Source organism: Nicotiana sylvestris, chromosome 4 (assembly GCF_000393655.2).
Source record: "Nicotiana sylvestris chromosome 4, ASM39365v2, whole genome shotgun sequence".
Classification (NCBI taxonomy): Eukaryota; Viridiplantae; Streptophyta; class Magnoliopsida; order Solanales; family Solanaceae; genus Nicotiana; species Nicotiana sylvestris.
The window spans coordinates 159,913,612-159,985,700 of NC_091060.1; the positions used below are offsets into that span (position 1 = coordinate 159,913,612).

Genomic DNA, 72,089 nt, shown 5'->3' on the forward strand with positions numbered 1-72,089 from the left:
TAGTTATTAACGGGTATTATGAACATTACCAATCCCTACTAGGCATCACTAATTAATAACCCATTAACCCTAACTAATTTAGAATCAAATATTTAACAACTAATTAACCCTAGTTAAAATTAAAAGAAAATATGAAGAAATTAAAACTAAAAGAAAGGAAAAGTACAAATTGAAAAACAATGATGAATTGAAATTACCAGCTGTGTAATGAGTGATGGAAATGGACTTCTAATTTGGTGTTATTGCAGACTAGGGCTCAGTGTAGAACGATGAACAATAAAAATTTCTTTTTAGAGAGCAAGGAGCGAAAAGGGTAAAAGGTTTGATAACCTTCTATTTATACTAAAATGCACAGAGGCCCACAAAGCTTACCTAGCGCGGCCGCAGAATTCCACCGCGGTCTGCACTTTACCTATTCTGATGAGCTACCTATATAACATTTTCGCTGAAAGCAAAAAATTTGACGCGGCTGCGGAACAGGTCCGCTAACCATGAAAAAGCCACCGCGGACGCGGATGAAACTTCAAAGTAGTCTCACTTTTGACTTTTCAAGTCTGCATCCACTACCAAATTATGCCCCCGCGAAATGCTTCTGCCGACCGCGGAATTTTGAGCGCGGTCAATAGTCCAGTTATAGACTTAGCCAAATTTTCCAGTATTGTCCTACACTGCATCAAAAATTCCTACATATATCTCAGAACTAGTTAGTCCAAAACAAATCCTACACTAAGAAGAAAATGAAAAACACATGGGTTGCCTCCCAAGAAGCACCTGATTTAACGTTACGACACGACGCATGTTACCATCATCATTTGACATTGATCAAGGTCACAATGTGGCTGTCATCAAATTTTTCTAGGTAGTGTTTGACTCGGTTCCCATTAACTCCGAAAACTTCACCAATTTTATTCTTCAAAGCAAGAGCACCAAATGGAGTCACATGTACCACTTCAAAGAGGCCACTCCATTTTGACTTGAGTTTTCCCGAAAACAGTCGTAAATGGGAGTTGAATAAGAGAACGAAGTCACCCTCCTTGAATTCCTTGCTTCGTACATATTTGTAATGTAAGTACTTTATCTTGTCCTTATACAAGGACGAGCTAGAATAGGCATGAAACCGGAACTCATCAAGCTCAATGAGTTGCTCTATCCGGAGATTTGCTACAACATCCCACTCAAGATTTAACCTCTTCAGCGCCCACATAGCCTTGTGCTCTAACTCAATAGGAAGATGTAATGCTTTTCCAAATACCAACCGATACGGAGACATAACAATTGGAGTCTTATAAGCAGTCCTGTAAGCCCACAAAGCATCATCCAGTTTCCTTGACTAGACCGTTCTATTTGCATTTACAGTGTTTGACAATATGCTCTTTATCTCCCTATTGGAGACCTCAACTTGTCCACTAGTCAGAGGATGATAAGGGGTTGATACCTTGTGATTAACACCATACTTTCCAAGCAAAGTGTCAAATGTCTTATTGCAGAAATGAGAACCCCCATCACTGATGATTGCCCGAGGAGTGCCAAACCGAGTAAAGATATTCTTCTTGAGAAATGCCACCACACTCCGGGCTTCGTTGTTGGGTAAAGCCACGACCTCAACCCACATGGATACACAATCAACATCCACTAGAATGTAAGTGTTGTCACACAAACTCACAAAAGGCCCCATGAAGTCTATGCCCCACACATCAAAAATGTCAACCTCAAGAATAGTGGTGAGAGGCATTTCATCATTCTTGGATATTCCACCTGCTCTCTGACATTCATCACATCTCTTGACAAGCTCACCAGCATCTTTATACAGAGTAGGCCAATAAAAACCACAGCTAAGAACCTTTGAAGCAGTTATCGCCCCACCATGATGACCACCGTAGGACGATGAATGGCAAGCATCAACAATACTCATTTGCTCTTCTTCCGGAAGACATCTCTGGATCACACCATCATTACAAATCTTGAAAAGATAAGGTTCGTCCCAGTAATAATCCAAGCTGTCCCTTTTAAGCTTCTTCCTTTGGTTAGAAGAGAGCTCACTAGGAACAATGTCGGTCACAAGAAAACTGGCCACACCGACGAACCAAGGCATACTATTCACAAAACCTAAGAGGAGTTGTTCATCTAGGAATGCATCATTAATTTGGAGACCATTTTTGGGTCTCCCCTCCTCCTCCAAGCGGGACAAGTGGTCCTCCACTTGGTTTTCACAACCTTTCTGATCAACAATCTCTAGGTCAAATTTTTGAAGCAACAAAACCCATCTCATCAATCGAGCTTTAGAATCCTTTTTGGTCATCAAGTAACGAAGTGTCGTGTGATCAGTATGAACAATCACTTTGGCACCCATGAGATAAGGCCTAAACTTCTCCATTGCAAATACAATTGCTAGCAACTCTTTCTCCGTCACAGTATAATTAACATGGGCATCATTAAAAGTTTTGCTTGCATAGTATACCGGATGAAACATCTTTTTTACCCTTTTCCCCAAGACCGCTCCTACCGCAACATCACTAGCATTACAAATGAGCTCAAATGGCAAGCTCCATAGGTGCGGTGATGATGGGAGTGGTTGTTAATCAATACTTGAGAAGCTCAAAAGCTTTCATGCACTCATCATTAAACACAAACTTTGCATCATTCTCCAACAATTTGCACAAGGGATTCACCACCTTGGAAAAATCCTTGATGAACCTTTGGTAGAACCCCGCATGCCCAAGAAAGCTCTTCACTCCTTTTACGGAAGTAGGAGGAGGGAGTTTTGAAATCACTTCAATCTTTGCTTTGTCTACTTCTATACTGTTCGTTGAGATCTTATGGCCAAGGATAATGCCCTCATCGACCATAAATTGGCACTTTTCCCAATTAAGCACTAGATTTGTCTCCTCACATCGGGCCAACACTTTGTCAAGATTACCCAAACATTATTCAAAAGAGTCGCCCACAATGCTAAAATCATCCATGAACACTTCCAAGAAGTCCTTCACCATGTCAGTAAATACAGCCATCATACACCGCTGAAATATTGCCGGTGTATTACACAAACCAAATGGCATCCTAGAAAATGCAAAGGTGCCATACAGACATGTGAAGGTGGTTTTCTCCTGGTCCTCTAGCGCAATCATAATCTGGTTGTAGCCTGAGTACCCATCCAAAAAGCAATAGTAAGAATGCCCCGCAAGTCCATCCAGTATTTGGTCAAGAAAGGGCAATGGGAAATGATTCTTGCGGGTCACTTTGTTCAGCTTCTGGTAGTACATGCATACCCTCCATTCGGTAACAATCCTAGTAGGGATCAACTCATTTTGCTCATTTGTGACCACAGTCATACGCCCCTTTTTCGGCACACATTGGATCGGTGAAGTCCATGAACTATCCGAGATGGGGTACACAACCCATGCATCTATCCACTTGATAACCTTCTTCTTGACGATCTCTTGTATAGCTCGTTTAATCTCCTTTGATGTTCCACGGAGGGTTTGGCATCATCCTCAAGTATAATCTTGTGCATGCAAAAGGCGGGGCTTATTCCCCGAATATCAGCTAGAGTCCATCTAATTGCCCTCTTCCTTCTTTGAAGCACCTCAAGGGTGGCATCTACCTGCACGTTAGTAAGGCAAGAAGAAAGAATAACAGGCATAGTTGAACAAAGGCCCAAGAATTCATACCTGAGGTGTGGAGGTAAAGGATTCAACTCCAATACGGGAGGTTCCTCGATGGAGGGCTTTGTTGATGGAGTTTTTCTGTTCTCAAGATCCAAGGAGAGTTTGCGGGGCTTATAGGAGTAAGAACTCATTTTGTGCAAGGCATTAACACACTCTACCAAGCGTTCCTCCTCGGTCACATCATGGTCGAACAATACAACTTCCAAAGGATCTTCCACATTAATCATGGCACTCGTGTCATCAACTATTACCTCTGTCACCAAATCCACAAAAGAACAAACCTCAGCACTATTCGGCTACTTGATTGATTTTCACACATGGAAGATAACGTTTTCGTCACCCACCCAGAAGGTGAGCTCCCTTGCTTCTACAACAACCAATGTCTTCCCTGTTGTAAGCAAAGGCCTTCCCAATATTATCGGCACCTCATAGTCAACTTCACAGTCGAGAATCACAAAGTCAGTAGGCAAAATAAACTTGTCCACCCGGACAAGAACATCATCAATAATACCAAGTGGCCTCTTTATTGTTCTATTGGCCATTTGCAATCTCATTGAAGTAGCTCTCGGTTGACCAATAATCAAAGTTTTTAATACAGAGTAAGGCATAAAATTTATACTTACTCCCAAATCACACAATGCCTTTGCAAAATTCGCACTTCCAATGGTACATGGAATGGTAAATGCGTCGGGATCTTCAAGCCTTGGAGCCATCGAGTGCACAATGGGACTCACTTGATGAGTCATTTTGATGGTCTCACAATCCATAGATCTCTTTTTAGTTACCAATTCTTTCATAAACTTGGCGTATCCCGGCACTTTCTCAAGAGCTTCCACTAAGGGCACATTGATCGACAAACTTTTCATCATCTCAATAAACTTCTTGAACTGGTTTTCATTCTTGTGCTTTGAAAGTCTTTGAGGGTAAGGTGGAGGAGGCCTTGGCAAGGGAGCTTTGGGCTTAGGCATTACTATTTCCGGCATGTTTATTACGTGTTCCCTAGACGGGTTTACGTCATTTTGAGTCTTCTCCTCATTATCATGAATATCAATTCTCACCTCACCATTCACATTGTCTTCACTCACTTGCTCAACAACTATAGGATCATCATCATTTTGCACTACAACATCATCACTCACAACTTCCTTTTGCTTGGAGGTACTTGCTTCAACACATCTACCTCTCCTAGTGGTCACCGCCATTGCATGGCCGGTATTGTTCCCACCCTTCGGGTTTACTACCATGTCACTAGGTAGTGACCCCTTAGGGCGAGTGTTCAAAGATTGCAAAATCTGGCCAAGTTGGACCTTTAGATTGTGGATTGAAGTATTATGGGACGCCAATTGGGCATCAGAGTCGGCGTTCTTTTTCATCATTTGCTCAAACATCAACTCAATCCTTCCCATCTCATTGTTTGACGAGCTAGGACCTTGGGATGGAAAAGGAGGCGGATTTTTTCGTTGTTGAAACATTGGAGGTCTCTAAAAGCCCGATCTCCGATTACCTTGATTGCCATTATTCCAAGCTCCTTGGTTGTTGTTACCACCCCAATTGTTGTTGTTCCCCCAATTCTGGTTGTTGTTCCCCCAATTGTTGGAGTTGTTGTTGTTATTGCTCCAATTTCATTGGCCTTGGTTGCCCTAATTCTGATTATTCCCTTGCGATCTCTATTGTTGATTTGGAGTATTACCTCTTTGTCCTTAATTGTTGTTTGCCTACAAAACCCCTTTACTTTGCTCACTATAACCATCATCTTGGTTGTAACCACTGCTACCTTGCTCAAATTGATCTTGATTGCTTTGCATTTGTTGACCAGACTGTCTCTTCTTGTTTACTAGTAGATTAACTCCTTCCATTGCGTTTACTTGCTTTGCTCCCTGAATCTGCTGAAGCTGTGCTTTGGCTAACTGGTTCATGGTTGTTATCAATTCAGATATGGCTTGTCTGTAGTCCTAAAGTTCCTTGTGAAGATTTATAACATAAGGATCCATTTGAGGAATATTCGCCCGACTCTGCCAGGCTGAGGAAGTGTCAGCCATTTCATCAAGAATGTCACAGGCCTCTGCATACGACAGCTTCACAAAATTACCCCCTGCTAGCTGGTTTACCACACATTGATTGGTCGTGTTTATACCCCGATAAAATGTCTGTTGGATCATTACTTCAGTCATATTATTGTTGGGGCATTCCTTGACCATAGTTCTATATCTATCCTAGATTTCGTAAAGGGGTTCATTCGGTTCTTGTTTAAATGCTAAGATCTCGTCCCTTAATGCAGCCATATGTCTCGGTGAGAAAAATTTGGCTATAAACTTGTCGGCCAACTCATCTCACGTAGTGATGGAATGTTTGGGGAGTCTTTCGAGTCAGTCCAAAGCTTTCCCTCTAAGTGAAAAAGGGAACAATCTCAGTCTCAATGCATCCTCCGACACATTTGTTTGTTTGCTACCCCAACAGGTATCCACAAAGCCCTTTAGATGTTTATATGCATTCTGATAGGGAGAACTTGTGAAGTATCATCTTTGCTCCAACAAGGTCAGCATGACATTTGTAATTTGGATATTTCCCGCCCGGATCCGAGGTGGGACAATTGCACTTGCGTACCCTTCATTTGGAAGCACCCGAGGAGCTACTCGTGGCGGAGCTGAGGGAGGGTCTGGAATATTGTCATTGGCCTGGCGGCCTCTTCTTTGACTTTGAGGTACTATAGGAACCTCATCCTCACCATTATCATCTACCTCCTCCCCCGGGATAACATTTTCGTTAGGATCATTTTTTGCCATCTTGTACCTTAATTGATTAACTCACACAAGTTAGTAAAACAGAAGGAAAGGAAAAACAAAACACACAACTAGTTAGATAGATATCCAAAACCATTTAACTCCCTGGCAACGGTGCCAAAAAGTGATTGGCTCCAACCCTATACCACTATAGAATGGCAAGAGTGATCGATGCAGCTTTTACCCGAAAGGTCGGGATCGAATTGGTTTGGAGTTGGGTTTCTATCCAATCTAGTTATGCACGTTGCTCTTAGTTGCACTTCTAAACATATTTGGATTTGATTCTATTCTAATTTTACTGCTAAGGATTCCTGAAAATAAGCTAAGTACAATATTTTTGTAAGGGTATTCTCAAGCGATAAAAAGCACTAGGGAAGTGACTTACACCTAGGCGAGTATCTAATGGGGTCTAAGATTTAGGACAAGCTTGTTATATTTGGGGCCGTGATATAACCATTATACAAAATTACTTACTCTATACCTCTCGATAGTTTGAGTGACTTTGCCCTAATTGGCTTTCTCAAGCCCAATTGGGTGTTCAAATAATAGAAGTAAAATTGGCTCAAGTCGGGTATTACTATCTCTTGGTTTTACCCTTTAGTTGAGGTTATCAATCTCTGAGTGCACCCCAATTCCTTGTTAGCTTGAAATTCCTAGACTTAGTCCCTCTTTCTCAAGAAGAGTCTACGCCATAAAGGCATGAATCAGTGTTTGCAACCACCAATTCTACAATTAAAGCATGAAACATGCTAAATATCACTAACCCATAAACTGTTAAGCCCTAAAATAAAAGACCCATTAAATATCCACACTAGGGTTGGGCCACAACCCTAGCTAATGGGTTTAGCTACTCATAATAAAGGTAGAAATCAAAGATGAAGATGAAATATAAGTCATAAAAGTCAATTACAAGGAGAAAATCTAAGATTAATGGCTAAAGATATTGTAAAATTACTCTAAGTAGTAAAATACGGTTGTTCACAAGCTCCACAGTACAAAAAGATACCCTAAAAATCTGAAAAGATCTACTTATATACAACTGAAATTACTGGATAAAAATGCCCCTACGGAGGTTCCGCTGACAGTGAAAAACTGGTCGCCTTGGCGCTTGGACTTCCGCGGCCGCGCAAAAGCAAGCACGGACCGCGGTTCTTCTCTTCTGATCTTGGTCTGGATTTGATTCTGCTAGGAGCGAAAAAGCAACCGCCTCAGCGTTGTCTTCAACCGCGGCCGCGAAATATGTTTGCGGACTGCGGTTTTCATTTGAGCTCCAATCTCTAGTCCTCTGATTCTCAATTCCGCTGAGGACGAAATTTGGACCGCGGCCGCGTCAAGTAATTCCGCTGCCGCGCTATTTCACCGTAGTCAGCGGTCCCTGTCTGCCTTCAAAACACCTCTCTGAACCTCATTTTCGCTGGAAGCGTAATTGTGGCCGCCCCAAGCGGTTGTCCTTCCGCGGCCGCACTCTTTTATCACCGTCAGCGCCTTTTCTCTCAGCTTTGAACTTGTGCAGATTTCACTCTTTTATGAGTTGGTTATGATTTGATCCCAAAATGATAAATAAGTTAAACAAAAAATAAGACTTAGTATTGAAATCAAGAGAAATACCAAGCAACCTGGCTTCCGAAGGCAGTGATAAGAACAATATTAGACAGAAAATAAAGTTATGTTATTTAGCTTGAGAATAATGTATAGCATAAGTTTTGCCAGAGATATTTTTTGTTACAATGGTTGTTGAAGTCACTATTTACAACTTTACCTAGGGAACAAGATCCTAGGATCAAGCCTCTCTTAAATGACAATAAAGGAAGTCATTGATGAATATGTAACGACATGCCATGAATGCCAAAAATTTTCGCAACGGCTGCATATTTAATACTGAGGAATATTCTTCATTAAATTCCATCTAGTAACAAATATTCGTTTGCTTCCGTTGACTGCGTTCCCTTGGGGATCTACCCGGTACCAACTGAAGTTATTGTCCTCGGTCTTGATTTTCATTCGATTTATCTTCCGTTTACCTCTGATTTCACGTGTCACGCAATCATCCTAGCATTTAATATAAACTTATTTTACCCTATACATAATATAATAAATTAATAGTATCATTTAAACACCAAGTTTTAACTTTCGTTGAGTCTTATTGTTTTTCTTTTGAGACCCCACTTGATGGACGAAGGTAACATTGTGGAAGACAATATTGCTGGTTCTGGATTGCAATGTTGAACTTCATCAATTATGTGGGATTCCATTTGACATTGTTGAACTTCGTAGTGTATTTATCTTCTTTATTAAGAGGGTAAGAAATTGAACTTAAGTGAGAGCTATAAATATTGATTTGACATGATCGTAGCATGCACCAATATAAGTACTTTGCGAGTAATTTTGAAATCTTATAACCTGCTTGCATTACACCCTCTTAGGGTGCAATTTTTCTCTGGACCTTGCGTTAATACGGAATACTTAGTATACCGAGCTGTCCTTTTTTTATTCCTATAGAAGATTAAATGGTTGAAGATATTTGGCTGGACAATATGATTCTAGCATAAATGTGAGATATAATGGTATGTAGTTAAAAGATATTAGTATTTAGAAGAATTAACTATCTTCATTACTTCTTTGACTTTGAAAAAGTTCGTGGAATTGTAATCAACTTTGTTTTCGTATTGAAAACAGACTTTGTCTTCCATTAATCAGGCCAAAATGTTTTCGAAGCAAAAAATCAGAAATGTTGTTTTCACAAATTAAAGTTAAAACTAAAAGTAGTGCTTTCTTTAAAGGCAATCCAAATACACTAGTAATATTTATCCAAAGTAGAACTTATCGGAATTACTGTAAACTGCTCAGATCAAAAATGAATAGGAAACACTGGAGGTTTCTTTGGTAGTTAATCCCAAAGTCGGTGACATAAACAATAGGGCAAATGAATTGCTTCAGTCGAATTTGACAGCGGACAACCTAGAAAGTCCAACTTTATATAGTAACTCCTAATGTAATCTTTGATTTGGTACGGATGATCTTCCTTAATCTTGGACGTGTAACATTTTGAAAGGTAAATTCCAAATTGATGGGAATTTATGTTAATTAATTAAAGAGGCAGAGATTAACTACACCTCCATCCTCATTGGTGCAAGTGAAACTCTTTATATTTAGTATTAGTATTTCTTAATATTCTTAGATTTGGTAAGAATAGTTTGCTTGTCATGCGCTTGTGATATTATTTTGAAATGAAAGAACTTTCTCTTCTCCACATTTAATTTCATGAATAAGTCAAGTTTCCAACAGTGTTTCTAGTTTCTAGTGTACTCAAGAAACTTTTCAAGGCAACTGTGTTTTTCTTGGGTCAATTCAATATATAGTATTTGGTTTGGTCCTACAATATTACTCTCGACTTGAATTATATATTTTAGGATTTGCTTTCGGTCATTTTATGTGTTGGCTAGCTAGCAAAGACGTATTTTATTTGAAGTGGATTCTCTCTTTCTGTATGTAGATATCAAATATGTTGTTAGCCAATGGGCGGACACAACAACTATATGAACCCTTTTCAGCGGTGGATTTAAAATTTAAATTTTATGAGTTTAACTTTTAAGGTTTTTAGCATTGAACACATTGTATTTTTAAAGTTGTGAGTTTATATTGCTATTTATTGTACTATCAGTACATTTTTACACGCAAATTATACTCAAAAGTATTAAGTTCAGTTGAACCCGATATCGATACATTACATCCGCATGCACCATTTCCTTTCTGTTATTGCCAATGCTTTCCAGAGTTCAGAAAAAAAAAATTATTATAAAGGACAGGCAAAACCCGAAGGTAGTTATATGCTCGCTTATGTAGCCAAATTATTATTGATCAGTAGTTAATTTAATTACTACCGTGAAGTTCCAAAGGGAGAAATGCCTAATATCGATTAATTTCTTGGCCAAAACTAGGGCGAGATACGTCCTTAAGCAATTGTGTCCTTAATTAAGCATGCCATAAGTTTATCTTGTACATTAATTGCTACGATCAATGTTTGATAGTATGGATCACATAAAAAATGTCTAAGATGTTGATCATAGAAGTTTATGAAATATAACCGTCCTACTCACTTTGCACTAATTCCACCAGTCTCTTATTCATTTTGATTAAACGATCCAAGAAAAGGGGTTTAAAGGGAGCAAATCCAAATTTACAATGTAAATGTGCTAGTTTATTCTTATACATTGAGGAATGTGGCATCGAGTAGTTTATTCTTATACATTGAGGAATGTGGCATCGAGTATTTAAGAACCACCTGCATAATATATTTTTATTTTTATTTTTGGTTGTGGGGGGGGGGGAGGGGGGTTAATTAAAGATCTTTTATTGAAAGATGAAATTAAGTAGAGTTATTATAACGAGGAAGTGATCTTAACGATCTACTCCCTAAATAACCTCTGCGAAATATTAAAGAAATAAATAAAGATGGTTCATTTCAAAATAAGTCTTCACACTCAAGATAATTATGCGAGGCCTAGATACTCCCATAGCTTGCTAGGGGGTGCGCTGCTTTGTTGTCTTCACGGTAAATGTGTCTAACCGGTGGGTGGTCCATGGTAGCAACGAGGAACCTGAAATCATGTAAAAGATGAACATAAGCTTTTGATTCCACAGTGTGGTATAATAGAGAAATCAATATTGAAAGTACATTGGATTCAACGGAGGTAACTATTCACAGAATCTATTAATAAAACACACAAAAAAAAATGAAATCTACATATTTGAATTAATGACAAAGAAAAGAATGACTATTATGAAGGAGTAGTTATGTCAAATCTCTTAAATATTTTTTTTCTAAATTAAATAATATGATTGAAATAATGGTCATCAGTCACTGCTGATAAGCTAGTAATACATATTTGATGAGATAGTCAAACACTTTTAGTCTCCTATAAAATTAAGCATAATGCAAAGAGTCAACAAGAATAAACTTGCAAACTAATACCATAATCAAAACAAAATTTAGTTATTATTGCAATGCTAGTTAATATCTTTATGGATCATATACCAAGAATCAAATATGTTTTATATAAAAAAAATTAAAAAATGATTTTTCGATTTTTATTTTTTAAATTCAAAACCAAACTAATTAAGGAACGAAAACTTTTAAATATTTCGTCTGAAGCCAAACCAATAATTGAAAATGTAAACCAAATAACAAAAGAAATTGGTCCACTTTGGTTTTTCGATTTAATCCGCTAATACACTAATCAAAAGTATGTGTCATTGTATATATATTCTTGTAATTAGATTATTAACGGTAATAAGTTTGCTAAGCTCAGTCTAGAGTAAGTATATTAATATGTTTGTAACCACTTACATTTTATATCATTTAGATAAGGACTAAGTGCAATCCACAATTAAGTGTATTAATATGTTTGTAATCACTTACAGTTTATTTCATTTAGATAAGGACTACGTGTAATCTAAAGCATGTGTAATATGCTTGAACCACCTACTTTTTAAGTAATGGAAATATATAATAATGTATTCGTTATAGATTATTGATAGTTAAATGTAACATGCTTACAATTTCAAATGGGCTTTTCTCACTCTAGCGCCGAAAAAGTATATAAAATTTGTACAATTTTTGTATATACATACATAATATATATATATATATATATATATATATATATTTCGGCTATTATTTTGAAAACGGCATACAACATCATTTTCCCAATTCGAAATCCGACTTTGATGGAGTTAATTACTGTGTGTAGATATTTCGATATAATAAACAAAAATGTAAAAGTAACAACGATACGAAAATGACCAAAGCAATTTTATTACAATGAAAAGTTGGCTAAAATATTATTAATTATTTTACCTTTACTCGTGAGGATAAAATAAGGGAAAATCAAATAAACTTATCTAATTAAGTTAACTCATAATTAATGTTTCAACATATGTGAAATCAGATAATTAAGACAAGGTTATATGTAATCTTCTATTTACCGTCTCTTTCTACCCCTTTTCATTCCTATATAAAGAAGCATCATCTCCACTCTGCTGCATCAAAAAAAAAGGATCACTACCCCATTCGTTATATGTTAGCATTCTGCTATATAAGCTCTGTAGCAAAAAGGAAGATGACTAATTTTGACTTATTTTTCTATATCTTTATATTTTTTCTTACTATCTTCTTATATTTTTGCTTTGTCACAACAAGAAATAAGAAACCATCATCCCTAAGGAAAGCTTATAAGCTTCCGCCTGGATCAATGGGGTGGCCTTATATTGGTGAAACTCTTCAACTTTATTCTCAAGACCCTAATATTTTCTTCATTAACAGGCAAAGAAGGTACCATTTTCACTCATTGTCCTTATTTTTAATTTAAGCGATTGAGTGGACGGCTATTTAGGTTAATTCTTCTTTTACATTAATGGTTGTACAATGTTTTTCCAGGTATGGTGAAATTTTTAAGACTAAAATACTAGGTTGTCCTTGTGTCATGTTGGCAAGTCCAGAAGCTGCTAGATTTGTACTAGTGAACCAAGCTAATTTATTCAAGCCAACTTATCCCAAAAGCAAAGAGACTTTAATTGGTCAATCTGCGCTATTTTTTCATCAAGGAAACTACCATATACATATCAGAAAACTTGTTCAGACATCTTTAAATCCAGAAGCCATTCGTAACCAAATCCCTCATATCGAAGAATTAGCAATTTCTGCATTGAATTCTTGGGCAGGTGGACATGTTGTTAACACTTATCATGAGATGAAAAAGGTTGGTTTTACTAGCGCCTAGTGGGTTTTACTTATATACACTGTCACTATAAACGAACTTTTACTGATATTTATCTTTTTTTGTGTGTCAGTATTCGTTCGAAGTAGGCATACTTGCTATATTTGGACATTTGGATGCTCATCTTAAAGATCAATTGAAAAGGAATTATAGCATAGTTGATAAGGGTTACAATTGTTTCCCTACAAATTTACCAGGAAGTCCTTATAGAAAGGCTATTCAAGTAAGTGTCATTTAGTCATTTCCCAATTTTGTAGGTTTTAACAGTGGGCTGAAACTGATGATCATGTTTTATGTGTGAAGGCAAGAAAGAGACTTGGGAAAATTCTAAGTGAAATCATAAGTGAAAGAAAGGAGAAGAAGCTAATAGAGAAAGGCTTATTGAGTTGTTTCTTGAATGCCAAAGATGAGAAAGGATTGGTATTAAATGAAGATCAAATTGCTGATAATATTATAGGAGTTCTTTTTGCAGCACAAGACACTACAGCAAGTGTTTTGACTTGGATTTTAAAGTATCTTCATGATAATCCTAAGCTTCTTCAGAGTGTCAAGGTAAATGATCTAGAAGATTCCGTTCATATTTTTTTTAGTGCTCGTAAAATGGCAGTCCGGTGCATAAAGCATCTCGTATTCACGCAGGGTTCGAAGAAGGGCCGCACCTCTAATAAGGGGTCATTTGGTTGGAAAATAAGTTATCCCATGATTAATTATCCTGGAATTAGTTATCTCATCCTCTCATAGGGATAAAAAAATACTACAATCCTGAGATAACTAACTTCCGGGATTAATTATATCATGATTTTAGTGATTTTTGTAAAAGGCCAGCTGCTTGTCTTAACCATAAAAAACTGTTGATTAGAAGACATTGTGATGTATGGTATTTAATGTTTGGCAATAATGTCTGTAATTATTGCAGGCTGAACAGAAAGCAGTCTGCCAGTCAAATGAACAAGAAAATCATGGGTTGACATGGACACAAACAAGAAAGATGCCCATGACTAACAAGGTAATAACAGTTTTACTTGAGAGACAATATTGATTAAGATTTACTTAAAGAAAATTGAAGGACCTAAAATAGTTTAATATTAACCTCTTCACAATGTGTTTTGTATAGGTTGTTTTGGAGACATTGAGACTAGCTAGCATTATATCTTTCACATTTAGAGAAGCTGTGGCTGATGTAGAATACAAAGGTAAGCCAGTGGAAAAAAAATTAATTCATTATATCTTTTTTTATTTGTCAGTTGAGGTTTTGGCATACTCATTTTAAAAAATAATAATATTTAGTAACATTAATTATAACGAGTTTAGTTGACTAACTTACACTTATCTAGTGTAGTATGGGTGGAAATGGACAAAAAAATAATTAATGTCTTTTTGGTTTTCAAAGTAACAAATATTACTGACCAATATTTTTTAACTAAAGTGACAGATAAAATAGACCGAAAGAAGTAATAATGATGTGGTCTAACCCCAAATAGCTCACCTTTGTATCATTTTGATTGATTTAAAAGGAACCAGGCAGAACTACTCTGAATCATAACTTTTGTTTAGATTTTATAATTGTAATAGAATATTTATTATTTAAATCGAGTTAAATTGGACAACAAATTTAAAATCCATAAACTTTAAATTTGAAAAACTAAATGAATTTGTAAATATGGGTGTAGGGTACCTAATTCCAAAAGGATGGAAGGTAATGCCTTTATTCAGGAATATTCATCACAACCCAGAGTTCTTTCCTGATCCACAAAAATTTGATCCTTCAAGATTTGAGGTACCACTCGACCTTTTATATTACGTGTACTACTTCTTAATAATTTTCTTTACCTACCCCATCACTTTACTAGTTTAAAAAATTAATTATTCATATTTATTTGCAGAATGTGCAAAAACCCAATACATTTATGCCATTTGGCAGTGGAGTACACGCTTGTCCAGGGAACGAACTTGCCAAGCTGGAAATTCTAATTATGACTCATCATCTTGTCACTAAGTTCAGGTATTGTTTTTTTAATAATTCTTCCAACACTTATAAGATCATAACATATTAAATCATGTTTTTTAATGAGTTAATAATGGATAACGTGTCATCTAATGTGAAATAATGCAACGTTTAGTACACTTGCTAGCGTTGCCTCAAAAGTAACAAACTTCATTAAATATAAAGTAAACTGTGTTTGGCCAATCTTTTTTTTTTTTTTAAATGTATTTTTTTTTCTAAGTCGAAGTATTTGGCCATACTTTTTGAAGAAAAAAAGTATTTTTGAGTATAAGCAGAAGCAATTTTGGAAAAACAGAAAAAAGTAGCTTCTCTCCAGAAGCACTTTTTTGAAAATCACTCTTGAGAAAAATACACTTATAAGCACTTTTTTACAGCTTGACCAAATACTAATTGATGCTCAGCGTTTTTCAAGTTAATTAGCCAAACAAAAATTGTTTCTCACCAAAAGTATTTTTGAGAGAAGCACTTTTTTGTCGTTTGAGAAAAAAAAGTTCTCAAAATAAGCTGATTTCAAAAGTTTGACCAAATATGCTATAAGCGAGTTTAAAGTGATTTCTAGACCGACACTCACCATGCTCGATAATTTCAAATAAAAGAGTTCGGAGCTGATCTATAACCACCCTCTTACAGTCTTACTCACGACGAACATGCTATATATGAGATGCCAACGTCATGATTTAGACATTCACTATATTATGATCTTCTTACGTTATAACGCTATTCTATAATGAAGCATGCTATTATATTTAAGTTAGTGGAATTGAGACGTAGTTAATTGACTAATACGTTTTATTTGTAATTTTTATTGTTATTTATAGGTGGGAAGTGGAAGGATCTAATAGTGGGATTCAATATGGACCATTTCCTGTTCCAGTGGGTGGACTACCAGCAAGATTTTGGAAAGAATCTACCACTTCAACCTAAAGGCACTGAGCAGCAGAAACAAAAATGGCTGTTCTGATTTGCATATCTCAAATGATTCATCAATCTTATCCAAGATTGTTGCTCATCCCCAAGAAAAAAAAAACAACACATAGGGGATGAAAGAGATCTCCATTTTTCAATTAGTACTTTCTTACTATAATTTTCTTTTTACTACTAAAGGTATTCTTAATTTTGAGTACCTTTACAGCTAGCATTTTGTACCATTTCAATTTGCAAGAATTGGAATTCATAAAGTGTAAAAATTTGATTTGAGCTTTGAATCATTCATTCTTTTAGTATCCTTTATTTTGGCTTTTTGTGAGTCCATTACTCAAATAGTAACTCAAGTACGGTAAATTATCTACTAAAGTCACTTTTCTTTTGTTTGTATCAACAAAGCCACTTAACTATGTCTATATCACTCAGAAAGTCGCTCAATTAGATTTTCAAAACTTTGGATTGCCAAATACCTATTTTACCCTCTAAATTATAAAAATTTGTCTTTTTTTTAAACTTTTTAATATTATAATTTTTTTTCTTTTTAATTTATATTATGGACTTACCTATAGAATAAATAAATTTTATTTATAAATTAAAAATAAAAGGTATTTAAACATATATAATGCTGGAATAATAAAATATTGAGCATAATGAAAAAATTAATTAAAATAATTTGTTTGTAATAATAATTTTAATATTAATAACAAAAAAAAAAACAAAAAATCAAAAATTTATTTACACAATTGGAAATGAAAGAAAATAAAGTTTCTAAAATTAATATATATTCCATGCACGTAATGTAAAAATAATTATTTAAATAAAAATATTTTTATAATTTACATTATATATTCTTGAAAATTATACTCAATTATATTATTATTCTGACATTATATAAGCTGAAAAATAATTAATTTTTTTATTTTATAAATAAAAATATATATTTTTTCTATAAGTAAGTCCACAATGTAGATTAAAAAGAGAAAAATGATAATATTTAAAAAAATTAAAAAAGAAGATAAAAGTTGATAATTTAAAGGGTAAAATAAGTGTTTGACAATTAAAAGTTTGAAGAAATTTAATTGACTGATCTTATGAGTGTTATAGATAATTAAATGACTTTCGTGTTACAAACGAAAAAAAATAACTTTAATAGATAATTTGACATAATTAAATGACCATTTAAATAATGTACTCCTCCAGCTTTTTTGTTGACATAAAAATTAAATAGACTTTGCCCATGTGTTGGGATGGGAAATGGTATTTTCGCCATCTTGTTTTAATATCTTTTGCTTTTGCCATGTGTCTGCTCAGTACAAGTCCTGTCTGTAAGGTCCTTATCAGAGAGGCTATTGAAGAGCCAAGTGTTGAAGGTTATATTGGGTGAGTTTTAAAGTGGTGGGTGATCTCTAAGCTGGAGAGCACAATACCAAAAAATGGGGGGACAACTTTTGATTGACCTTGGACACTGCTAAAATGTGGCTAGTAGAGTTTGTGGCATTTAAAGAATTTTACCCTTCTGGTTCACTGTCTCTATTCCTCTGTGTATTAGGAGAGACAATGGTCCTGAATTTAGGAAACATATTAAAGGACATGACTCTTATCATCAATCAAGAACAAGATCATTGTCTGTCATAAAACCTCTTCCCTCTCAAACACATAGACTGATTCATAATTGAGGGCATGAGGGCAGCTCGGTGCACGAAGTATTCCGTATTCATGTAGGGTTTGGGGAAGGGCTGCACCCCTAGATGGTGTGATTAGGCAGCCTACCCTGATGCAAGCACGGCTCGAACCCTTGACCTATAAGTCACACGGAGACAACTTTATCGTTGTTCCAAGGCTCCCCTTTAGACCGATCCATAACTGAGAAAAAATGAAATGATCCAGAGATTAATGTCTTAAGAAATATTGGATACTTAAGATATGTCATTCGAAACCAAAGAGTAGATCATGTTCAATCTGCACTAATTAGTTTGAACTCTATCATTGTTTTGTCTGTTCTAAAAGGATTAGCACATTTCTATGTTTACATTTTGCTGTTACTTACATGTTCTTATAAGAAATTGTACAAGTGTAGGTTCTGCTAGATTAATAAAAGCAAGTTCAGTACAAGAATACTGTGATATTTTATGTATATTCATAGTAATGTCAAAACTCCTTTTCTTTTCTTTTCTAAACCTGTGTTCAATCATACACCACGAACCAATTTGGGACGGAAGCAGTAGCATTTTCGCAAGAACTTAACAATGCACGGGTTCATTTTAGGGTGCAAATTGGCTGAAATACACCCCAAGATCCAGGATCCATGGCCTATTTACAAGATGAGCTTACAAGAGAGAACAATTGCTGATATTTAGTGCCATGATTTCATGTGAATTGTCATCTTTGTATATTCCTGGCTTGGATTAGTGTCTAAGAGCTGCAGCCAATCAGTAAAGAAGAACACTTAACTTGAAGACACTTAGATCCCAATTTCATTGACATATCAAAGGAGATACTATGAACTACTTTAACTAGGTCTAGCCTTTATACAACAGATTATGTGTGAATTTGCAATCCTTACCTCTTACAATGCCCAACTTACTGAAAAGAGAAGAAAAAACTAGTGGTTAAATCGAATTTGAGGTTCTATAAGGAAGAAGTTAGATCTACTGCTTATCAGCAGCTGCTTGGATTCATGTTGCTAGGTTGCCTTTTCATCTATCATGCTAAACTCCCTCACAGTTAACTACTCAACAACTCTGGCCGTTGAAGAAATTGGAAAGATATCAACCAACAAAAGCACCAAAACCTGCCAGCCATTTCCATATTACCTAATGGTCAACTTGCGATTCTTTTCCCTCTTCTTCAGCTTCTGCTTTTTTCTCTTTCGTTTTGTTATTTTAAACTCCATCTAGATCCTAGAAAACGGTTGCAGGCTTTCAGTTCATAACTTCCATTGGTAATATCTCAATCAAGTTTCACTTACTCTTAGGAGTAACACTACCTGGAAAGTCTTAATGCTATCGTCAGAATAAACATTCATGTTTATTGAATGATTAAGACTCAAACTTCTAAATCTTTGAATTCGAAGCTAGTCCCTCTTCTAAACCTACTTGATATAAATAAAGAACTATCAATATACAAGAGTATTCAGTATAATTTCTTATTATGAGTAGAACAACAACTTCAAAGGTATTATGTTACAGAATACAGATGTACATCGAAAACAAACACAAATTGTTTCAATATGTGCTGAGCACCAAGAATGATTATACAGAAGCAAGGGCAAACCAGACCAGTTCAAACATCCGCGGAAGCTGGAGCAGAGTATTTAAGAATAGCTGCAAGTATCCTTTCTTTGTCTCTGGTGGGAAAAGCTTCCAATAGGACTCCATTCTTATAAAAGTGAAAAAGAGGTACTGTCTGCATTAAGTTAATTAAACCGAGATGTTAAATTTCTGTAACACAAACTAGGCCTTCCCAATTCTGAACAAAAGAAATAATATTATCTATCAGATTGGAGAAGCAACAACTATAGCTGTATCAAAGACTTCTAAATTGATTTCAGCATTCAAAAAGTTTCACCTTGATTCGCAGTCGTTCAGCAACCTCAGATTGTTCATCATACTCATCGATCACCTGCAGAGATGGGAATAATTAATCCACACTATCTTTTGCTCCATCAAGTAGGACAAAGTGAAAGGAAAATACTTTTGCTCCTAACAAGTCTAGACCAAAAGAACGGGAATTGAACTCAATGAGATCGAATCTCCTGTTGTTCCTCAGTAGCTCAGGTAGAGCAGTGGGCTGTTAATCAATTGGTCGTAACAGAAATGCTCCTTCTGATATTTGAACTTTAAGTGAAGGAAATGAGGTGAAGTGACCAAGGCTTTTCCTTTTCTAAATTATGTCAAATATAGTACTTACATTGTGTTTTAAGAATATAACCGGTGCTTGTTCATCGCCAGCTCCCCTGCACAATTTTGCAAAACCCTGCTCTATATACTTGCAGCTGCCACAGGCGGTGCGATAGAAGTCTACCACAACCAAAGAACCAGCTTTTTTCGCTTTTTCCAGTATTATGGAGAATTCCTCATCAGTCTTAAATTCTCTTACACATTCAACAGGACATAAATCGTCCTCTTCATCAAGTAGTTCTTCAATGTTGTCATGAACCGCATTCTGAATTTCTGAGCATTGACGCACTAGACTTTGAAGTGTGACATTCAAATCTGCATGTCTAAGGTTTGAACAAAGCCTTGTCTTTGAATGAGATGATCCACTGCTACTTCTACAGGAAAGAGAACTAAGCAATGTGTGGGCTGGTTCACCATCTAGTAGATTTATGCTTCTAAAACTCAAGTTATGCTGCCAATCAAGAATGCCTAGTCTTTGCATGAGTCTGTTTTATGAACTGATTGAGTGAAACCTGTATCACCTCTGGATGAATAGCTTTTAGACACTTTTGACAAGCAAACTCTAACCTCCAATTCCTTGTGTATTTTCAGATCAAATTCTCATTTGATGACATTACACGGCTGTGTCCACTGAAACAAAAAGGCCAAACTGTTAGGAACTAAAAAAGAAAAAAACAACTATTGATGTTTATAATAGAGGCCGCCTCATATATTTCATAAACTTGTGATCTAGAAGGGACGAAACAGATCAAGCAAAGATATCAGTTTGATGCTCATTGATTTTTTGGGAAAAAAGAACAATCAAGCAGAAGCATGTTTGTGAGTTCAGGAAGAAATCCATCTAGCAACATCTCAAACAGAAAATCAAGAGAACAATGAAGTTAATAATAACTATCTTAGAAACAGAATTAAAGGATGCTATATGAATCTCTCCGCGGGCAGATTGAATATGTCACATTAGCTAACGTAGAAAACATGTATGGTGAAAACTGAAAAGTAAGTCTATAACCAAACTTGAGGTCTGATGGATTAGAGTATAATACCATAGGTTCTACTGACAAACACTTATTACGCCTATGACTCTTTATCTTTCTTTAGCATGTTCACCATGGATATAAGCTAAGCAATTTATGAACCAAAAACTACTCCCTAGGCTTTGTGCAATATGTTTCCAAAATTTAGAAAAATGGAAATTATTAGTAAAAGGATAAGGCCAAGACTCTACAATGCAGAAGCAGATTATCCCCATTAACCCAACTATCACAATCCTGAAACCCCATCCTATAAGCCTCTTAAAACTGGAATTACCTTAGCTTCCTGTGCAATATAATACCAATTATCGCAGTAGCAGTGTTATGTATTGATGCTAAAACATCTAGTAAAGGCAACAAAAGCAAATTCCACTTAGAAAATTCTAAAGTTCAAGTAGGGATAAAGACAAAACAATGAATGTCCACGATCAAATATACAAACAATTAGGACCCTTAATTAGCTATAAGTCTTCCAACAATGAGAAAATATCACCCAGAAAGAAGAGTTAAAAGAATGGTTAGTACGCCATTTTGTTGGAGAAAAACTGAATTAGATCAACAAAAGTAGCAGAGTCAGATTGAAAATTAACAAACAGAGGCAAATTGAATCGATAAGAAAAGGAAACAAAAGGGAATTCAGGGAAGTGAAGTTCAGATAGTAAGGTTTTAGAGAAGAAAATAGTGATTACCAGTGATTTACGTTTGCAACGATGGCGCGAGTCTGGAAGATTGGAATAAAGAAGCAATATTTTTTGGATGAGAAAAAGGACATGTTCGGCCATTATCATTTTATCGCTTCACATGTCAAAGTTGCGTTTTGGGGCCCTTTTGAGTTTAGACCAATCAATATGGCGATTTTACTCTCTAGCGAACTCAAATGCTGAGGAAATTGCATTTCCACGTGATAAGTGCTAGATTATGTGAATTTTTCAAATTTCAGAATTTAAACAATAAGATATGAAAAATTTAATTTATTCATTTTATATTTGCAATCGCATATTGCTTCTTTTTCTGTGTTCTAGAAAAAATAATTCGTGGAGGATTGCGAAAAATTCGAATACATTTGGGGGGGGGGGGGGGTTGGTAATTGAAAAATATATACAGTTTCAAAAGTAACTAAAATGTAGCAACTTTTACATGTAAAGATCAAATCTAAACAAAAATACCATTTAAAATCCGAAAAAATTCCAGCATAATATGCTAGAGTTCGAATTGTTTACATATGAGATTCCAGCATACTGTGTTGGAATTTCATAATGTGCTGGAGTTTCAATATAATATGTTGTAAGTTTATATGCAGGACCTCTATAATCTATCATATTATGCTGGAACTTTTCGTGTGCTGGAATTCCAATATAATATGCTGGAAGTCTATACACGGAAGCTCCATAATCCAGCATATTATATTGGAACTTTCAATGTTTCAGCAAAATAGTGGCAATTCTTCAATGACTTTGCAAACGATTTCAATTACCAGTCTGGATACTAGCTAGTGTCACGACCCAAAATCCAACTAGTCGTGATGACACCTAGCCAACCCGCTAGGTAAGCCAATTTAATAACTAACCAGTTCCAATAACAATTTAATAAAGCAATTAAGTAAAGAAATATTTGAATCTGATGCATTCCCCAAGGACTTGTAGTACAAATCATGAGCTTCTACGAATAGAGTTTACAAAGTTGGTATGAAGTAATATATCATCTGTTTGAAAAGTACATAAACAGAGTTTTATGAATCGTTATATATATATATATATATATATATATATATATATATATATATATATATATATATATATATATATATATATATATATTTGATATGGTATTTTGAGTGGAACATTTTTGTAAAGAAAAAAAATGGTTTGAAAAATATAATTTTATATTTTTATTAATATTACTACTTTCGAATATGTTTTAAATTATACTCATAATATGAGAAAGTTTATGAGATTTTCTTTATGGTAAAGATGTAAATTATTTTCTCACAAGAAAAGAAAGTTATCTTTTTACCATTTTAAGAATTAAGCCTATCAAAATTTGTACTCTTATATGAGATAGGGAAAATTAGAATTTGAGAAAATATACGTATTTTTACGTGGATATTTAATAAAATAATGGTGTATGTATTGATTTTATATGGTACCATGATTTATTAATATTTTAATATTTAATAGTAGTACTTTAGGACGAGGACAAAACTATTTTTGAGATTATAAGTATTTATGGTATTACAAACAAGTGATAAATAAATTCGTGGAGGTGAGAGGGGAAGCAAATCGGAGAAAATGAGTTTCGTCGAACTTTGACAATTTGGAATAAAGTACGATCCAAATTATAATACCTCATATTTATGGGCTAATAATATACCACGTGACCATGTAAGTATGATGTATAAAGTATGTTAATAATGTGTAGTATTTTAAGTAAATTAAAATACTTTTTAATTTTGCGGGTAATTAATTAATTATCGGGTAACGGGACATTACCTAGTTAATTAATAAATTATCAGATAAGACTAAAAATCCCCCAAAAACGTGGCAGTAAGCCACCATTTATACATGACTAAGTAGTCATATGAGCTTATATGGCTCTATCTAAAGTAAATAGGATAGTAACGTGTAAGATATTCAACTTTATACAAAGTTGGTTTCATTTTGGACATAGATTGAAAAAATAAGATATCATATGCATTTCCTCCTCATTCAACCCATAGCCTCCCACGGCTAGCTTGCAAAACCTACAAACACAAGTTCCATTCAGCCTGCCTCTACAAGTGGTTCTCCACTTCTCACAGGTCAACTTGTCCATTGTGTCTATCTCCTTTTTTATCATCCAAAGTTGTGATGCCTTAGTAGAGCAGTAAATATGATTTTTCCTTTGGATAGCTCTTAATTTCGTTGTCTGTCACTTATGCCAATGGTGGTGACTGTCACAGGAACATTTTCTGTCGGTCGAAAAATAGCCCGTTATACGGCAGTCAAGTCTCAACTTGGCTCAACCTTACTTCGATTTTCTTTCACTTTCGAAGTTTAATACTTAGAATATTTTCAAGGCAACATGAATAAGTAAAGGCACAAGCAGATTTACGGAAACTCTTTCCCAACCTTTTATAATATATGAATTACAAAGGAAACTCTCGAGTTTGGCAAGGTGCTGCCACCCTTGGCAGACACCAACTCATAAAATTGCCACTCTTGCACAAACTGCCCTATAAAAGCCCCTGCCTAAGGAATTTCATGCTGCTCACTCTTGGAAAAGCAATGGCACATAGTTTGTCCTGCTCAAGCCTTGACATAGACAACCCTATGCCTACATCTTGTTCATTTTCCCTCCCTAGGTACTTAGCCCATTTTTGGGGCTGCTAACACACATATATATAGTGTAGTCAGCCCAAAACAATTTTCTTATTTTAGTTGAAGCCCCCAACTGATAGGCCATGATCACCCATGATCAAAAATGTGCATATCATGCTAAAACATGCCTAAAAATGTGCATAGACTTAGCCCCATTATCAGTAACTCTTTGGACAAGGCAGTTGTAACTGCCCAACTGCACAGCATGTGCGCGTTTCTGGCCAGCTGCTGCACGCCCAAGACTGGCATTGCGCTCAGACTTGCCCTTTGACACTGCTCCTCCCCAATGCCATAGTCACAGATTGTCGCCCATGACTAAGCCGCACGCACGCTCGCTGCCACAGCCGCTTGTTCATGTCAAGTCACCCCTACTTGATCAAGTCTGCCCTTTGCCAATGCCAAGTTGATTTTAGCATCAAGTCACCAAGCCATGATGTCATTCCCTTGCTAAGTTGTTTGCTCACAAATTCCTTAGGTGTCAGCCTGCTCACCTAAGCCAAGACAACACCAAGTTGCCAATGCCACTGCCTTGGTGTCACACCTCCTTTTTCCGCCCCCGCGAGGGTTGAAGGAGTTTTTCCAATTAAAGGACAATCGAAATGGGATTTGTTTATTTATTTTAGAGTCGCCACTTGGGAGATTTAGAGTGTCCCAAGTCACCAATTTAATCCCGAATCGAGGAAAAGAATGACTTTGTATTACAGTCTATGTACCAGAAATCCGGATAAGGAATTCTGTTAACCCAGGAGAAGGTGTTAGGCATTTTCGAGTTCCGTGGTTCTAGCACGGTCGCTCAACTGTCATATTCGGCTTGTTTATCTGATTTTATACAATTATGCGCTCATGTGCAAGTTTTAACTCTTTATCGCTTTTATTATTATATTTTAAAAGAATGCAAACATCGTTTAAAAACATGTCTTTGGATTGCGTCACATGAAATGCACCCGCAATCCGAAACACATTTTTATTCAATATTTTGGGATTTGGATTTGGGTCGCATGAAATGCGCACCCGAGTTTAAGAAGGTAAGGTTAATTAAATCGCGCCTAAAGAGTCTGACGCATTATTATCTTTGGGGAAGACAGCGGAATTTGTTAAAACAGTCCATCCCAATTTCTAAGTATTTATTATGACCAATTATTGAGGGCCCCGCAACTTGCATGTTTATTTGGCGAGGCTCGTCTCGTTTTATTTGAAAGGTCGTCCTATAGTGGCTATGTTTTCTATTGAGTTTGTCTCTAATAATGAAAGAAAAAGAACAATCTAACTTTATTTACATGCTTACAGGTTAATTATAGTCAGGTTCCGAATATGATTTGCAAAATTCGAAACATGAACGCGCATATGGGCAGTTGTTTAGATATTACTGGCCCAGGCCCAATGTGCGTAACGTGAAACTCGACCTGGGCCATCCTTATTCCCAATTGGCCTAGTTAACCCATTTTGTACATGTTCAACATTTATGAGGGAGCTGAAATGTAAAGTACTGCTTGTTTGATCAAGCAATATCCCTACCAACAAACAAACTATTTATTTAAGGAAGTAACTATTTGATACCTAACATGCTTCTTGACAAAACAATAATGAACTAATAGAACATGGCTACTACAACATTAATCCCTTTCAATTATAAGCATACACATAGAGTTTTCCAATGAAAAGACATGTATAAGAGTTCAATTACATCACAGCTAACCACATAGTTCTATTAGGGAAAAGTAAACTATCATGCAGACAACCTATTTTCAATAAATTTCTAAAGCTAATTTGAAATAATTTCAACTCTTCCAATTTTCTTTGTATTCATGCTTCAAATTTCAGCTTACATTGACAGTGTATCAGTCGTGTACCTGGTATAGGAAAGCAAAAGAAAAAGAGGAATGATCAGCAGGGCAGTATGCAACAACACAACAACAGCAGCAACAGGGACAGCCCAATAATATACCAAAACTCAACAGCAACTCAAGTGAAAACCCAGTAGAAACTTCAGAAAAACCCAACAGCAACAAACCAGTGGACTTTCAGTCCAAACAGGGAACCAAGACACTTAATTGAAATAGTTTTTAGCAAATAAAAAACCCAGGGAAGCTAACTGAAACCCAGCAGTGTGCCCAACCAAACCAGACCAAAGCAGAGAAAGAAAACAGGTGCAGAAACACAGTGACTTCTGCTTGTTATGTTCAGAAAACCAGCACTCTTTTAACTCTCAACACTTAAAATTGTCCAGCCTCTAATTTCTGATTTTTCTCCCCTTAAACTCTGATGTGTAACCAAACAAACACCCCAAAAAGAAGAAACAGCCTCCAACTCCTTGATGTGGAGTTTCAGCTTTAAACACTCTATTTCTCTCTCAAACTACTCTTTTAACTTTGGAAAATTAGCTCAATTTTCAACCTATTTCTGACTTGTGAAGGTTCAGAAAAACAGCAGCTGAAAGCTTTTCAAATTCTGAAGTCTTAGTGTTCAGCCTTAATTTCTGATTTCCTAACCTCTTAACCTCTCATCTCTAACCCTTTACTCTACCTTAAATGAGCCTATTTATAGGCAAAATACAAGCAAACCCCCATGATGCCTCGTTTTTTCCCAACCCTCAACTCTGCCCATACCCCTTTATTTCCCATTAACATGTGTTTTGTGCCCCAATGGTATGGGCAGCTAACAGTCTTCAATTACCCCCATGCTATCAAGTTTTGTTCCCCACTATTGTATTAGTTTAATGCTATTTCAGTACTCTATGTCAGCCCAACTTAAACTAACCATTTCTTATCTTTTCCCACCCCTAAACTACCCCTGTTAGCCCCTGATTATTACTGTATTACCCTACTGCAGCAGTAGGACATTTTGAACTTCTGAAAGTTCAAATTCAAGCTGCCTTAAACTGAGTTCTAGCTATTATATTGCAGCTACAATCAATTCACAGATAATGTCAAACAATCAGCTAAACGACAATGATTCGATCAGTCATATGAAGCTATACGAATCAGAATATTTGCACATTCAGTCCTATGAAACTAATCGATGATATTTATCTAATCGACTATACTAATCATAACATAGAACAATCAGTCGATTAAATGAACCACATGAACAGGGCATCAACTGCCTTCAACAACTTTGCACGACACAGGGAAACTATATGAATTATCGATTCGACGATATTAATCAAATTGAAATATGTATATCACTATACGTATTCAACCATAAACAGAATAACAATCGACCAAATAAAAGGTCTTACGAAGATGGAGAACAATTGAAAGAAAAATATCAGAAATAACAAACAAACTGACTAAACACGTTATCAAATTCAAACAACACTCAAACAAAAATAGAAAAAGAAAAAGGAAAACTCACTGGAAGCTCAACAACAAACGACCCAAGCCTGAACTGGATTTGCTCATTCGAAGTCGAACAGACTTTAATCGAGGTGTTCTCAACCGAGAACACTTCGATTAAGGTCTATTAGACCCCAACCCTCCGTTTAAACTAGCCGGATTCCAAAAGTTCTTGTGTTCTAGGGTTCGAACAGTTCGATTTGGGGCTTGAGGATTTGTGGGTAGATTCGGACCAAACCAAGCTTGGTTTGGTCACGAGTGAGGGCAGGGTAATGGTTGGTATGAATCCGGGGTGGGTTGGTGTAGATCGGGGTTTTGCTCGAATCTTCAAACGAAGATTCAAGACGATGGGGACTGATTCGAACCCAACGGTTTGCAGATCCGTGTTCAGGGTGGTTGGGTGCATCAAGGGTGTTACTTTGGTGTCCACCGGCATCGTTGCCGCCGGGCTCACGGTGAGAGTGTATGGGGGCGGCTAGGGTTTGGAACGGGGGTTTGGGTTTGTGTTTGGGACGATGGAAGGGGGGTGTTCGGATAGGGGCGTGGGGTAAAGGTTTAAACTTATATACGTAGTGGGTGGTTAGATCCTGGCCGTTGGATGAAGTGAGATCGATGGCCAGGATCTTTCACTTAATGGGGAACGACACCATTTGGCATTGGTTGGGGGGGTCGGTTTGAATCGGTTACTGGGTCGGGTTTGGAAACGGGTTGCTGAAAGGGATCTTGGACCGTTGGATTGGACTGGATGGAGGGCTCAGATCAAATGCCCTATGCGGCGTCGTTTGGGTAAGTGAATGGCCTGATCTGGACCGTTCATTTGAATCAATCAATGGCTCAGGATGGGGATGCTGATACGGCGTCGTTTGGGGGCGTGTCTGGGAAGCCTGGGTTTGTACTGGGTTGTGGTAATTGGTTTGGGCCTGATTTTTCATTTAAATTTTGGCCCAAATCCGGTATTTTCCTTCTTTATAATTAGACAAAAATTCCTAAAAACCAAAATTAAACACACAAATATTAATTAATACCTAACAACAATTATCACATGAATTAAAACATCTAATAAAGTTACCATGACAACAAATAGAATAACAATGCATATTTTGTGATTTTCGCTTTCAAAACCAAATTATGGTTAATTAATTCGTAAATGTACCATTTTCCCTAAATGCATGCAACATGTATTTTTATATTTTTTAACTATAGCAAGGTGAGCATTTACGGACAAAACAATTATCAAAAAATGTTACACAAACCCTCAAAATTGTACCCGAATGTAACCTGTTTTATTTCTTTTCCGATTTCTTTTGGAGTAGTTTCCGTGAAGCAAAAATCATGTGCTCACAGCTGCCGCTCTTTGGCCGAAAATACAAAGAGTTTTCGTGCAAAGATAAAGTGAGCGGATACGAGCGATTTTTGTCCGTTGGAATACTCCGTGTGAAGCATTTTTGGAAAAAGATTTAACTGAACTTTTGCTTCAAAGGTTTCCTACATATCCCTGGCTAAAGGGGAATCAGGTTAATGTAGTTCGGGAAGGTTTGGTAGCTGGGACTACCATGGGACTGTAATGTTACTGTTGTTGCATGCTGTTATCACTGCTTACCGACCTCCTTATTACACCGTGCTTAAAAGAAAACAAGAAGCTAGACTAGACTATGGATCATAAGATCTCATCTATCTTCAACTTGTTCTTGTTGCCTTGCTTTCTTGTCGGCTTGTGTTTCTTCCGGTGCTTTTCTTCCGTGAATTTGTGGATGACACTGGCCTTTTGCTTTTCTGAATACCAGTTTTCATCATTTTGTTCGGTCTGCTGGGGATATGGCTTCCTTCATTAAGCTTTTCGGCGGTTCCTCTAGGGATACGGCTTTTTTCATCAGATTTGTTATGCTGGGCATAATTTAATGTTCACGGGCCACTTCTTTCAAGACGCGTCTTTTCTTCCTTTTGACTCATGCTCTTGAACTTGTGCTGGGACCTCTTGTTGCAACCTTCTACTTTCCGGTGCTGGGGATTTTTATTGTTTCCTGCTGGGGATTCCTGTTGTAACCTTCTGCCTTCCGGTGGGTTACTGATTTCAAAATCTGCAGTATAAGACTGAAAAGTATTCCTCTCGTTATACAGGTGGGCGCCTGAATGGAAAAATATGAAATGTATTCCCTCGTTATACTGGTGGGCAACCTAGGACATGAAATGAAAAACAGAAATGTATACCCTCATTATACTGGTGGGCGACCTAGGACATAAATTGAGAAACAGAAATGCATACCCTCATTATACTGGTGGGCGACCTAGGACATAAAATGAAAAACAGAAATATATACCCTCATTATACTGGTGGGCGACCTAGGACATAAATTGAGAAACAGAAATGCATACCCTCATTATACTGGTGGGCGACCTAGGACATGAAATGAAAAACAGAAATGTATACCCTCATTATACTGGTGGGCGACCTAGGACATAAAATGAAAAACAGAAATGCATACCCTCATTATACTGGTGGGCGACCTAGGACATAAAAATGAAAAACAGAAATGCATACCCTCATTATACTGGTGGGCGACCTAGGACTAAAAATGAAAAACAGAAATGTATACCATCATTATACTGGTGGGCGACCTAGGACATAAAATGAGAAACAGAAATGCATACCCTCATTATACTGGTGGGCGACCTAGGACATAAAATGAAAAACAGAAATGTATACCCTCATTATACTGGTGGACGACCTAGGACATGAAATGTAAAACAGAAATGTATACCCTCATTATAATGGTGGGCGACCTAGGACATAAAATAAAAAACAGAAATGCATACCCTCATTATACTGGTGGGCGACCTAGGACATAAAATGAAAAACAAAAATGTATACCCTCATTATACTGGTGGGCGACCTAGGACATAAAATGAAAAACAGAAATGCATACCCTCATTATACTGGTGGGCGACCTAGGACATGAAATGAAAAACAGAAATGTATACTCTCATTATACTGGTGGGCGACCTAGGACATGAAATGAAAAACAGAAATGTATACCCTCATTATACTGGTGGGCGACCTAGGACATGAAATGAAAAACAGAAATGTATGCCCTCATTATACTGGTGGGCGACCTAGGTCATTATACTGGTGGGCGACCTAGGACATAAAATGAAAAACAGAAATGCATACCCTCATTATACTGGTGGGCGACATAGGACATGAAATGAAAACAGAAATGTATACCCTCATTATACTGGTGGGCGACCTAGGACATGAAATGAGAAACAGAAATGCATACCCTCATTATACTGGTGGGCGACCTAGGACATAAAATGAAAAATAGAAATGTATACCCTCATTATACTGGTGGGCGACCTAGGACATGAAATGTAAAGACTGAAAAAAAGTATTTGGATTTGTTTTCTCGTTCCCCCGAGAAAATTTTTGACAACGGCAGAAAATTTTCTGCCCCGGTTTTGGTGACCTTCTTTGTGGCGTATCTTTCTGCCATCATCAACCTTTATTTTCCTGTAGAAATCAAAGAAAATTTTGTTAGTTTTAACATGGTGAATGATCGTGTCATTCCTGCTGGCGGATGATTTTTCCTTTCCCTTTCCCTTTCCCTTGCTCTTTGCTTCCACAACTGGTTGGGGATAAAGTTGCTTGCTGGGGATGACACGTCTGCTGGGGATGGTATTTCTGCTGGGGATGGTTTCCCATTTTTCCGTTCCCCACTCTTTTGTGTCAAACCATGTTGTGGGAGTCCTCTTCAACTTCAAAACTACTCTCTTAAAAGTTTATTTTCTCCCAGCCCTGCAGGGCATAACATGCTAATCACTTGGGATAACGTTATTGAGGGTAGGACTGTTAGGGTTATCTTGCTGCGGATTAATTCTCTCTTCTCCCTTTCCCCTTTTCTGTGGTGTCTGACCACCTTGGACCTTGGTTCTTGATCTATCGAAGTTCTTGCTGGGATCTTCTTGGAACTTGGTCCATAAGTCCTTCAACCGTCGTTTTCCGCTTTTCTTCATGTTCCCCTTAACTTTCTAGGCCAGTTTGTCATTTGCTTTTGCGACAAACGCCTTTTGTCCTATTGCCTTGGCTTTGGCCTGTGCCCTTCGCATTTTGCTTTGTACCATTTTGGCCCCTGGTAGTAAACTCTGAAAAGTCCTTCTAAAAACAAATTTCTGGAAAAGTCTTTTTAGACAAAGAAATGAAAAAGATAGAAAAGAGAAAAAGCTTTCTAAACAAATGCTGGGGGAGAAGAAAAAGGAAAGAACTTATCTGGACGATATGACTGGTACCAATGATCATGTCGTGCATTACGGATTACTCAACCCAGTCTATTTGTATCAATCAATCTTCCTGATGGCCTCCCTTGCTGGGGATAAATAGGTGCCCACCTTTTCGTAAATGCGGATCCTTTTTGCCAATCTATCTTGTCGCCTTATAGTGCCCTTCGAGGGGTTTTCACTAATAAGACTCTCTCCTTTCTCTCAGCTCCCGTCGCCTTATGGTGCCTGTGAAGGTTTTCACCAATAAAACTCTCTCGTTTTATTTCTCTCAACTTTCGTCGCCTTATGGTGCCTGTGAAGGTTTTCACCGATAAGACTCTCTCATTTTATTTTCCATCGGGGAATCGGAGTGCTGCCGATATGACTCTCTCTTCCGGGGATTATTTTCGGCTATCAATTCATTTCCAGTTTATGATCCTCTTTTTTGCTGGGGATCAGTGTATTATTCTCGGTTTTCATTTGCCTGACTTGGCACCTCTCGGATATTGATCGGGAGGTATTTTTGGGACATCGATGTTGGTTTTGTGTGGGTTTAAAGAAAGGCTATCAAAATTCAAAAATAACTTCGACGGGTGAGACACTACAACTCTTGGAATCAACCCTTTTTGAAACTTCAAAAACACAACTCCTGCCCCAGTTTTCTTGCTTGGGGATTTTTATATTTACGATGTGTGGAGCTATGAACATTACGCATACTATGCACACCATGGTGCATTATGACCGAGCCGTGAGGAGCCTACGTATCCTCTTTGAGGAATCAGGTCAAACGTAGTTCCCCTTGTTCCTTTGTTTTTCTTATGATCTTTATCCTATTATCATTTATATATATATGTATATATATATATATATATATATATATATATATATATATTTGTTCCATTAGTGATTCCAAAATAGGGGTATGAAAGAATAAATAAGGCTCAAAGGGGGAAAGCGAAGGTTAAAAGTGTTTGGGTAGAAGAAAGAATTGCCCCCGTCATTTCATTATCCAATAGGTACCAAGTACAAGCAAACGAACCAATAACTATCATAATCAAAGAAATTATGCATAATATCTTTTGACTGCATCAGAATTGATAGTCATGTCGACGCATCTTCCTTCGATATCTGTTAGACATAAAGCACCGTTGGTCAACACTCTGGTCACGACATAAGGCCCTTGCCAATTTGGGGAAAATTTGCCTTTTGCTTCGATCTGATGTGGGAGGATCCGTTTCAATACTTGCTGCCCTACTTCAAATTTTCTGGGGCGCACCTTCTTATTGTATGCTCTTGCCATTCTCTTCTGATACAACTGGCCATGACACACTGCTGCCAATCTTTTTTCATCTATTAAGCTCAACTGCTCCAGTCGAGCTTTGACCCATTCATCGTCGTCAATCCCGGCTTCAGCGACAATTCAGAGGGATAGAATTTCGACCTCTGCTGGTATCACTACTTCAGTTCCGTATACCAACAAATAAGGAGTTGCACTTATGGAAGTCCGAACTGTAATGCGATAACCCAACAAGGCAAAGGTAATTTCTCATGCCATTGTCTAGATCCTTCTACCATCTTCCTCAGTATCTTCTTGATGTTCTTATTGGCTGCTTCAACTGCTCCGTTCGCCTTGGGATGATAGGGGGTGGAGTTGCAGTGTGTAATCTTAAACCGTTGGCATACCTCTCTCATCAAATCGCTGTTAAGATTTGCACCATTATCTGTTATGATCACTTTTGGGACCCCAAATTTGCAGATGATGTGGGAGTGAACAAAATCCACCACTTCCTTCTTGGTTACTGACTTGAAAGTTTTAGCTTCGACCCACTTGGTGAAGTAGTCGATGGTCACCAGAATGAACCTGTGGTCGTTGATAGCTGCCGGCTCAATAGGCCCAATGACATCCATGCCCCATGCAACAAATGGCCATGGTGCTGACATTGTATGCAATTCTGTCGGCGGAGAATGAATCAGATCTCCGTGTATCTGACATTGATGGCATTTCCTCACGAAATTGATACAATCATACTCCATAGTGAGCCAATAGTACCCTGCTCGAAGAATCTTCTTTGCCAGTACATATCCGCTCATATGTGGCCCACAAACTCCAGCATGCACCTCTGCCATAACCGTCGTGGCTTGACCGGCGTCTATACATCTTAGCAATCCCAAGTCTTGGGTTCTTCTGTACAGTACTCCTCCACTGAGGAAGAATCCATTTGACAAACACCGAATGGCTCTTTTTTGGTCTCCGGTGGCCTGCTCCGGATATATCCCCATCTTAAGGTACTCCTTTATGTCATAAAACCATGGCTCGCCATCCATTTCCTCCTCTACCACGTTGCAATAAGCATGCTGATCACGAACCTGAATGTGCAACGGGTCAACATACATTTTGTCGGGGTGGTGTAACATTGATGCTAAGGTGGCCAATGCATCGACAACCTCATTATGAACTCTCGGAATGTGTCTGAATTCCACTGATTGAAATCGCTTGCTCAGATCGTGCAAACATTGCCGATATGGTATGAGTTTCAAATCCCGTGTTTCCCACTCACCCTGAATCTGATGCACCAGGAGGTCCGAGTCTCCCAAGACCAAAATGTCATGGACATCCATGTCTGCAGCTAGTCACAAACCCAAAATACATGCTTCATACTCGGCCATGTTGTTGGTACAATAGAAACGTAGTTGAGCTATAACATGATAGTGACGTCCTGTTTCCGAAATGAGTATCGCTCCTATTCCAACCCCCTTCGCGTTTGCGGATCCATTAAAGAAAAGCTTCCAGCTTGGTTCCTCGGGTAATTCCAGCTCACCTGTATGCATTACTTCCTCGTCCGGAAAATACGTCCTCAAAGGCTCGTATTCTTCATCAACGGGATTCTTAGCCAAGTGGTCGGTCGGCGCTTGGGCTTTCTTGGCCGTCCTCGTCACATAGACGATATCAAACTCTGTGAGCAAAATTTGCCATTTTTCTAACCTCCCTGTAGGCATAGGTTTCTGGAAAATATACTTTAATGGATCCAAACGAGAAATGAGATAAGTAGTATACGAGGACAAGTAGTGCTTCAACTTCTGAGTCACCCAAGTTAGGGCGCAACATGTCCTCTCGAGTTGAGTGTACTTGACCTCATATACTATAAACTTCTTGCTAAGGTAATAAATGGTCTGCTCCTTCCTTCCTTTAATGTCGTGTTGCCCTAACACGCAGCCAAACGAATTCTCCAGGACCGTCAGATAAAGAATTAATGGTCTTCCCGGCTCAGGTGGGACCAACAAAGGTGGATTTGACAAATACCCTTTGATCTGGTCGAAAGCCTCTTGACACTCCGCCGTCCAGTCTATCACAGCATCTTTCTTTAGCAGCCGAAATATGGGTTCACAGGTCGCTGTGAGTTGAGCGATGAACCTGCTGATATAATTTAGTCTTCCCAATAGACTCATTACCTCCGTTTTGTTCTTTGGCGGTGGCAAATCTTGGATGGATTTGATCTTGGATGGGTCCAACTCAATACCCCGTCGACTGACGATGAATCCTAACAGCTTTCCTGAAGGAACCCCGAAGGCACACTTGGCCGAGTTGAGCTTGATATCATACCTTCGTAGTCTTTGAAAGAACTTCCTTAAGTCTGCTACATGGTCTTCCTGACACCAAGACTTTATGATCACATCATCTACGTACACTTCAATTTCTTTGTGTATCATGTCGTGAAACACAGTAGTCATTGCTCGCATGTACGTTGCCCCAGCATTCTTCAATCCGAATGGCATTACCCGGTAACAGTAAGTTCCCCATGGCGTAATGAAAGCCGTCTTTTCTGCATCTTCTTCGTCCATTAAGATCTGATGATATCCTGCATAGCAGTCCACAAAGGATCCGATCTCGCGCCCAGCGCAATTATCGATCAAGATATGGATGTTGGGCAATGGAAAATTGTCCTTAGGACTTGCCTTGTTGAGATTGCGGTAGACGATACATACCCTGATTTTCCATCCTTCTTCGGCACTGGTACCATATTGGCCAACCAATCGGGATATCGAGTGACCCGAATAACTTTTGCCTGCAGCTGCTTGGTCACTTCTTCTTTGATCTTCACACTCATATCCGTCCTAAACTTCCTCAGTTTTTGCTTGACCGGAGGGTATGCCGGGTCAGTGGGCAATTTGTGAACCACTAGATCGGTGCTTAATCCCGGCATATCATCATATGACCATGCAAAAACATCTTTAAACTCAATGAGGGTTTTGATTAATTCCTCCCTGACGTTTGGCTCAATGTGGATGCTAATTTTGGTTTCTCTGACATTATCTGCATCCCCTAGATTTACAGCCTCGGTGTCATTCAGATTAGGCTTGGGTTTCTCTTCAAATTGGCACAGTTCTCTGTTTATTTCTTCGAAGGCTTCATCCTCGTCATATTCAGACTCATCGTCATAACAGATCTCTTGTGTAATTAAGTCGGAGTCAGATTGATTTATTAGACTAGGTCGAAGAACCGTTGTGCATGTCATGTCATTAGAACCAGTAAAAAGAGAACTGTTCAGAAAGAGGAAAGAACAAAACAAAATTAAAATGAGACAAGAAAAGAGAATTTTATTAAAAATGCGGGATAACAGGGTTCACACTTGTACAAAATAAAATGAGATTTGGATTACACCCTGGAATAATCCAAAAAACAAGAAAGAAAAAATCAAAGCCTACTACCAGGACTCCCCGGATAGGAAGAGGAGTAACCGTCCAATTGTTGGTTTTGGCCTCAGGCCCCACAAACTGTATGTCTGCTACGCTGGAACCCTCTCCAACTTCTACCATATTGACATCAGCGAATAGTCTTTCGAAGCTCTGATTCAAATCCCCGTCCATCCCAATCAATGGCCCGAGAATTTTCGGGACCGGCGACCTCTTGGCACTTGCTTTAATAAAGGATCTTGAGAGACGCGGTATTGGTTTGGGAAGAAACCAAACTCTCTTCTTCATTTCCGCGCTCTCTTTACATCTTCCGCAGTCGGTTTGAACCCCAATCCAAAGGTCTCCAAATTCTTGGGCAAGGAGACAGGTTGGACAATCCCCTGAAGCTCAGCCCCAGGCCTTTTCCTGGCACAAACCCATTACCCAGCATCTCTGAAACCATCATGACACTTGCGGAAGCTACCCTGGGGTGTGAAATGCTTTCACCCTCGGGAATCTTGTCTACTGACACTGCGTCGAAAATTTGATAAACCCAGGGACCTTTGTCACCGTTGGTTTCTATAAAGGGCACAATGGCGCCTCCCATGGTGCATGCAGTGTCTTCGCCGTGCAGTACGACATCTTGTCTATCCCATTCGAACTTGACCATTTGATGCAAGGTGGATGACACCGCTTTAGCCGCGTGGATCCATGGTCGTCCCAACAGAAGGTTATAAGATACTGCGGCATCTAATACCTGGAACTCCATGGTAAACTGGACTGGGCCGATGGTCAACTCGAGTATAATACCCCCCACGGTGTCTGTTCCACTTCCATCGAATCCTCGGACGCAAATGTTGTTCTTGCGAATTCTACCATGGTCAATCTTCAACTGGTTCAGGGTGGATAATGGACAAATATTGGCACTTGAGCCATTATCTACCAATACCCGAGTAACTGCCGAATCTTCACATTTGACAGTCAAGTAGAGAGCTTTATTATGTTCCGTGCCTTCTACTGGCAGATCATCATTAGAGAATGTTACCCTGTTCACCTCAAAAATTTTGTTGGCAATCGTTTCAAGGTGGTTTACTGAAATTTCATTGGGCACATGAGCTTCATCCAGTATCTTCATCAGGGCCCGGCGATGTTCATCCGAATGGATCAGTAATGATAACAACGAGATCTGGGCCGGTGTTTTCTTCAACTGTTCGACAACAGAATAATCCTGCACTTTCATCTTTTTCAAGAATTCCTTCGCCTCTTCTTCTGACACAGGTTTCTTTGTTACAGTTGGGTTGGATCTTCTCAATTCTACTGGAGCAAAACACCGTCCTGATCGAGTCAGCCCCTGCGCCTCACAACTATCCTCCTCCACTTACTTTCCCTTGTACATTACCACTGCCTTTTCATACTTCCAAGGCACGGCCTTTCTATCAATCACTGGTAATTGGACTACCGGCTTTATGGTGACCAGTTCCTTACAGACCCCTTTCAATACAACTACGGGTGTGGATGAGGTCCCTGATACTACCAATTTGGCTGGCTCTGGTTTCTTTGTTGTGGTGGACGGATTCTTTCCTAGTATCACCACTGACTTGACATCTTCCCTCTTCAACTGCACCCCTGCTTCCCCACCGGTTGATTCTTCTTTCGGAGCGGCCTGGATCATCATCACTGCCTGTGAGGGTTTCCTCGGCTCTACTCCCTTATACACCAACTCGATCATGTGAGCTTCGTGGTGTGCTGGCAATGGGTTCCGGTTGATGTTGGGTGCCTTCGGCGCCTGGACCTCGATCTTGTTGGTATCAATAAGATCTTGTATGGCCTGCCTCAACCTCCAACATTTTTCAGTATCATGCCCTAGCATTCCTGAGCAGTACTCGAAGCTTATTGATCGGTCCAAATTTTGGGGTGGGGGGTTTGGCTCTCTAGGCTCGACAGGACTCACCAAACCTAGCCGCCTCAATTTGTGGAACACGGCGGTATAGGTCTCTCCCAACTCAGTAAAAGCTCTCTGTCTCTGTAGCCTGTCATTCCTAGCAGCGTGATTTCCTCGAAAGCCCGCCCCTGGAGGGTTCCTGTATGCTCTTGGTGGAGGATAGGCGTTTTGTGGTGGAGGGTATGTGTTTTGTGGTGGTGCATATGTGTTTTGGGGAGCCGGCACGTGCCATTGCGGGCAAACCGGAGGCTGAGTGTATGTTTGGGCTTGGTGTACGGAGAAGTGTGGTTCCTGAGGTAGATAGTAGTGTTGTGGCGGGTTGTATGGATAATTTGGCATGTGGGGTCTGGGTTGGTTGTAGTATGGTTTGCCGGACCTGGACCAACTGCCTGCCTCAACCGTGGCGACTTCTTCTTTCTTCTTCCTTCCCAGTGCACCTCCCGTGTCGCTCTGAATAGCCTGGGTCGTTTCCTTGAGCGCTGAGTAATTCAGGATTTTATCAGATCTCAGTCCCTCCTCTATCATGACCCCTATCTTTACTACTTCATTGAAGGATTTTCCAACCGTCGTCACCAAGTGACCAAAGTAAGTTGGATCCAGCGTTTGTAGGAAGTAGTCCACCATTTCTCCCTCTCTCATGGGAGGATCAACCCTGGCTGCATGTTCCCTCCAGCGGAAACCAAACTCTCGAAAGCTTTCCCCAGGCTTCTTTCCGGTCCTCAGTAATGTGAGACGGTCAGGGACTATCTCGAGATTGTATTGAAAGTGACCCGCGAAAGCTTGCGCTAAATCATCCCAAGTGTACCATCTGCTGGGATCTTGCCTAGTATACCATTCCCATGATCCACTCAAGCTTTGAGCAAAATAAGCTATCAGTAGCTCATCTTTGCCGCCTGCACCTCTCATTTTGCTGCAAAAAACCCGTAAATGTGCCATAGGATCACCATGCCCTTCATATAAGTCAAACTTAGGCATCTTGAACCCAGCCGGGAGTTGGACGTCCGGTAAAGGGCATAGATCCTTGTAGGCCACGCTGACCTGGTTACCCAATCCATGCATGCTCCTGAAGGATTGCTCCAAGCTTTTGAACTTCCTCATTACCTCATCTTGCTCTGGGACCTTAACCGGCTTTTCAATCTCCGTCGGTACCTCCAAGTGTGGATTATAGGTATGGGGTTCTGGTGCATTAAATGTGGGTTCAGGGGGATAGTACTACGCATCGTGAGCCTGAAACAACGGGTCACTAGTTGATCTTTGCAGTGTGGCTGGTGGGGGTCCCATAAAGGTGGGAACATTTGGTGATGGGAAAGGTTGATGGAGTGGTGGAGCTTGGGAATCATGGGGGCTTCTCTCCTGATAATAGCGGTGATTCGGGAGGCTTGTTGAAGGGCCAGAGTGAGGGTATTCCGGCATATGCCCTGGTGTAAGAGTAGCGGGTGGTTCAGGGCTCTTTTGTACTTTAGCCAAGGCTAACTGCATCGCATTCATCTCCAATCCCATTCTTTCTATCTTCTCCATCGCTTCTTTCAACAACTGGCTTACCAGCCTTTCTTCCCCGGCACTATTTTCTGAAGTAGTCATGCTCGTCGGTACCGGTCCTTTGGATCTGGTTTGATAAGGATGTGTTGCCAGAACGTTTTAACAACTAACTGTCTGGTATTTGTGGAAAACAACAAACTTGTTAGCGTTAGAGTTTAACAAATTTTGATAATAGCACATTGGGGATGCAATGCTCCTAGGCAGTTAACCATTTCTAACATGTTTTGCATCAAACGCATGCGTCATCCCGGCTTGCTTTATTTGTGCCTTTAAAGTGTTTTGGGAACCACCGTTTTCTCTCTATTATTCTTTCTTTCTTACTTCTTTTTTTTTCTTTTTCTTTCTTTCTTTTTTTTTCTTTTCTTTTAGTGGCGATCGAATCTTATATGGATTGCCTACGTATCACATCCCCGCGTGAATCAGACCGGGCGTAGTTCTGCCACAAAGTAAAGACACAAAATTCTTTTGGAATCTTTCAATTCATCACCAAAATTTGCTATTATAAACTACTTATTTCAAACAAAGAACAGCAATAGTACAAATTCCAAAATTCTTAACCTGACTCGATGAAAAGAAAAACAACATATGGGAAGACAATGGACCCATAAAGCCAACAAACAAGACTCGAAATAGGGATACATTAAAGATTCCAACTTAGGGGCTCACGAGGCATCGTTCGGTCTTTCCGTGGACTTTGGTGTAAGACCTCTCTGCAAGCTCTTCAACTCATTCATGATCTGGTGGACGTAGCCCATGATGGAGGCAAGAAGGGTATCACGAGGTATTTGCTCACATGCTAGGCATCTGTAGATGTAGTGCCCAATCTCATCAATCCTTCCTCGGATGTTGTCTCTTTCAACGAACAATTGCTCTATTCGTCGGTTCTTTAGTCCTAGTGCTTGAGCATTGTCAGCGAGTCGATCCTGGAACCTTTCCATTTGTCTTTCCATTCTGGTCATCACATCATAACAGCGCCTTCTGTTAGCTTGGGCATCTTGGGCTTGTTTGAAGATCCGCTCCTGAAGAGTGGAGTTCGTTTTCCTTAATATCCCGATGCTTATTTCAGCATCCCTTATGACTTGTTGTAGATGCTTCCTCCGGGCCATTGTACATCTGACCCTCATTCTTGCTATGCAGGCTTTAGATCTCTCCAAGTCCTCTCGGCTTTTGCTGACCTGACTCCTCAGCTCTGCTATCAACCTTTCATCGGAGCAACGTTTCTGTCGGTCGTTGTTACTCTTACTGACTTGGCGAATTCGGGCTTTCAGTGCCTGGTTTTCTTTGGCTAATTTGTTCTTTTCACCCTGTTCTGAGGCGACTTGCACGTTGTTCTCAAATATAAGCCTTTCAACTTGTCACTTCAGTTTCCCAATTTCCGCCCGGTTGCCTTCCTCCCTCATTAACCAGCCCCACTGTTCCTGCGAATCATCCGTAAATTGTTGGACGTGAGCTCTTTTAGCAGGTCTCTGACAAATTTGGAACCTTCTCTCGAACCAAACATCGTACTTTGGGTCTACCTCGCCCTTAGCCAATTCTCGAACCATAGTCTTGTGCTCCAAGAATCTACATTCGTGCCACAACTTTCTAATTTTTCCTTCGGGAAATATGACTCCTGGGCTCAGCTCAATGGCGTGCTTGCTTAGATCATCATCAGTGGGAATTACTTGAAATCTTCCTAGCTGGCGCAAAACCCGATGAGGAGCATATGGTTGGATGCTGCGAAGTCCCATCAAAAGAATATGACATTCCTCGGCTGCCATGTATATTGCCTCAGTATCAGTCAACCACCCAAATGCCCATTCAATTTGGTCGGCTGTTGTTGACCTCAATCGTGTAAGCCATGTTTTGACACCTTCGGGGAATACGACGCCTGTCATTCGTTTCTCAAAACCGTTGATATAGTTTTTCTCGGTTAACCCGTGGTTCATGTATCCTGCTCGGTGACAGAGGTGTTCTTGCATCCACAGCTGGAGTAACAGATTGCATCCCTGGAAGAACTTACCTCCTTCTCGACATATAGTTAAAGCTCAGTAGATTTCAGACAAAATCAAAGGAACCACAGTACTGTCAGTTCTTTTGATTGCAACATCGGCCATCCCTACAAGGCCTATCTCTACTTTCTTATCTTTGCGGGGATAGACCACGATTCCCAGGAATGCTGTTATGAATGCCAAAGTACGTCTCGCTTCCTACTTGTTTCTGTTCCCAGCATGAATTAGTCCGAGGTTTTGTTCTTCAAAACCCTGAGGAGTACCATACCGTTGATATAAGAATTGGAGAGCACAACATCCTCTCGACAAATTATCATTTTGCACCTTCCGACTAATGCTTAGCAAATCCAAAAACGCGTGTGGAGATACTGGTCTAGGTGAAAGTAAATACTGTCCTCTTAATTTTCCATTCAATCCCGCACATACGGCGACTTCCACTAGTGTAGGTGAAAGTTCAAAGTCAACAAAACGGAATACATTGCGGGTTGGGTCCCAGAACGGTATTAGAGCTTCAAGGATATCTGTCCTTGGCTTGATATTCAGCAGATTGATAAAACCTCCCAATACTCTTCCCACTATCTCTTTACTATCGGCTTCCAGATCATTCCACCACATGTGGAGTTGTAGAGGGACCTCGCTAAAGACTGAGAACGGTTCATTTCGATTTGTGCTCATCCTGCACATTTATTAAGGTAATTAAAGAAAGAAAACTTTTATTAGACTCAAAACAGAACTATCTATATTCGATTTTTTTTTCTGAATTTTGAAAATGAAGGACTCGGTTTTCAGATACGGCCTTTCAGCACTTCAGGGACGAAGACTTTAAGGCTGTGTGGGTATACCGGTCAAAAATCACAAAAACGGTCGTTTGTGCCAATTCAGCCTTCCGGCGTCCCTTTCGGGAGTACTTGGTTATTTATGTCAAAACAGCCTGACTTGATTTATTTTCTGCTGAGATTAGCATTTGACATATTTTGGTTATTTTAGCAAAAGGGGAAGTTGGACCCGATTAGGGCTGCCTACGTATCTCACATCCGGTGAGAATCAAACCGGCGTAGTTCGCCCAATTAAACAAACTATTTTGAAATACTTCAAGCAAAGTAAAATGAAAATAAACAAACTATTTTTTTTATTTTTAAAAACAACCTATTTTCGCTTCCGTTGGCAAATAAACTAAAACAAAAATCAAGACTCTTTTCCCATAACAAAACAAATTATTTTTTTCATTTTCCATTTCTGCAGACCAGACAAACTAAAATAATAGACTCTTTTTTTTTTAATAAAACAACTATATTAGAAATAAAATATTTTTCTCAAAATTTCGTCAGAGTTTCGACACTATTTGGACATTTGTTAATTTTTTCAAAACAGAAGATTAACCCTATACACTGCTATTTTCCCTTTTTTTCAATATTCAAAACCGGTCATCATGCAAGTCCAAAGCAAATAAATGCACAGCGTTGAGTAGGATGCCTCAGGATGGTCTTTTCTGTTTCAGGTTGCTATTCCTAGACGGACTCAACCCCTGTGTTGAGTCCCCTAAGTCAAAAATGCACATGATGCAGATAAGCGTTCCTACTAGGGATCCGGTATGAAGTTGAGTTATTCTAGGTTCAGAACCTGGGTGTTTGTTCTAGACCTGGCTTACCCGAGCGGACAGCTCGAGCCGAGGGGGGCAGCGTACCGGGAATACAGAAGCTTCACCGGCTTAGCAACTTGTCCGAACCTCGTTCTAAATTGGGATTTGACACTATACAGAAAAGAAGTCGTACGAAGTACACCCTTCTTCATGATTTAGAAGACTCAGAGAGGAGATGGGTTTCGGCACAGTTTATACACAGTTCACGTAATATCAAAGCGGTAAAAGCAGCATTTAGCACATTAGGCTCAAACATGTAAAAATCAGATAAAACCAAATATAACAATTTATATGAGCTCGAATTTCTAACCCTGAACCACTGGTTCTGGGAAAGGCTTCCCCAGCAGAGTCGCCATTGGTGTCACACCTCCTTTTTCCGCCCCCGCGAGGGTTGAAGGAGTTTTTCCAATTAAAGGACAATCGAAACGGGATTTGTTTATTTATTTTAGAGTCGCCACTTGGGAGATTTAGGGTGTCCGAAGTCACTAATTTAATCCCGAATCGAGGAAAAGAATGACTCTATATTACAGTCTATGTACCAGAAATCCGGATAAGGAATTATGTTAACCCAGGAGAAGGTGTTAGGCATTCCCGAGTTCCGTGGTTCTAGCACGGTCGCTCAACTGTCATATTCGGCTTGTTTATCTGATTTTATACAATTATGCGCTCATGTGCAAGTTTTAACTCTTTACCGCTTTTATTATTATATTTTAAAAGAATGCGAACATCGTTTAAAAACATGTCTTTGGATTGCGTCACATGAAATGCACCCGTAATCTGAAACACATTTTTATTCAATGTTTTGGGATTTGGATTTGGGTCGCATGAAATGCGCACCCGAGTTTAAGAAGGTAAGGTTAATTAAATCGTGCCTAAAGAGTCTGACGCGTTATTATCTTTGGGGAAGACAGCGGAATTTGCTAAAACAGTCCATCCCAATTTCTAAGTATTTATTATGACTAATTATTGAGGGTCCCGCAACTTGCATGTTTATTTGGCGAGGCTCGGCTCGTTTTATTTGAAAGTTCGTCCTATAGTGGCTATGTTTTCTATTGAGTTTGTCTCTAATAATGAAAGAAAAAGAACAATCCAACTTTATTTACATGCTTACAGGTTAATTATAGTCAGGTTTCGAATATGATTTGCAAAATCCGAAACATGAACGCGCATATGGGCAGTTGTTTAGATATTACTGGCCCAGGCCCAATGTGCGTAACGTGAAACTCGACCTGGGCCATCCTTATTCCCATTTGGCCTAGTTAACCCATTTTGTACATGTTCAACATTTATGAGGGAGCTGAAATGTAAAGTACTGCTTGTTTGATCAAGCAATATCCCTACCAACAAACAAACTATTTGTTTAAGGAAGTAACTATTTGATACCTAACATGCTTCTTGACAAAACAATAATGAACTAATAGAACATGGCTACTACAACATTAATCCCTTTCAATTATAAGCATACACATAGAGTTTTCCAATGAAAAGACATGTATAAGAGTTCAATTACATCACAGCTAACCACATAGTTCTATTAGGGAAAAGTAAACTATCATGCAGACAACCTATTTTCAATACATTTCTAAAGCTAATTTGAAATAACTTCAATTCTTCCAATTTTCTTTATATTCATGCTTCAAATTTCAGCTTACCTTGACAGTGTATCGGTCGTGTGCCTGGTATAGGAAAGCAAAAGAAAAAGAGGAATGATCAGCAGGGCAGTATGCATCAACACAGCAACAGCAGCAACAGGGACAGCCCAATAATAGACCAAAACTCAACAACAACTCAAGTGAAAACCCAGTAGAAACTTCAGAGAAACCCAACAGCAACAAACTAGTGGACTTTCAGTCCAAACAGGGAACCAAGACACTTAACTGAAATAGTTTTTAGCAAATAAAAAACCCAGGGAAGCTAACTGAAACCCAGCAGTGTGCCCAACTAAACCAGACCAAAGCAGAGAAAGAAAACAGGTGCAGAAACAAAGTGACTTCTGCTTGTTATGTTCAGAAAACCAGCACTCTTTTAACTCTCAACACTTAAAATTATCCAGCCTCTAATTTCTGATTTTTCTCCCCTTAAACTCTGATGTGAAACCAAACAAACACCCCAGAAAGAAGAAACAGCCTCCAACTCCTTGATGTGGAGTTTCAGCTTTAAACACTCTATTTCTCTCTCAAACTACTCTTTTAACTTTGGAAAATTAGCTCAACTTTCAGCCTATTTCTGACTTGTGAAGGTTCAGAAAAACAGCAGCTGAAAGCTTTTCAAATTCTGAAGTTTTAGTGTTCAGCCTTAATTTCTGATTTCCTAACCTCTTAACCTCTCATCTCTAACCCTTCACTCTACCTTAAATGAGCCTATTTATAGGCAAAATACAAGCAAACCCCCAGGCTGCCTCGTTTTTCCCAGCCCTCAACTCTGCCCATACCCCTTTATTTCCCATTAACATGTGTTTTGTGCCCCAATGGTATGGGCAGCTAACAGTCTTCAATTACCCCCATGCTATCAAGTTTTGTTCCCCACTATTGTATTAGTTTAATGCTATTTCAGTACCCTATGTCAGCCCAACTTAAACTAACCATTTCTGATCTTTTCCCACCCCTAAACTACCCCTGTTAGCCCCTGATTATTACTGTATTACCCTACTGCAGCAGTAGGACATTTTGAACTTCTGAAAGTTCAAATTCAAGCTGCCTTAAACTGAGTTCTAGCTATTACATTGCAGCTACAATCCATTCACAGATAATGTCAAACAATCAGCTAAACGACAATGATTCGATCAGTCATATGAAGCTATACGAATCAGAATATTTGCACATTCAGTCCTATGAAACTAATCGATGATATTTATCTAATCTACTATACTAATCATAACATAGAACAATCAGTCGATTAAATGAACCACATGAACAGGGCATCAACTGCCTTCAACAACTTTGCACGACACAGGGAAACTATATGAATTATCGATTCGACGATATTAATGAAATTGAAATATGTATATCACTATATGTATTCAACCATAAACAGAATAACAATCGACCAAATAAAAGGTCTTACGAAGATGGAGAACAATTGAAAGAAAAATATCAGAAATAACAAACAAACTGACTAAACACGTTATCAAATTCAAACAACACTCAAACAAAAATAGAAAAAGAAAAAGGAAAACTCACTGGAAGCTCAACAACAAACGACCCAAGCCTGAACTGGATTTGCTCATTCGAAGTCGAACAGACTTTAATCGAGGTGTTCTCAACCGAGAACACTTCGATTAAGGTCTATTAGACCCCAACCTTCCGTTTAAACTAGTCGGATTCCAAAAGTTCTTGTGTTCTAGGGTTCGAACAATTCGATTTGGGGCTTGAGTATTTGTGGGTAGATTCGGACCAAACCAAGCTTGGTTTGGTCACGAGTGAGGGCAGGGTAATGGTTGGTATGAATCCGGGGTGGGTTGGTGTAGATCGGGGTTTTGCTCGAACCTTCAAACGAAGATTCGAGACGATGGGGACTGATTCGAACCCAACGGTTTGCAGATCTGTGTTCAGGGTGGTTGGGTGCATCAAGGGTGTTACTTTGGTGGCCACCGGCATCGTTGCCGCCGGGCTCACGGTGAGAGTGTATGGGGGCGGCTAGGGTTTGGAACGGGGGTTTGGGTTTGGGTTTGGGACGATGGAATAGGGGGTGTTCGGATAAGGGTGTGGGGTAAAGGTTTAAACTTATATACGTAGTGGGTGGTTAGATCCTGGCCGTTGGATGAAGTGAGATCGATGGCCAGGATCTTTCACTTAATGGGGAACGGCACCGTTTGGCATTGGTTGGGGGGTCGGTTTGAATCGGTTACTGGGTCGGGTTTGGAAACGGGTTGCTGAAAGGGATCTTGGACCGTTGGATTGGACTGGATAGAGGGCTCAGATCAAATGCCCTATGCGACGTCGTTTGGGTAAGTGAATGGCCTGATCTGGACCGTTCATTTGAATCAATCAATGGCTCAGGATGGGGATGCTGATACGGCGTCGTTTGGGGGCGTGCCTGGGAAGCCTGGGTTTGGACTGGGTTGTGGTAATTGGTTTGGGCCTGATTTTTCATTTAAATTTTGGCCCAAATCCGGTATTTTCCTTCTTTATAATTAGACAAAAATTCCTAAAAATCAAAATTAAACACACAAATATTAATTAATACCTAACAACAATTATCACATGAATTAAAACATCTAATAAAGTTACCATGACAACAAATAGAATAACAATGCAAATTTTGTGATTTTCGCTTTCAAAACCAAATTATGGTTAATTAATCCGTAAATGTACCATTTTCCCTAAATGCATACAATATATATTTTTATATTTTTTAACTATAGCAAGGTGAGCATTTACAGACAAAACAATTATCAAAAAATGTTACACAAACCCTCAAAATTGTACCCGAAGGTAACCTGTTTTATTTCTTTTCCGATTTCTTTTGGAGTAGTTTCCGTGAAGCAAAAATCACGTGCTCACAGCTGCCCCTCTTTGGCCGAAAATACAAAGAGTTTTCGTGCAAAGATAAAGTGAGCGGATACGAGCGATTTTTGCCCGTTGGAATACTCCGTGTGAAGCATTTTTGGAAAAAGATTTAACCGAACCTTTGCTTCAAAGGTTTCCTACATATCCCTGGCTAAAGGAGAATCAGGTTAATGTAGTTTGGGAAGTTTTGGTAGCTGGGACTTCCATGGGACTGCAATGTTACTGCTGTTGCATGCTGTTATCACTGCTTACCGACCTCCTTGTTACACCGTGCTTAAAAGAAAACAAGAAGCTAGATAATTTTCCATACTTAAGGCAATTTTCCATACTTAAGGCATTTCATGCTGCTCACTCTTGGTAAAGCAATGACACATAATTTTCCATACTCAAGTCTTGACATAGACAACCTTATGCCGACATCTTGCTCATTTTCCCTCCCTAGGTACTTAGCCTGTTTTTTGGGGCTGCTAACACACACATATATAGTGTAGTCAACACAAAACAGTTTTCCTATTTCAGTTGACACCCCCAACAGATAGGTCATGATCACCCATGATAAAAAAACGTACATGTCATGCTAAAACATGCCTAAAACGTACATAGCCTTAGCCCCATTGTCAGCAACTCTTTGGACAAGGCAGTTGTAACCGCCCAACTACACAGCATGTGCACAACACACTTGATAACCGTTCCATGTGCGTTGCATGTCCGCGTTTCTGGACAGCTGCTGCACGCCCAAGGCTGGCATTGCTCCCAGCCTTGCCCTTTGACACTGCTCCGCCCCAATGCCATAGTTATAGCTTGTCGCTCATGACTTAGCCACATGCATGCCCACTACTACAACCGCTTGTTCATGTCAAGTCGCCCCTACTTGATCAAGTCTGCCCTTTGCTAATGCCAAGCTGATTTTAGCATCAGGTCACCAAGCCATGATGCCATTCCCTTGCTAAGTCATTTGCCCACAAATTCCTTAGGTGCCAGCCCGCTCACCTAAGCCAAGACAACACCAGGTTGACAATGCCACTGCCTTGGCACTAAGCTGCCTCATCTTAGCGCCTAGGTCTTTTCCCGCTTTGCTTTGTCAAGCTTCCGTCCCGCCTGCCTAGTTCCGTCAAGGCCTTGTCCTTTGCTTGCACACAACCCACTCATGCTTTAGTGCAGTCCTCACACCTTAGCCCTCAAATAGTAGTGTAGTTCGTCACACTTGCTCTTGCAATAGTTTGTTGCCATTGACAATGTTCGCATTGTCCCGCATGTTGATTTTCTTCCCACACATAGGTCAATGGCAAGGTCATAATACCAAATCCTTGCCACTACCACGCCGCTTGCCGATCAGCTTTGTCGAGGGTCTAACAGCGACTGTGACACAAGATTTGTGGGTTGACATACCCTTCCTATAGCGAATTTGGAGCTTCCAAGATTGCTTTTATCATGTCATCTGATAATTGAGATGGTTAGCTCTTCGAGTTAGCAACTTCAGGATACAAATGAGCTAAGATGGTAAAAATGCCTTAATCTTTCTTGATCATCTGGTACCGTTATTCAAAATCCTAACCAGCCTGAGGTGGAGTTTGTTTTCATAAAAGTGTTGAAATATTTATTCAAATATCCCTTTAAATTTTTCAAAATCTTTTGCAAGATATTTCCGGAGGGGAGGGTAAGTAACAACATTTGATGGGGTTTCCTCTACCATGGAGCATTCTTAAGCATTTTAACTTAGTTGGACGCTTTCTACTGTTCTATGCAGTTAAATATGTTTATTTGCATTTGTGCCAAGATTTTTTTGGAGGACAGGCAAGCAGACATTTTTCTCCAATGGTATTTGCTTATTGCCAAAGTAATGGCAACTGTTGCATGGTGTTTACATATAATTAGGTGGAAAAACAAGGACGTAAAGATTTGCCATTGATCTTGGATAAATTCCCTATTTAAAGTTATTCATATGAGAGATAGATTACATAGAGAGATCGAGATATTTATTTTATTTTAAATATTCGTTAGGATTTGTGCTTGCGCCATTTTTGTTGTTTTCCCCTTTTTGCAACATTTGAGATAGTTGATAGAGTTTGAGCTATGCTATCCAAGTCCAAAAGAATATATCCGCTGCCTTCGAATAGTTCGAGGAGAAGGATTGTCAAGAAAATCGCCTCAGGTATATTAAGGCTATCCCTTCTTTCTTTTGGCATGATCTATAATACAAATGAAACGAGCAAAATACGCAACTTTCATAAATGACTCTATACATAGAAATACTAAGGGTGTCTATAGTCTTGATTCCCCAAGTGGATTATTATTATATTTTTTGTTCATGGTCTCAGAAAATACGTATTTGATAAAGTTTATCCGAAAGGTATATTGATTTTTATGGCATTCTGAGAAAATCTTATTAACGTATTTCTTATGCATTTCATGCATTGCATTCATTTACACTGACCCATGACCAGATGGCGTAATATACGCGTATATATATATATATATATATATATATATATATATATGTATATGGGCTATGGGAAAAGTTTACGGCGTTATATACGCACCACCACCTGATCAGCTGGTATACGTTGATGATTTGCCCACAGTGGCCAAGATGATATGATGGGATGCCCTCAGAGGCATGATGATGTTATGAACACATATACCTATGCACGACATAACATTCATACGCATATGCATGACACTATAAGTATTTCATGATTTACAGAATGAGTCAGACTTACAGGTTGAGTCTCTTTACTCCATATTTCTTCCATGCTCTTTATATATTTATTTACATGCCTTATGTACTCAGTACATTATTCGTACTGACGTCCTTTTATTGGGGACGCTGCATTCATGCATGCAGGTATAGACAATCAGTTTGACGAGCCCTCATAACAAACGAGGTTAGCATTCAGCGAAGGATCGGTAAGACTGCACCTCATTCGGAGTGTAGTCGAATCAATGAGTCATCATATCAGAGTTTTGCTACAGACTTATGGGTAGGCCGGTACGCTATCCCATGATATGTCAAATAATCTTAGAGGTTTTGTAGATAGAGGTTCATTTTGAATAGTATGTCAGAGGCCTTGACAGCCCATATGTATCATGTTTTATGAACGATGGTTCATTGATATCACATTTGCCCACTTACAACTCATCAGTGAAAACCCAAATCCTTTATCGAAATCGTCGAAAATATGAGCAAGTTTGAAAATTGGAAATTTTTCCCAAAAATCCTTTCCACAATAAATAAGATGTTTCATTTTCTTTCCAGATAGCAAGTGTGAATACCTCTTTATGCCCATATATCAATATGTGTGAGAATTCATGAATCACATGATACCGTAAAACATGAGGAAAATATATCTCTATGTCTGTATATCATGTGTGCATGTCAATGCCATGTATCTCAGAGATGAACTCATGTACTGACACTCTCAGCATACTCAATCTCACTGTCTCACACTTTTCACACATCATGCTCAATCACTCAGTATTGTATATGGCCAATCTAGCCCAGGAAAGATCCATCCCGGAATATATACATCAACTGACCAACAGTCACTCAGTACTGAGTAGGGACAAATCCAGCCAGTGGGGAAGATCCATCCCCTGGTATATAAATGCTTCGGACAAGATCCATGTCCAGGGAAGATCCATCCCTCATTATAATCAACTATGCTCATTGGGGGTGTGTGCAGGCTCCGAAGGGGATCCTTCAGTCCAAGCACTATCGTAAATAAGTATAACTGTTGTGGCTTGCATACTGATCCCATATATGTAATCAATATAACATGTTGCAGCGTGCAGCTCGATCCCATAATATCACTCACACTCAGGCTCTCGACCTTACTCAGTCATCAATCTCTCCAGTCTCTCGGGCTCACAATGCCATGCAAGACGCCCAAAATGATAATATGATATGCCAATAAATGGTAATAGAGACTGAGATATGATATGCATATGAATGCATATGACTGAGTATATAAAGCAATGAAAGCAGATAACTCAACAACAGAAATGACCTCAGTGGGCCCCAACAGGATAAGCATGTAGCATAGACATGGTTTCTAACATGTATCAAAGCTCAATAGCTCACATACGTAGAAATTTCATAGTTACAAGTAAGATCAGATAACTATACAGTACCACAGAAATAACGAAGTCACAATTCACACGGTGCATGCCCATACGCCTGTCACTTAGCATGTGCATCACCTCAACATCAATCACATAATACGTAATTCGGGGTTTTATACCCTCATCACCAAGTTTAAAAGTGTTACTTACCTCGAACAGGCCAATTCCAATACCGAGCAAGGCAAGCGATGCTCCAAAAATACCATATTGCACGTACCGAGCTCCGAATGGCTCAAACCTAGCCAAAAGCAACTCAAATACATCAAATAAAACCCAAGGAAATAATTCCAAGTGATAAAGTTCTAATCATTAATCTAAAGCGGAGGAACAGAAGGATGTACATGTGATAAAACCCGGATGCCCGGTCCGCCCTCAAAGATCCATCTCCGATATCAGCATCCTCGAGCGCCGCCCCTCGAGTACGCATCCTCGAGGGTGATTCCTTCGACCTTCACCTCCCATAGGTTCCCAACTCAATCCCCCAAGGGATTCCTACTGGAGAAGATGAATAAGAGGAAAAGGAGGGGAAAAGAAGAGGCAGAGAAAAGAGACATGGCCCGCCAATGCCAAAGGTTGAAGATTCGGCGAGCCCCAGCCTCAAAGGCCAGTAGTGCCACTTTATCCCTTAGGAAAGAAAAAACCCTAGGGATAAAGTGCCACGCCAGGCTTGGGTAGGAGAGTGAGCAGTGGTGCATAATCCAAACGATTGTCTATATGAGGGGGAAACCGACTCCCCGTCCATCATCATCTCGGGCCAACAGCAGCAGCCACAGTGAACATGTTAACAACCACGGCAGTAGCAGGACAACATGGTTAGGCTCAACGAAGGGAAGCCCCGGCAGAAGGCCACAACACAGTCTAAGGAAACTCCGCCAAACGGCCTTAAGGCCATGAGCCCCAAGCATAATCTTCAAAAGTAGAAGAAGATGGTAAGAGGGAATAGGAAAGTAAGCCAACAAAGGCACTAGGATAAGAAAGACAATGCCAGAACATCCCCATTTATAGGGGGTTATGACGCGGTCATCAAGGCCTTGGAAAATTGACCGACGGGCGCAGTTAATGCATCTTTGGACAAACGAACCGACGACAGTACCCTCACCTTGGGTAGCGAGAATCAGGAGTGCATTGAATGAAGTCAAAAATACATAAGCCCATGGATGCCCCAGTCACCGCAAAGCTCGCGCCAGGAGTCGCCTCATCGGAATGACGTCGCCGTAAAGAGCTCGAGGAGTCAGAATCATTTCCTATCACTTCGTTATGGGAAACACAGAGACTATCTGTAGCGGAAAAATTAGAGGACTTGATTTCTTGTTGACAAGTCGCTTCGGAAGAATGCCTCAAGACCCCGAGGATGGAAAGCCACGACCGAGTTCCCAACCTCGGGGCTCATCGAGGCCCGACTTAGAAAAAATGGAGATCGAAGCAAGGACAAAGGGGGAAGCTCCCAAGGCACATGGCTAAGTCTAATAGGGATTGCCTTTCCAGAGCCTATACTGAGGCGTCACGTCAAGTCATCCCATCTCTATAATTTGTAATTGACGCCCATGTACTTGCAGCCGAGTTCCCCTCCTATATAAAGGGGACTCATGCTATCTTGTAACGGACTGATGTTGCTCAATTTCTCCACAAGTGCAATAATCTCTCTTTCTCTATCTCTCCCTATCTCTTTTCTTTCTAACTTGTTCGTTCTCATTGGCCCGAGGCCACCTTGATATTCATTGTGTTCTTACTCGTTCTTCGTCATACGCCTTAGTATTGGCCATAAAGAGCCTTGTTTAATTATATCGTCAACTGTTATCCCATCCCCGACTATCCCCGATAGCTCGACCCCAACGTCGACCCCGAGGTCCTTCACCGATCAGACGTAAACCCGGGCAGCAGGCCCTATGGTTCAATTACTATCTCGTTTTAGCTAACTTTTCATCATTAGATTCCATATTATTAGCATCAACTACTCTAACAACTAGCTCGGAAATAGATCACGTATTTTTAGAATCCCATTTACAAATTTAATTATAGTTACCATTTTCACGGTAAACAAAGCCAACCTTGAGGAACCAAGTGTTCCGATTTCAACCCAAACTATTCTAAATCCCGAACCAACCATTCTCGCAAGTCATAAATTAGTAAAAGTAAGTACAAGAAGTCTTATCTAGGGGAACGAGGTTCTAAAAAGTAAAATGACCAGCCGGGTCGTTACAACAAAGATGCATCACATGGAACAAATCAGAATCACATCTATTACATTCTAATAGTTCAAATTAACTCTAAAAAACTTCACATGTCCAATCCACTTTATTACAGTCTACTAGAACATGAATTAATTCTCAATATCACAGGTTGCACAAATAAATTTGCTAGAAATTGAATCTATCACATGATGAATCTATTAAATCATTCAAAAGAAACAAACAGCTCACTAGTGCCATAATCGAAATCAAGGAGAACAGAAATTCAATTGTTTATCTCACATACAACAAGTTTAACATTTAAAGTTTTTGAACATACCTAGATATAGGTGAAAATAAACCGAAGGCAACAAGCAAAGGTCTGAAGTAAAAGATGAGCTCCAACAACAAAAATAGCAATGAACCAGCAATAGCAATAGAATTAGCAGACGAATAGCAAACTTATAACTCAAAATAGCCTTCAAAACCCAAAAATGATCAAGCCGTGAAGCAAAAATTTGAACAGCCTTTTAATCCCCTTTTTTCGATTTTTCTCTCTTCTTTTGAAGTTTTCTAGATCTTAAACTTTGAAGTGCAAACTTCTTCTCTCACCAGTCCAAGCGTGTATGTGTATGAGATGAAAGAAAGTGGTTGATGGTTGGCCGAATTCTTGCTTTGGCTCGTCGGGGCTGGAGCAAAATGAGAGATGGATGGCCTTCTTAGAGGAGGCAACTAGGTTTTGTGAAAGGGGGAAGGGAAGATCGGGTTAGAGAGGAGAGGATGAATCAGGGTAGCTGCTAGGATCTTCAATAGGGAGGGTTTGTTCCATCTTTGTTGTGAGAGAGATGAAGAGGGAGAAAACCGGGGAGGGGCGGTGACGCTAGGGTTTTTTAAGGGGAGGGGATCTGATCTATGATAAAGTGAGCAATTATGAGCAATTTTTGCTTGTTTAACACTCCATGAGAAACATTTTGAAAAGGTTTGACCAAACCTTGCTTCGGAGGTTGTCTACCTATCCTTGGCTATAAAGGAATCAGGTTGGTGTAGTTCTGAAAGTTTTGATAGCTGGGACTACCAAGAAGCTATGATTTCACTGCTGTTGTTGCTGTTATTACTTGTTGAGCTTCTTATTACACCAAAATCAAAATAAAAAGAAACTAAAAAAGCCTATCAGCTATGAGTTACAAGATTCCTATCTCTAAATCTTCTGAAACTTGATCTTGAGTCTTGGATGGTTCTTCATGCAGACTCTGATCTAAACCTTGATGTTTGCTATCTGTAGGTGCTAGTTCATTCTTCTTTAGCTTTTTCGGATCAAAACCGGACAGGAAAAGCTTGTGACTTCAATCATGTCTTGAGCGGTCCACATTTTTTCTCCGTTTCTGCACTTTGGATTCAATTCTTTTCCATTTCTTTCTCTATTTTGGATTTAGACTTCTTTTTGGTTATCTCGAACCCTGTTCCTCGAGGTAAAAACCTGTTCAGACACCAAAACAAATGAATGAACGAAATTTTTCTGCCCTAGTTTTCACTAGGAAAATTTCGTAAGTTATTTGTAACAAAACTCTATATAACTTCATTATTGAAAGCAGTAAAAGGTCAGGAATGGTGTACCCTAGGAAAATAGAGATTAGGGAGTGGAGACCCTATATCTAAAAAATAAAAATAAAGTCAACTAGGGAGTGGAGACCTTATGCTGGAAAAACAACTAGGGAGTGGAGACCCTATGTCTGAAAATAAACTCAACTAGGGATTGAAGACCCTATGTTGGAAAAAGCGACTAGGGTATGAAGACTCTATGTCTAAAACAAAATCAATTAGGGAGTGGAGACCCTATGTTGTAAAAGAGACTAGGGAATAGAGACCCTATGTCTTAAATAAAGTCAACTAGGGAGTGGAAACCCTATGTTGGAAAAGTGACTAGGGAGTACAGACCCTATAAAATCAACTAGGGAGTGGAGACCCTATATTGGAAAAGAAACTAGGGAATGGAGACCCTATGTCTAAAAATATCAACTAGGGAGTGGAGACCCTATGTTGAAAAAGAGACCAGGGAGTGGAGATCCTATGTCAAAAATACAATCAAATAGGGAGTGGAGATCCTATGTTGGAAAAGAGACTAGGGAGTGGAGACCCTATGTCTAAGAACATCAACTAGGGAGTGGAGACCCTATGTCTAAAAATCATCAACTAGAGAGTGGAGATACTATGTTGGAAAATCATCAACTAGAGAGTGGAGATACTATGTTGGAAAATCATCAACTAGGGAGTGGAGACCCTGTGTTGGAAAAGAGACTAGGGAGTGGAGACCCTACGTTGGAAAATCATCAACTAGGGAGTGGAGACCCTATGTTGGAAAAGAGACTAGGGAGTGGAGACCCTATGTCTAAAATATTATCAACTAGGGAGTGGAGACCATATGTTAGAAAATCATCAACTAGGGAGTGGAGACCCTATGTTGGAAAAGAGACTAGGGAGTGGAGACCCTATGTCTAAAATATCATCAACTAGGGAATAAAGACCATATGTTGGAAAATCATCAACTAGGGAGTGGAGACCCTATGTTGGAAAAGCAACTAGGGAGTGGAGACCTTATGTCTAAAATAAAAACATCGATTAGGTAGTGGAGACCCTATGTTGGAAAAGCGACAAGGGAGTAGAGACTCTATGTCTAAAAATCATCAACTAGGGAGTGAAGACCTTATGTTGGAAAAGAGACTAGGGAGTGGAGACCCTATGTCTAAAAATCATCAACTAGGGAGTGAAGACTCTATGTTGGAAAAGAGACTAGGGAGTGGAGACCGTACGTCCAAAAATCATCAACTAGGAATTGGAGACCCTATGTTGGAAAATGAAACTAGGGATTGGAGGCCCTATACTACCATGATTTTGAATTTTCTTTATTTTCTTTCTTTTCAGTTTTTCTATTTTTTATTAAGAGAATGAGTAAAATGTAGGAAAGAATTTGGAGAAGACTTTCCTTTTTTGAGTGATTATTGCTGCAAAGCTATTTTTTAGTCCTTGCGCAGTTTCTTTTTGGTTGCACCTGCTTCTTGCAAGGTTGCTTTTGGATTGCACCCGTTTTCTATTTTCAAACAAAGAACAATTGTTAGTTTGAAATGGTAGTTGGTTTTGTGGCCTTGAATGTTTCAGTCACTTGATTTTAGCCCTTTCAACTGCAACTAGTTGTTTCCTGAATACCGATTGCATTTCTAACCTTGGAGAACCTTTGGCTTCTCCAGACTTTGCCATGACGGTCAGTCATGTGGGACTTAAAATTTTCAACTTCATTTTGCGTTTTTGGGTATTTGACTTTGAATTTCCTCTTTAAACGGTTTTTGATTTTGAAGCATCGGCCACCATGGACAGTCGGAGTCGACTTGATGCCCTTGCCGAGGTTGGGTGCCTTTTTTGCATATTGACTTATATCAAGTAAGAACCCTGTAAATCAGTCTTGCTATCCTTTTTTTGTCTTAGTTTTAGAACAGAATTAGACCGAAAGGGATTCAAAGAAAAGCAAACAATGAAATGGACAAATGAACTTAGACAAGAGGTATCCCTTTCGGGGAAAGGGAAAGACTTATCTGGAGTGCATGCAGACTTCATGAACATGACATGCCTTTTGGACTAGATGCATGATCTGTGTAAACTGTCCAACTCTCAGAAATTCATTATAACTTATACCTCAATGTTGAGAAACCTTGCCAGGACTCTGTCGATACCGATAGCTGTGAGGATCCCATTTTCGATCAGTGGAGCCCTTTGGGGGTTTTCACCAGCTGACCTCTCTCATTTCTTTTCTCACTATCCCCTTATAGTGCTCTTTGCGAGTTTTCACTAACAAGACTCTCTCATTTTAAATTTCTCTGCTTACCATCGCCTGGTGAGTTGATATTTTACCAACTTATCTTGTCTTTAAACCTATACTTTTTCTATGTTTGAGTGATAAAATCGTGTGTTTAATGTTATTTACTTCTATATTATAGGTTGTATGTGATTTAGAAGTAATGGTGAAGAAACCAAGTGAAAACAAGTCAAAAAGGAGCTAAAATGGACAAATGGAACCTGCCAGTGATATACTCTTCGCAAACGCGAAAGTCCAATGCGAACGCGAAGAAGCAGAAAGCTAGACCTTCGCGAACGCGAAGAAGTAGAAAGCTAGACCTTCGCGAACGCGAAGTACACATCGCGAACATGAAGAATCAGAAACCAAACCTTCGTGAACGCGAAGTACCAAACGCGAATTCAAAGCCCAAGGAAAGCAAACCTTCGCGAACGCGATGGTATTGTCGCGAACGCGAAGAAGAAATTGGGCGAGAAAACTGGGCAGTTTTGGAAATTCACATTTTTCACCCCAAACTATTTAATACCCAAACCAGCTCATTTGTAAATATTTTTTTAGCTTATTTTTAGTTCTAAAGACTAGAGAGAACAAGTTTTGGAAGCTAGGGTTTGCACACACACTTGGGTCTTGAAGAGTTGAAGCTTGTGGTTGAGAATTTCTTACCTATTTATGTTTATTTCTTCATTTCCTTGCTTTGTATTGTATATCTAAATGTGTAGTATTTTATCCAATACTTGAATCTTGTTTATGGGAATATTCATGTTTAAAATATGGATTAAATACCTTGTTGTTCTTATGTATTGAATGATTTTTATCCTTTTATGAAGTGAGTTATTGTTATTTTAATTATTCTTGTTTTTTAATGTTTCCAAAGGGATTAGCTAACCCTAGGACTCACCCATTGACCCCGAATTAATTTTGGGAAAGATTATTTGGGGTTGGGAAAGATTAATTAACAAGAACTTGAGGCTTTAACCCTCATTTTATAGATTCTACATAGGGATAGGATTGAACTACTTGTAGCCATATCCGGGTGTACTTAATCTCTTAATTATTTTAGGGATAATCCAATTAGGAAGTCTTGTTGGTCTTTGAAAGTAGCTAATATAGAATTATTACCCATGGCTAATTAACATAAACTCGCTCATATTTGTAAAATCGTGAAATAGATTGGATCGTTACTTGAGTGTAATTCCCGATGCATCCATACTTGTAGCCATTGATCATTTTACTCGCTTTCTAGGTTAGTATACATTTCCGCATTTAGGTATAAATATTTTCTCAAATCACTTCTAAGTGTTTGGCATTGCATAACAAGTGGTAATTCTCTTACATTCCTAACCGCCTTTATATTGTTCTTTGAGGGATTTGACCCCGACTCATAGTTGAGTATATTATATTGCATGCGACCGTGTCCATTTACTTTTTAGTAGTGGATTTGGACGTCATCAAAATTGGCGCCATTGCCGGGGAACAATTTGACGTAATTTAGGTTGTTTGAGAAATAAGCGTAAGTGCTTTGGTCCAAACTTGTGAATATTTGTGTAATTAATTTTTCTTACCTTGGTCTATTTTTATTTTTTATTTTCTTAGTTTTGAAAAATGGCATCATATAATAAAAATTGGTCGGATGGTAGTTGTTCATACTTTGATGACCCTTTTCCTTATTGTGGAGGACCACACTCGTGGCAAAATTATTTAAATTCTCCCGGGGGTGGATTGTGTACACAATCTCTAACCCATGAGTGGAGTATTTGTGATAAGTGTGGTCATCAAAATGGTCATTGGAATGATTGTGATTATTTATCCTTCCCTTGCCCAGGCCCCCGCTATGATGATTTTACTTTTTGTGATGAAAATGATAGGGCTATGAAAATGGAAGAAGTTGAGCATGGTCAAAAATGGAGAGTTCAAGCTCATGTTAGAATGCTTACTTGAAGGAGGAAACACAGAACAAAGTGCCTTGGAAGAGCTTTTGGAGAATGGTCTCCAAAATGACTTGGCACTTGAAAGGTTGCACTCAAAAATGGGAGAAATGCTTGAAGCTTTAGAGGTCCAAAAATCCTCGAAAGTTAATGATAGCCAAGAATTTTTCTTAGATGTGGAAGCCGAAAATCCCTCCTTGGCTCTTGATCAAAACCAAGAAGAACTCTCAAATGCTCAAAATGAGAAGATAATGCTCATGTTGGAGACCATTCTTGCAAATGAGGAGAAGCACAACTTTTCACTCAAGGACTTGAAGCGACTCTTGACTCACAATGATGAACATATCCGCACTTTGGAAGAGCAAATAAAAATATTGGTCGAGGCTCACTATGCCCACCAACATGAGAGTGTGGAAGGAAGTCAAGAAGAGTCCGATATCGAGGAAGAAAGTGAGCTCTACTTTGAGGAATCAAGAATTGAACATCCGCCAACCGACTCCATGAGTGTTAATGATAACGAGAAAAATATGGAATTAGAGTCAACCGGTGTAAATAAAAATGCGGCGCTTGGTGGGAGGCAACCCATCGTTTTTCAAAATATTTAGTCATTTATTAAATTTTCTTTTTTAGAATAGCTTAGAATATTATTTGTAACTAATCTGCCAAGTTTTAGATTTTTTGGAATTGATTTGAGCAGGCCGGAGTGGTCCGGAGAGCCAAAACCAGTAGCTGCCAGAACTATAGAACTGCAGAAAAGCAACGCTTCGAGTTTGCGTGTGCCTCTCACATTCGCGTAGGTTTACAAAAGTTTAAACCTTCGCGTTCGCACTTGCAGCCTCGCATTCGCGGCCCTTTCACAGTTTTTACCCTTCGCGTAGGCGAGAGTTCTCTCGCGAACGCGTAGGGTCAGGTAATTTAAAACGCAAAATGCTTACTGAAAACGAGAAACTCACCCCCCCCCCTTCTGCTCAACCAACAGTCCCATCTATTCCTTTAAGCCCCCAAAAATCAAATCATCCAAAATCTTCAAGACTTTTGCAATTTTCCATCTCTATTCTCAAGGTATGTGATTTCCTCTCTTCCCTCTTGAATCTTTCTTCTCTTTCTTGGTGTGAAACAATGGAAGAACAACCATGGTTGATTGGTGCTTAGGCTTCAAAAATTTGAAATCATAAATGTCAAATTCATGTGTGAAATTTGTTGTGCTTGTTGGGTGAGGTTGGTTGAGTGTGAGTGTTTGTTGTTAAAGAAAAATTTGGGGAATATCTGTGCTTAAATGGTCTGTAAAATGAACAAAGAAAAGAGGGCACCCCAACTCTTTGAAGAAATGCCTGAAAGAAAACTAGGCCTGGGCGAGGAAGATGACCTTCGCGAACGCGAAGGCAAAATAGTGGGGCTGAATCGCGAAGGTCTAATTCTGGGAATTTTTTTTCTGCTCTTCGCAAATGCGATGGTCTTCTCGCAAATGTGAAGAGCAACCACTGGCAGTCCCAAAACTGGCGAAAAATAGTAGCTTCGCACAGCTCTGCCCTGGACCTTTTTTGCCCATTTTTTGGCCTAAATACTTCCTAATACATTGTTTTAAGTGTCTGTATGAGCTTTTAACATTGTTAGTCTATTTTGTAGGTACTTTGGGCATAAAATGGATCCAAAATACAATGAAATTGAGTAAGAATATGTCTTTGGAGTTGAACAAGAGGAACCTTTTGATCAGGAACGGTTTCTATCTATAGCATGTGAGCGAAAATATGATGAATCCTGTCCAAGACTATCGTCCGGGAAAGAGGCATAAACTTGGAAAAGGTCGAAGCTAAAATGTCGGGCTTCTACACACGGTTGATAGAAAGCAGGTGGATTTGTTTTGCTAAGAAATCAAATAATGCCAACCATATAATAGTTTTGGAATTCTATGCAAACACCTTGAGGACCGACTTCCAAGGTGCCTTTGTTACTACTGTGCGGGGCGTGCAAGTCCATTTCAGCCCTAAGATAATCAATGGTATTTGTGGCCTTCCAAATGCTGATAATCAGGTCTACAGAGACAGAGCTAAAGCAAGAAGAAACCAATGGCTAGTGGATAAGTTACATGATAGGGTTACCCCGAAGTGGATGATAGTGTACAAGGGAGTTGACTCTCATGATTTCACGGTTGAGGCAAAGACATGGCTGTCTATTATTTGTTCAAGAGTGTCGCCTTCTACAAATGACACTAATGTGACATCAGACAGGGTACTGATAATTGCTGCTATCATGGATGGACTACCTGTGAACATGGGGGAGCACATTGTCCGAGAAATTGAGGAAGCCACTCATGAGAGGTCCAAGAGCCTTTTCTTCCCATCCTTGATCACTAGACTTTGCTATGATGCTGGGGTGACAAAATGCCCAAATGACTTTGAGAAAGGTCTAGGAAAGCCAATGATCCATCCTTTGCAGAAAAGGGGACCCGGTGACAAGTAGAAAAAGAGAAGAATTGATGTCACTTCCTCCTCATTTGGGCAGTTATTTGAGGCCACTACTGATCCCGCCGGATCCTTTGTACCTGCATTAGGGTCATTTGACCCCATGGGACCACTCTAGTCTGGTCCTCACACTATGTGACACTTATACAGTCAGATACATGGAGTAGATGTGCATATTAGGCAGCTTATAACTGGCCTTCCAACTGGCCCACCTGGGGCTGGCACATCTACTGGGGCTGCTGCCCCACCATCCATGGAGGATGTGATCAAAGAGCAAAAAGCAATCACGGGCAAGATGGAGGCATTAACACCAGGTTGGAGAACATGAGTCACCGACAAGGAAAGATTGAGAAGAGGCAGAGAAAGTACAAGGAGCATGAGAAGAAGAAAAGCAAACTTCTGTCCAAGATGATGCAAAAGCTGATTACATTTTGTGGTTCACATGAATCGGAGGATGATGAAGATGCAGACTTGGAGCTCAAATTTTCCACCACCTCCAGCTCCGACTGATGCGGCTTTAGGGAGCACCTCCTTCATTTTATCTTGTTTTGATTAGTTTCATTGAGGACAGTGCAACACTTTAGGTTGGGGTGACTCATTTAGATATGATGGATGTATGCGGAGCATGAACAATCTTTTTTTTTCTTTTCTTCTTTTTGTGTGATAACTTGCGTAGATTGGTCAATGTTTTAGATTATTAATTGTTATTGTACTTTCATGTGATGTGCTATATTAGTATGTTTATGATATTCTTAATATATATATATATATATATTATTTTAGTTACTTGATGTTTATTAGTTTCTTAATTTGGGTTATTAGCTTCTTAATTTTTTTTTATATAGTATGTTTTATGTTAGTGGCTATATCCTTGGTTTTCTTTGTACCGCGGTTCTTTTTTCAAGGATGTCAATTTTCTTCTTGAACCGTGTAATTTTTAGTAAATTTTTGTTGACTTTTCCCAATGATGGATAGCTAGGCAACTTTCTTAAGGGAATTAGTCTTGTAGTTTAGATATAGCTTATGTTATTTTAGGAAGAATAAATGGTTTGAGTTGCGGTTTGTGCCCATTGACCAAGTTGTGGCTTGTTTGGTACCAACCTGATTTAAACCTCGGCATATGAATTTTTAGTTGTTGAAAAAGAAAAATAATTGAAGTCAAAATGTCATAACTTTTAGACTCAAATTTTGGCTCTTTGATTCACTAAATAGCTTCCTATGCTATATGTAACCTCTTTGAGTCATTGGTTTCAATTGGATTTTGGATTTTTATTCCACTTGAGTGTTCGTGTGCCATGTGTGGTGAGATTTATTGTGAGTTCTTTTACATTACTTGTAGTCTAGAACTTGCCCGAAATGTGCTTCAAGGCGAAATCATAGACTAACTTGGTTTGAAAAATGATATTAGGCCTTCCTTGGACCACCATTATGCCTTAAATTTCCTACCCTTGAATATTTTCTCTAGTCAACCCATTTTGAGCCTTTAACCTTGTTCTTTGGCAACCATGTTACAAGCTTTAATTTTTTTTTCTATATTGATTTAGCTTTTGGCACCCTACCTCCCTAAGTATTTTGAAAGTGTAAACATAAGCTAAAAGACTGAGTTTGGGGGTGAAGGTTGGAAAAGTTGTGATATGGAAGTTGTTTAAAAGGTGGAAGGTAGAAAAACAATGATAAAAAGTGAAACCTTCCTTGATTTTGAAAAGGAAAAAGGAAAAAAATAAAATAAAATAAAAGGAAGTTGTGAATAAAAAGGAAAGATTAGATGTGTAATGAAAAGTGAAGAAAGTATGGAAAATATTTTTGAAGGAAGTGGAATTTAATTATAAATTTTGTAGTGCTTGGGGAGGTTTTGAGTCACTCTAACCAAAATTGTGTCTTACCTTAACCAAAAGCCTAAACTACAACCCTTTAAGTCCTAATTGATTTTGAACCAAGTTGTCTACATTAGTGGAGAACTACATGAAGGGCAAGCCTATAGTACTACTTGTATGCATTTGAACATCTTTGAGAGAGTGAGATTTAATTCTTTCCATTTGATATCCATGTGTGTTTAAATTGCAATTTAAAAGTTGGGATTATTTCTTAAATATGAGGGCATATGAGATTTGAGTTGTGAATTTAATCTCATTTTCAATTGGAAGGAATGACCAAAGAAAGTTAATTGTGATAAAGAGGCAAATTGTGAAGCTTTAGTGTCATGACTTGATTGCTAATTTGATTTGCATAGTGTTTGAGCACTTGAAATGTAATAAAGTTCATAAGAAGTGTTTGATAATTCATATGCTTTGGAGTAATTGTTGGTACCAATCGAAGTCATGTGTTTGTGCTTATAGTAGACCTTTTTGGCTTGGCATGATATGGATGCACTATTAAGTTAAATACTTAGGAGGAGATTTTGTCGCTTTCATTACTTGAGGACAAACAATAGTTTAAGTTTGAGGGTTTGATAAGTTGGTATTTTACTAACTTATCTTGTCTTTAAACCTATATTTTTGCTATGTTTGAGTGATAAAATCGTGTGTTTATCGTCATTTACTTTTATTTTATAGGTTTTATGTGATTTAGAAGTAATGGTGAAGAAACCAAGTGAAAACAAGTCAAAAAGGAGCTAAAATGGACAAATGGAACCTCCAAGTGATTTACTCTTCGCGAACACGAAGGTCCAATGCAAACACGAAGAAGCAGGAAGCTAGACCTTCGCGAACGCAAAGTACATATCGCGAATGCAAAGAATCAGAAACCAAACCTTCGCGAATGCAAAGGACCAAACACGAACGCGAAGCCCAAGAAAAGCATACTTTCGCGAACACAATGGTATTGTCGCGAATGCGAAGAAGAAATTGGGCGAGAAAACTGGGCAGTTATGAAAATTCACATTTTTCACCCCAAACCATTTAATACCTAAACTAGCTCATTTGTAAATATCTTTTGGCTTATTTTCAGTTCCAAAGACTAGAGAGAACAAGTTTTGGAAGCTAGGGTTTGCACACACACTTGAGTCTTGAAGATTTGAAGCTTGTGGTCGAGAATTTCTTACCCATTTATGTTTATTTCTTTATTTCCTTGATTTGTATTGTATATCTAAGTATGTAGTATTTTATCCAACACTTGAATCTTGTTTATGGAAATATTCATATTTAAAGTGTGGATTAAATACCTTGTTGTGCTTATGTATTGAATGATTTTTATCCTTTTATGAAGTGAGTTATTGTTACTTTAATTATTCTTGTTCTTTAATGTTTCCAAAGGGATTAGCTAACCCTAGGACTCACCCATTGACTCCGAATTAATTTTGGGAAAGATTATTTGGGGTTGGGAAAGATTAATTAACAAGAACTTGAGGCTTTAACCTTCATTTTATAGATTCTACCTAGGGATAGGATTGAACTACTTGTAGCCATATTCAGGTGTGTTTAATATCTTAATTGTTTTAGGTATAATCCAATTAGGAAATCTTGTTGGTCTTCGGAAGAAGCTAATATAGAATTATTACCCGTGGCTAATTAACGTAAACTCTCTCATATTTGTAAAATCATAAAATACATTGGATTGTTACTTGAGTGTAATTCCCAATGCATCCATACTTGTAGCCATTGATCATTTTACTCGCTTTCTAGGTTAGTTTACATTTCTGTATTTAGGTATAAATATTTCCTCAAATCACTTCTAAGTGTTTGGCATTGCATAACAAGTGATAATTCTCTTACATTCCTAATCGCCTTTATATTGTTCTCTGTGGGATTTGACCCCGACTCATAGTTGGGTATATTATATTGCATGCGACCGTATCCATTTACTTTTTAGTAGTGGATTTGGACGTCATCATCGCCTTATGGTACTCATGAGGATTTTCACTGATAAGACTCTCTCATTTGGTTGCATCAAATCCAAGTAATTGTATCCTCCCATTTAAGCATTCCCGCTGATTGATCATGTAACGACTCGGTCGGTCGTTTCATGAGTTACCGCTCTATTTCCCCCATTTCTGCTTCTTATTGTCTTGTACAGATATATTATGTGTTATTGGGTTGGTTGGCTTGGGTTCAGAGAGTTTTTGGTAAGGTTTGAAACACTTAGTCTCTTTTGAGTAAGCTTAAGTTAGAAAAGTCAACCGGATATTGACTTATTGAAAAGGGCTCGGATGTGAATTTCAAAGGTTCGGATAGCTTCGGGAGGTGATTTGGGACTTAGGAGCTTGATCGGAATAGGTTTTGGAGGTCATGGGTAGATTTATACTTGAATTGGCAAAATTGGAATTTCGGCGTTTTTCGGTTGATAGGTGAGATTTTGATATAGGTGTCACGCCCCAAAACTGGGCCTGAGCGTAACACAGCACTCGGTGCCTGACTACATATGACTGAGCAAACCAATTGGCTGGCTGAATCAACATGTGATGTCATAACATACTGAATGCGGAAGATAAACTAACACATGCTGATATAGTGAAAGTCTGAATGATACAAATTAAAGTACAGAAATACTAATACAATTCTGAAACGTATTTGTAGCAAATATAGCTTAACATGAAAAGCTTGAGACTCTGTCTAACTGTTACTCTAGTCTATGAAGCCTCTATTGAAGTACTAAAAACACTAACTATCTGTAAATACTGAAAGGCTGTAAAGTAATGATAATGCCCCGAAAGAACTGGGGATCACCAAACAGCTGATACGAGAGTCCTAGCGCTCTGAATCGTCAACCTGTAAATCATTACCTGCATTGTGAGATGCAGGCCCCGGGCAAAAGGGACGTCAGTATATTTGAATTGCACTGGTATGCAAAGCAACTGAAAGAAAGAATTATAAATGCTGAAACTGAAACTAAACTGATAATTGAGAGTTGATAATTGATAACTGAAACTGAAATAATAACTGATAACTAAAATGATAACTAGAAATATAGAAAATATAGACCTCAATACAACAAGGGATGCAATAGAAAAAAATATTATCTTAGAAAATCATCAGTTAGAAAACCCTACCTAGATAGGAATAGACATGTTAGAAAGTATAGAACAGATAGAAACTATAAAAATAAATTAGAATGTTTTACTTGCGGTAGTGTAGAACACTTAGCAAATACATGCCCAAAAAGAATTAATAATAAAACAAGAGATTCACAGTTAATAGAAGATTTTCAAGAAACCCTAATAAATGTAGATGAATATATGTCAGATAACGAAAGTATATACTCTATAGTAAGCGTAGATATAGAAGAAAAAGCTCAAATAAATACCTCAAAATCAGAAGAGGAAGAATTAATAAATGAAATAGGATTAGAAAAATTAGATTTAGAAGAAAATACCTTTGTAAATATATCAGAAGAACGTAACCATAATTTTGAAAGAAATAAAGGATTAGATAGTAATCAGTGTTTTATATGCAAATGGTACCCTAGTAGAAATAAAAGAGCTAAATGTAAATTATGCTATCTAGAAGGATGTATTTCATGTATAGAAAAAGATTTTGAAACAAAAATAAATAAAGAAGAAAAATACCAAGAAATAAATGACCATACCATGAATTTGAGAATAATGACATTAGAAGCTAGAATAAATGAACTAGAAAAAAGAATACAGAAAATGGAAAAAGGAAAAGAGAAATTAGAAGATATAAAAGAAAATATAACAACAGTAGAAGAAGAACTAATGAGTATAGAAAATTATGAATACACTAATATGTAATGAAGATAAAAAATTAAGTACAATAAATTTTTTAGCAAGAATCAAAATAGAAGATTATGAAATAGAAACGTTAGCTCTAGTAGATTCCGGGTGCACAAGATGTATAATAAATAAAAAGATAGTTCCCCTAAATCTAATCAGAACCTTAGAAAAGCCAGTTGCAGCTATGCAGATGGATGGAACTCATAATATATACAGACATTATATAGATAAATCATAAATTAGCTTTATAAATACATGTTTAGATTTCTATAAACCCAGCTACAAGGTGGATAAAATCTGGGTAAGAGACTTAAACATAAATGTAGATTTTGTACTAGGATTAAGTTTTATTTACATAATAATGGTAGTTGTCTGCTCAGTAGAGATGGAGTAATATTCTTTAAAAATATTATACAAACACCAGTACAAACAATAGAAACTGCAACCAGGATAAGAACACTACTGAACGCGAGCTTGCAAGAAAATAAAAAAGAATGTTGTAAAGAGTGTAAAGATAAAAATACATGCTGTAAGATTAAAGAAGAATCTAAAACCTTAATACTAGATGAAAATGAAGATAGAGATATATTAGAAAAGGACAATACTTTAATAGATATTGAAACAGAATTATACAATTTTAAAATAGGACTACAAAAAATATGAATAATAAAGAACGAAAAGGATCTAGATAATATAATAAAAATATTAGATGAAATAGAAATAATAGGGGGAAAATCTTTAAAACATTGGGAAAATAATAAAGTTATGTGTAAACTAGATATAATTAATCCAGAATATATAATTAAAACAACTTCAATAGAAGCTACAGATCAAGATCTAGAAGACTTCAAAATTCAAATTAAAGAACTTATAAATTTAGGAGTAATAAGAAGATCCATTTCTAAACACAGGTCAACAGCCTTTATGGTTAGAAACCATAGTGAGATAGTAAGAAGAAAAGCGAGAATGGTAATAAATTACAAAAGACTTAATGATAACACTAGAACAGATGGATATAAGTTACTTGATAAAACAGAACTAATAAATAGAATACAAAGGAAAAAGATATTCAGCAAGTTTGACTGTAAATCAGGGTATTGGCAAGTAAAGATGCATGAAGAAAGCATTGAGTGGACTGTATTCACTTGTCCAGAAGGACACTTCGAATGGCTAGTAATGTCGTTCGGACTAAAAACAGCTCCACCTATTTTTCAACGAAAGATGGATAATATATTTGGAGAATATAAGAGGTTTGTTTTAGTATATGCAGATAATATACTGGTATTTAGTAAAGATATTAAATAACATTTAGGACATTTACAGAAAGTATTTAGATTATTTGTAGATAATGGAATAATAATTAGTAAAAAGAAGATGGAGCTATGCAAGAATTATATAAATTTTCTAGGAGTAATCTTAGGGGATGGAAAAATTAAATTACAACCCCATATAGCTAAAAAGGCCCTAGAAATGCCAGATAAATTAGATAGTACCAAAGAGCTACAAAAGTTTTTGGGAATAGTAAATTATGCGAGAAACTTTATTAAAGACTTAGGGAAAATAGAACTACCATTATATGCTAAAACATGAGCTACATGACAAAAATATTTTAACACAGAAGACATTAAATTAGTACAAAAAATTAAAGAAAAAATAAAAAATATTCCTGATTTAAATATGCCACTAGAAACAGACTACTTGATAATAGAAACAGACGGTAGTTTTGAAGGATGGAGAGTAGTTCTAAAAGTAAAACCAAATAAATATAGTGATAAGGGCACAAAAAAAATATGTGCTTATCAAAGTGGTAAATATAAAGAAAAAGGAAATATGAGTAGTATAGATGCAGAGATATTAACCGTAATTTACGGATTAAATAGTTTTAGATTATATATATTAAATAAACAAGAAGTAACAATTAGAACTGATTGTGAAGCCATAGTTAAATTTCACCAGAAGATAAATACAAAGAATAGTAGTAGAAGAAGATGGTTAAATTTTATGGATACTATATCAATATATAATTTGGTTTTTGAACATATTAAAGGAAAAGATAATAATTAGCAGATCAGTTAAGTAGGCTTAAAATTACTGTCAATTAATAAACAAGTATTTTACATGTACATCATGAGACCAACAGTTTCCAAGACTGAAGACAAAGGGAAGGGCATTGCCTCACCCTCAGACAGATACATGCAGACAGTATTAGTTAATCTTCATTTTAAGCCATATCCTTTAGGAGAACAGACCAATATGGAAAGAATAAATTTTGGAAAACATAACTTAATATTTTTTCCACCATCAAATATGTCATTTAGAGTCCTACCAGAATGTGTCATAGATAGACATCAACGGTGTTTAATTGATAATTTATGGATAACATACAATAAGAAAGACACAAAAAATTTTATAGCGTCTCTTAATGCCTTAGGACAATATTTTACAGATAAAAACCAAGACAAAAGATTTAAGAATTATGTGGTTATACATGGTAAGACAAATGGTATTTTTCAGACATGGTTAGAAGTACTAGATTCTATTAAAGATATAGAAAAACCACTTTTTAAAGGTTTTAATGATTTTACTGAAGCATTAGATTATGCAAGAGAAATACTAGGACCAAACTACTATATCTCTCCAGTACTCAAACAAAACCCGGAAAAAATCCCTCAATACAATATCAGAAAAGACAATAACAAGATAATATTCTGTGATCATTGTTCATCAATGACAGAAGCCTTTAAAAGAATAAACCAGAAAAATGAAACTCTGGCACAAGAAAAGACAAAACTTATGGAGCAGGTAAAGGTATTGGAGCACAGGGTACAAGCGTTGAGATTTGAATTATTCCAGACTCAAGCTATTTCTCAACAAGATACAGAGGTAAACAGTCCAAGAGTCCTCCATCTCAAACAAAAATGGATGAGAAGGGTGTGCATTCACCAATGAATGCAGCAAAATCCACTGTATCGGATAATGATACAGCTAGTCCGGTTCAAACGGTAACCGGTAAAGACACATCAAATCCGTTTATGGCAAAAGTGAAGATGAAGGTTCATCGAGAAGAAGACTACCCAGAACATTAACACAGGGAGAAGTGTTAAAAAAGAAGAGTATAATTTCAAAAAAGAAAAAAAATGAAAAAATAGAAAATATAATAAAACAGACATTAGAAAACTCTTTTCAAGACAAGGAAGAACAAAACAAACACATGGTTAAGAATCCAAGTCCAAGATCAAGTCCAAATCTAAGTCCAAATCCAGAAAGGACCCAAAGTTCAAGAGAAGATGATAACTATGAAGACAACCTAAATTATCAGGATGCTCAAGATCCATATGAAGATGAGTCAAAAATGAGTTTCGATTCAATAGCTATACATAATTTAGACACATAAAAATAAAGTCCCAGTTAAAACAGCAATTAAAGAGTACCAAAGACAAAGGAAACAAGGCTGGTATACAGAGCAATAATGACAACATATGAATGAGAAAAACAAGAGGGAAAAGAATATGTGACAGAGAAATGCTAGCTGTGCTAAAAAACAAAAGTGACGAGTGACATAAAGTAAAGAAGATGTGACAAGAG

At 38.3% G+C, this 72,089-nt stretch overlaps 3 protein-coding genes across 4 annotated transcripts; 1 reads left to right on the forward strand and 2 right to left on the reverse strand.

The window, feature by feature from the left end:
* Positions 1 to 12,506: 12,506 nt before the first annotated feature.
* On the forward strand, positions 12,507 to 16,449 carry LOC104225411 (abscisic acid 8'-hydroxylase CYP707A1-like). The gene is made up of 9 exons (XM_009777191.2): positions 12,507 to 12,776; positions 12,882 to 13,203; positions 13,295 to 13,444; positions 13,525 to 13,773; positions 14,138 to 14,227; positions 14,336 to 14,414; positions 14,892 to 14,998; positions 15,105 to 15,223; positions 16,045 to 16,449. The coding sequence occupies exons 1-9, from the start codon at positions 12,523 to 12,525 to the stop codon at positions 16,148 to 16,150; spliced, it is 1,476 nt and encodes a 491-aa protein (XP_009775493.1). The 5' UTR covers positions 12,507 to 12,522; the 3' UTR covers positions 16,151 to 16,449.
* A 2,822-nt stretch (positions 16,450 to 19,271) lies between these two features.
* LOC104225410 (thioredoxin-like 4, chloroplastic) lies at positions 19,272 to 21,898 on the reverse strand. Of its 2 annotated transcripts, none has more exons than XM_009777189.2 (4): positions 21,770 to 21,898; positions 20,060 to 20,679; positions 19,718 to 19,771; positions 19,272 to 19,555 (listed from the first exon to the last, which is right to left on the reverse strand). In XM_009777189.2, the coding sequence occupies exons 2-4, from the start codon at positions 20,528 to 20,530 to the stop codon at positions 19,433 to 19,435; spliced, it is 648 nt and encodes a 215-aa protein (XP_009775491.1). In that variant the 5' UTR covers positions 20,531 to 20,679; positions 21,770 to 21,898; the 3' UTR covers positions 19,272 to 19,432. The 2 variants fall into 2 exon arrangements, with proteins under 2 accessions (XP_009775491.1, XP_009775492.1); XM_009777190.2 differs by lacking the exon at positions 21,770 to 21,898 and adding an exon at positions 21,606 to 21,744.
* An 11,621-nt stretch (positions 21,899 to 33,519) lies between these two features.
* Positions 33,520 to 34,419, reverse strand: LOC138890421 (uncharacterized). The gene is made up of 2 exons (XM_070173804.1): positions 34,128 to 34,419; positions 33,520 to 33,959 (listed from the first exon to the last, which is right to left on the reverse strand). Exons 1-2 carry the CDS (start codon positions 34,417 to 34,419, stop codon positions 33,520 to 33,522), a joined length of 732 nt encoding a protein of 243 aa, XP_070029905.1.
* Between the last annotated feature and the right edge of the window lie 37,670 nt (positions 34,420 to 72,089).

Excerpts from the sequence above, each read along its gene's own strand:
- LOC104225411 (XM_009777191.2), top strand. The coding sequence starts at position 12,523 with ATGTTAGCATTCTGCTATATAAGCTCTGTAGCAAAAAGGAAGATGACT. Across the intron at positions 13,204-13,294 it reads CTTATCATGAGATGAAAAAG|TATTCGTTCGAAGTAGGCAT; the intron begins GTTGGTTTTACT and ends TTTGTGTGTCAG. Across the intron at positions 15,224-16,044 it reads CATCTTGTCACTAAGTTCAG|GTGGGAAGTGGAAGGATCTA; the intron begins GTATTGTTTTTT and ends TGTTATTTATAG.
- LOC138890421 (XM_070173804.1), bottom strand. The coding sequence starts at position 34,419 with ATGTATGTTGACCCGTTGCACATTCAGGTTCGTGATCAGCATGCTTAT. Across the intron at positions 33,960-34,127 it reads AGAGGTGCATGCTGGAGTTT|CACCATGGCCATTTGTTGCA; the intron begins GTGGGCCACATA and ends ATACAATGTCAG.
- LOC104225410 (XM_009777189.2), bottom strand. The coding sequence starts at position 20,530 with ATGCAAAGACTAGGCATTCTTGATTGGCAGCATAACTTGAGTTTTAGA. Across the intron at positions 19,772-20,059 it reads TTATATTCTTAAAACACAAT|GTGATCGATGAGTATGATGA; the intron begins GTAAGTACTATA and ends CCATCTCTGCAG. Across the intron at positions 19,556-19,717 it reads CTGAACGACTGCGAATCAAG|ACAGTACCTCTTTTTCACTT; the intron begins GTGAAACTTTTT and ends AACTTAATGCAG.